Genomic DNA, 69,964 nt, shown 5'->3' on the forward strand with positions numbered 1-69,964 from the left:
GACAGTAACAGAGTGTAAGAGAGTGTTATAGACAGTAGCAGAGTGTAAGAGACAATAGCAGAGTGTAAGAGACAGTAGCAGAGTGTAATAGACAGCAGCAGAGTGTAAGAGAGTGTAAGAGACAGTAGCAGAGTGTAATAGACAGTAACAGAGTGTAAGAGAGTGTTATAGACAGTAGCAGAGTGTAAGAGACAATAGCAGAGTGTAAGAGACAGTAGCAGAGTGTAATAGACTGTAGCAGAGTGTAACATAGTGTAAGAGAGTGTAAGAGACAGTAGCAGAGTGTAATAGACAGTAACAGAGTGTAAGAGAGTGTTATAGACAGTAGCAGAGTGTAAGAGAGTGTAAGAGACAGTTACAGAGTGTAAGAGAGTGTAACAGAGTGTAAGAGAGTGTAAGAGACAGTAACATAGTGTAGGAGAGTGTAAGAGACAGTAACAGAGTGTAAGAGACAGTAGCAGAGTGTAAGAGAGTGTAAGAGAGTGTTATAGACAGTAGCAGAGTGTAAGGGACAATAGCAGAGTGTAAGAGACAGTAGCAGAGTGTAATAGACTGTAGCAGAGTGTAAAATAGTGTAAGAGAGTGTAAGAGACAGTAGCAGAGTGTAATAGACAGTAATAGAGTGTAAGAGAGTGTTATAGACAGTAGCAGAGTTTAAGAGACAGTAACAGAGTGTAAGAGACAGTAAGAGTGTAAGAGGGTGTAAGAGACAGTAGCAGAGTGTAGGAGAGTGTAAGAGAGTGTAAGAGACAGTGACAGAGTGTAAGAGACAGCAGCAGAGTGTAAGAGACAGTAACAGAGTGTAAGAGAGTGTAACAGAGTGTAAGAGACAGTAACAGAGTGTACGAGAGTGTAGTGGAGTGTAAGAGACAGTAACAGAGCATAAGAGACAGTAACAGAGCATAAGAGACAGAAGCAGAGTGTAAGAGACAGAAACAGAGTGAAAGAGAGAGTAGCAGAGTGTAAGAGACAGTAGCAGAGTGTAAGAGAGTGTAAGAGAAATTAACAGAGTGTAATAGAGTGTAACAGCGTGTAAGAGAGTGTAACAGAGTGTAAGGGAGTGTAAGAGACAGTAACAGAGTGTAAGGGGGTGTAAGAGACAGTAGAAGAGTGTAGGAGAGTGTAGGAGAGTGTAAGAGAGTGTAATAGACAGTAACAGAGTGTAAGAGACAGTAACAGAGTGTACGAGACAGCAGCAGAGTGTAAGAGAGTGTAAGAGACAGTAACAGAGTGTACGAGACAGTAACAGAGTGTACGAGACAGTAACAGAGTGTAAGAGACAGTAACAGAGTATACGAGAGTGTAGTAGAGTGTAAGAGACAGTAACAGAGCGTAAGAGACAGTAGCAGTGTGTAAGAGACAGAAGCAAAGTGAAAGAGAGAGTAGCAGAGTGTAAGAGACAGTAGCAGAGTGTAAGAGACAGTAGCAGAGTGTAAGAGTGTAAGAGACAGTAACAGAGTGTAAGAGAGTGTAACAGCGTGTAAGAGAGTGTAACAGAGTGTAAGAGACAGTAAGAGAGTGTAACAGAGTGTAAGAGACAGTAACAGAGTGTAGGAGAGTGTAAGAGACAGTAACGGAGTGTAAGAGACAGTAACAGAGTGTAAGAGACAGCAGCAGAGTGTTAGAGAGTGTAACATAGTGTAAGAGAGTGTAAGAGACAGTAGCAGAGTGTAATAGACAGTAACAGAGTGTAATAGAGTGTAAGAGACAGTAGCAGAGTGTAAGAGACTGTAGCAGAGTGTAACAGAGTGTAAGAGAGTGTAAGAGACAATAGCAGAGTGTAATAGACAGTAACAGAGTGTAAGAGAGTGTTATAGACAGTAGCAGAGTGCAAGAGACAATAGCAGAGTGTAAGAGACAGTAGCAGAGTGTAATAGACTGTAACATAGTGTAACAGAGTGTAAGAGAGTGTAAGAGACAGTAGCGGAGTGTAATAGACAGTAACAGAGTGTAAGCGAGTGTTATAGACAGTAGCAGAGTGTTATAGACAATAGCAGAGTGTAAGAGACAGTAGCAGAGTGTAATTGACAGCAGCAGAGTGTAAGAGAGTGTAAGAGACAGTAGCAGAGTGTAATAGACAGTAACAGAGTGTAAGAGAGTGTTATAGACAGTATCAGAGTGTAAGAGACAATAGCAGAGTGTAAGAGACAGTAGCAGAGTGTAATAGACTGTAGCAGAGTGTAACATAGTGTAAGAGAGTGTAAGAGACAGTAGCAGAGTGTAATAGACAGTAACATAGTGTAAGAGAGTGTTATAGACAGTAGCAGAGTGTAAGAGAGTGTGAGAGACAGTTACAGAGTGTAAGAGAGTGTAACAGAGTGTAAGAGAGTGTAAGAGACAGTAACAGAGTGTAAGAGGGTGTAAGAGACAGTAGCAGAGTGTAGGAGAGTGTAAGAGAGTGTAAGAGACAGTAAGAGTGTAAGAGACAGAAACAGAGTGTAAGAGACAGCAGCAGAGTGTAAGAGAGTGTAACAGAGTGTAAGAGACAGTAACAGAGCGTAAGAGACAGTAGCATAGTGTAAGAGACAGAAGCAGAGTGAAAGAGAGAGTAGCAGAGTGTAAGAGACAGTAGCAGAGTGTAAGAGACAGTAGCAGAGTGTAAGAGAGTGTAAGAGACAGTAACAGAGTGTAAGAGAGTGTAACAGCATGTAAGAGAGTGTAACAGAGTGTAAGAGAGTGTAAGAGACAGTAACAGAGTGTAGTAGAGTGTAAGAGACAGTAACAGAGTGTAAGAGACAGTAACAGAGTGTAAGAGACAGCAGCAGAGTGTAAGAGAGTGTAACATAGTGTAAGAGAGTGAAAGAGACAGTAGCAGAGTGTAATAGACAGTAACAGAGTGTAAGAGAGTGTTATAGACAGTAGCAGAGTGTAAGAGACAATAGCAGAGTGTAAGAGACAGTAGCAGAGTGTAATAGACTGTAGCAGAGTGTAACATAGTGTAAGAGAGTGTAAGAGACAGTAGCAGAGTGTAATAGACAGTAACAGAGTGTAAGAGAGTGTTATAGACAGTAGCAGAGTTTAAGAGACAGTAACAGAGTGTAAGAGACAGTAACAGAGTGTAAGAGGGTGTAAGAGACAGTAGCAGAGTGTAGGAGAGTGTAAGAGAGTGTAAGAGAGTGTAAGAGACAGTAACAGAGTGTAAGAGACAGTAACAGAGTGTAAGAGACAGCAGCAGAGTGTAAGAGAGTGTAACAGAGTATAGGAGACAGTAACAGAGTATAGGAGACAGTAACAGAGTGTAAGAGAGTGTAAGAGACAGTTACAGAGTGTAAGAGAGTGTAACATAGTGTAAGAGACAGTAACAGAGTGTAAGAGACAGCAGAAGAGTGTAAGAGAGTTGAAGAGACAGTCGCAGAGTGTAATAGACAGTAACAGAGTGTAAGAGAGTGTTATAGACAGTAGCAGAGTGTAAGAGACAATAGCAGAGTGTAATAGACTGGAGCAGAGTGTAACATAGTGTAAGAGAGTGTAAGAGACTGTAGCAGAGTGTAATAGACAGTAACAGAGTGTAAGAGAGTGTTATAGACAGTAGCAGAGTGTAAGAGACAGTAGCAGAGTGTAATAGACAGCAGCAGAGTGTAAGAGAGTGTAAGAGACAGTAGCAGAGTGTAATAGACAGTAACAGAGTGTAAGAGAGTGTTATAGACAGTAGCAGAGTGTTAGAGACAATAGCAGAGTGTAAGAGACAGTAGCAGAGTGTAATAGACTGTAGCAGAGTGTAACAGTGTAAGAGAGTGTAAGAGACAGTAGCAGAGTGTAATAGACATTAACAGAGTGTAAGAGAGTGTTATAGACAGTAGCAGAGTTTAAGAGACAGTAACAGAGTGTAAGAGACAGTAACAGAGTGTAAGAGACAGTAAAAGAGTGTAAGAGGGTGTAAGAGACAGTAGCAGAGTGTAGGAGAGTGTAAGAGAGTGTAAGAGACAGTAACAGAGTGTAAGAGACAGTAACAGAGTGTAAGAGACAGCAGCAGAGTGTAAGAGAGTGTAACAGAGTGTAAGAGACAGTAACAGAGCGTAAGAGACAGTAGCAGAGTGTAAGAGACAGAAGCAGAGTGAAAGAGAGAGTAGCAGAGTGTAAGAGACAGTAGCAGAGAGTAAGAGACAGTAGCAGAGTGTAAGAGAGTGTAATAGACAGTAACAGAGTGTAAGAGAGTGTAACAGCATGTAAGAGAGTGTAACAGAGTGTAAGAGAGTGTAAGAGACAGTAACAGAGTGTAAGAGACAGTAACAGAGTGTAAGAGACAGCAGCAGAGTGTAAGAGTGTGTAACAGTGTAAGAGAGTGAAAGAGATAGTAGCAGAGTGTAATAGACAGTAACAGAGTGTAATAGAGTGTAAGAGACAGTAGCAGAGTGTAAGAGACAATAGCAGAGTGTAAGAGACAGTAGCAGAGTGTAATAGACTGTAGCAGAGTGTAACAGAGTGTAAGAGAGTGTAAGAGACAATAGCAGAGTGTAATAGACAGTAACAGAGTGTAAGAGAGTGTTATAGACAGTAGCAGAGTGCAAGAGACAATAGCAGAGTGTAAGAGACAGTAGCAGAGTGTAATAGACAGTAACAGAGTGTAAGAGACAGTAACAGAGTGTAAGAGACAGCAGCAGAGTGTAAGAGACAGTAACAGAGTGTAAGAGAGTGTAACAGAGTGTAAGAGACAGTAACAGAGTGTAAGAGACAGTAACAGAGTGTACGAGACAGTAACAGAGTGTACGAGACAGTAACAGAGTGTAAGAGACAGTAACAGAGTATACGAGAGTGTAGTAGAGTGTAAGAGACAGTAACAGAGCGTAAGAGACAGTAGCAGTGTGTAAGAGACAGAAGCAAAGTGAAAGAGAGAGTAGCAGAGTGTAAGAGACAGTAGCAGAGTGTAAGAGACAGTAGCAGAGTGTAAGAGTGTAAGAGACAGTAACAGAGTGTAAGAGAGTGTAACAGCGTGTAAGAGAGTGTAACAGAGTGTAAGAGACAGTAAGAGAGTGTAACAGAGTGTAAGAGACAGTAACAGAGTGTAGGAGAGTGTAAGAGACAGTAACGGAGTGTAAGAGACAGTAACAGAGTGTAAGAGACAGCAGCAGAGTGTTAGAGAGTGTAACATAGTGTAAGAGAGTGTAAGAGACAGTAGCAGAGTGTAATAGACAGTAACAGAGTGTAATAGAGTGTAAGAGACAGTAGCAGAGTGTAAGAGACAGTAGCAGAGTGTAATAGACTGTAGCAGAGTGTAACAGAGTGTAAGAGAGTGTAAGAGACAATAGCAGAGTGTAATAGACAGTAACAGAGTGTAAGAGAGTGTTATAGACAGTAGCAGAGTGCAAGAGACAATAGCAGAGTGTAAGAGACAGTAGCAGAGTGTAATAGACTGTAACAGAGTGTAAGAGAGTGTAAGAGACAGTAGCGGAGTGTAATAGACAGTAACAGAGTGTAAGAGAGCGTTATAGACAGTAGCAGAGTGTTATAGACAATAGCAGAGTGTAAGAGACAGTAGCAGAGTGTAATAGACAGCAGCAGAGTGTAAGAGAGTGTAAGAGACAGTAGCAGAGTGTAATAGACAGTAACAGAGTGTAAGAGAGTGTTATAGACAGTAGCAGAGTGTAAGAGAGTGTAAGAGACAGTTACAGAGTGTAAGAGAGTGTAAGAGACAGTTACAGAGTGTAAGAGAGTGTAACAGAGTGTAAGAGACAGTAACATAGTGTAGGAGAGTGTAAGAGACAGTAAGAGAGTGTAAGAGACAGTAACAGAGTGTAAGAGGGTGTAAGAGACAGTAGCAGAGTGTAGGAGAGTGTAAGAGAGTGTAAGAGACAGTAAGAGTGTAAGAGACAGTAACAGAGTGTAAGAGACAGCAGCAGAGTGTAAGAGAGTGTAACAGAGTGTAAGAGACAGTAACAGAGCGTAAGAGACAGTAGCAGAGTGTAAGAGACAGAAGCAGAGTGAAAGAGAGAGTAGCAGAGTGTAAGAGACAGTAGCAGAGTGTAAGAGACAGTAGCAGAGTGTAAGAGAGTGTAAGAGACAGTAACAGTGTAAGAGAGTGTAACAGCATGTAAGAGAGTGTAACAGAGTGTAAGAGAGTGTAAGAGACAGTAACAGAGTGTAGTAGAGTGTAAGAGACAGTAACAGAGTGTAAGAGACAGTAACAGAGTGTAAGAGACAGCAGCAGAGTGTAAGAGAGTGTAACATAGTGTAAGAGAGTGAAAGAGACAGTAGCAGAGTGTAATAGACAGTAACAGAGTGTAAGAGAGTGTTATAGACAGTAGCAGAGTGTAAGAGACAATAGCAGAGTGTAAGATACAGTAGCAAAGTGTAAGAGACAGTAACAGAGTGTAAGAGACAGTAGCAGAGTGAAAGAGGCAGTAGTAGAGTGTAGTAGAGTGTACCAGAGTGTCACATGGCATATACCGTCCTCTAGGATCACATAGTCCTGAATGATCTCAGTATACTGTGAACGTCTTTGGGGATCTCTTCGCGTAGACATCGTAAACCTGTGTAAGAGACAGTAAAAGAGTATATGAGACAGTAGCGGAGTGTAAGAGAGTGTGACAGAGCATAGGAGACAGTAACAGAGTATAGGAGACGGTAACAGAGTGTAAGAGAGTGTAAGAGACAGTAACAGAGTGTAAGAGACAGTAACAGAGTGTAAGAGACAGCAGCAGAGTGTAAGAGAGTGTAACATAGTGTAAGAGAGTGAAAGAGACAGTAGCAGAGTGTAATAGACAGTAACAGAGTGTAGGAGAGTGTCAGAGACAGTAACAGAGTGTAAGAGTCAGCAGCAGAGTGTAAGAGAGTGTAACATAGTGTAAGAGAGTGTAAGAGACAGTAGCAGAGTGTAATAGACAGTAACAGAGTGTAAGAGAGTGTTATAGACAGTAGCAGAGTGTAAGAGACAATAGCAGAGTGTAAGAGACAGTAACAGAGTGTAAAAGACAGTAACAGAGTGTAAGAGACAGTAGCAGAGTGAAAGAGACAGTAGTAGAGTGTAGTAGAGTGTAAGAGAGTGTCACATGGCATATACCGTCCTCTAGGATCACATAGTCCTGAATGATCTCAGTATACTGTGAACGTCTTTGGGGATCTCTTCGCGTAGACCTCGTAAACCTGTGTAAGAGACAGTAAAAGAGTATATGAGACAGTAGTGGAGTGTAAGAAAGAGTAACAGAGTATAGGAGACAGTAACAGAGTGTAAGAGAGTGTAAGAGACAGTTACAGAGTGTAAGAGAGTGTAAGAGAGTGTAACAGAGTGCAAGAGACAGTAACAGAGTGTAAGAGACAGCAGCAGAGTGTAAGAGAGTGTAAGATACAGTAGCAGAGTGTAATAGACAGTAACAGAGTGTACGAGAGTGTTATAGACAGTAGCATAGTGTTATAGACAATAGCAGAGTGTAAGAGACAGTAGCAGAGTGTAATAGACAGCAGCAGAGTGTAAGAGAGTGTAAGAGACAGTAGCAGAGTGTAATAGACAGTAACAGAGTGTAAGAGAGTGTTATAGACAGTAGCAGAGTGTAAGAGACAATAGCAGAGTGTAAGAGACAGTAGCAGAGTGTAATAGACTGTAGCAGAGTGTAACATAGTGTAAGAGAGTGTAAGAGACAGTAGCAGAGTGTAATAGACAGTAACAGAGTGTAAGAGAGTGTTATAGACAGTAGCAGAGTTTAAGAGACAGTAACAGAGTGTAAGAGGGTGTAAGAGACAGTAGCAGAGTGTAGGAGAGTGTAAGAGAGTGTAAGAGAGTGTAAGAGACAGTAACAGAGTGTAAGAGACAGTAACAGAGTGTAAGAGACAGCAGCAGAGTGTAAGAGAGTGTAACAGAGTATTGGAGACAGTAACAGAGTATAGGAGACAGTAACAGAGTGTAAGAGAGTGTAAGAGACAGTTACAGAGTGTAAGAGAGTGTAACATAGTGTAAGAGACAGTAACAGAGTGTAAGAGACAGCAGAAGAGTGTAAGAGAGTTGAAGAGACAGTCGCAGAGTGTAATAGACAGTAACAGAGTTTAAGAGAGTGTTATAGACAGTAGCAGAGTGTAAGAGACAATAGCAGAGTGTAATAGACAGGAGCAGAGTGTAACATAGTGTAAGAGAGTGTAAGAGACTGTAGCAGAGTGTAATAGACAGTAACAGAGTGTAAGAGAGTGTTATAGACAGTAGCAGAGTGTAAGAGACAAAAGCAGAGTGTAAGAGACAGTAGCAGAGTGTAATAGACAGCAGCAGAGTGTAAGAGAGTGTAAGAGACAGTAGCAGAGTGTAATAGACAGTAACAGAGTGTAAGATAGTGTTATAGATAGTAGCAGAGTGTAAGAGACAATAGCAGAGTGTAAGAGACAGTAGCAGAGTGTAATAGACTGTAGCAGAGTGTAACAGTGTAAGAGAGTGTAAGAGACAGTAGCAGAGTGTAATAGACATTAACAGAGTGTAAGAGAGTGTTATAGACAGTAGCAGAGTTTAAGAGACAGTAACAGAGTGTAAGAGACAGTAACAGAGTGTAAGAGGGTGTAAGAGACAGTAGCAGAGTGTAGGAGAGTGTAAGAGAGTGTAAGAGACAGTAACAGAGTGTAAGAGACAGTAACAGAGTGTAAGAGACAGCAGCAGAGTGTAAGAGAGTGTAACAGAGTGTAAGAGACAGTAACAGAGCGTAAGAGACAGTAGCAGAGTGTAAGAGACAGAAGCAGAGTGAAAGAGAGAGTAGCAGAGTGTAAGAGACAGTAGCAGAGAGTAAGAGACAGTAGCAGAGTGTAAGAGAGTGTAATAGACAGTAACAGAGTGTAAGAGAGTGTAACAGCGTGTAAGAGAGTGTAAGAGAGTGTAAGAGACAGTAACAGAGTGTAAGAGACAGCAGCAGAGTGTAAGAGTGTGTAACATAGTGTAAGAGAGTGAAAGATATAGTAGCAGAGTGTAATAGACAGTAACAGAGTGTAATAGAGTGTAAGAGACAGTAGCAGAGTGTAAGAGACAATAGAAGAGTGTAAGAGACAGTAGCAGAGTGTAATAGACTGTAGCAGAGTGTAACATAGTGTAAGAGAGTGTAAGAGACAATAGCAGAGTGCAAGAGACAATAGCAGAGTGTAAGAGACAGTAGCAGAGTGTAATAGACAGTAACAGAGTGTAAGAGACAGTAACAGAGTGTAAGAGACAGCAGCAGAGTGTAAGAGTGTAAGAGACAGTAACAGAGTGTAAGAGAGTGTAACAGAGTGTAAGAGACAGTAACAGAGTGTACGAGACAGTAACAGAGTGTACGAGACAGTAACAGAGTGTAAGAGACAGTAACAGAGTATACGAGAGTGTAGTAGAGTGTAAGAGACAGTAACAGAGCGTAAGAGACAGTAGCAGTGTGTAAGAGACAGAAGCAAAGTGAAAGAGAGAGTAGCAGAGTGTAAGAGACAGTAGCAGAGTGTAAGAGACAGTAGCAGAGTGTAAGAGTGTAAGAGACAGTAACAGAGTGTAAGAGAGTGTAACAGCGTGTAAGAGAGTGTAACAGAGTGTAAGAGACAGTAAGAGAGTGTAACAGAGTGTAAGAGACAGTAACAGAGTGTAGGAGAGTGTAAGAGACAGTAACGGAGTGTAAGAGACAGTAACAGAGTGTAAGAGACAGCAGCAGAGTGTTAGAGAGTGTAACATAGTGTAAGAGAGTGTAAGAGACAGTAGCAGAGTGTAATAGACAGTAACAGAGTGTAATAGAGTGTAAGAGACAGTAGCAGAGTGTAAGAGACTGTAGCAGAGTGTAACAGAGTGTAAGAGAGTGTAAGAGACAATAGCAGAGTGTAATAGACAGTAACAGAGTGTAAGAGAGTGTTATAGACAGTAGCAGAGTGCAAGAGACAATAGCAGAGTGTAAGAGACAGTAGCAGAGTGTAATAGACTGTAACATAGTGTAACAGAGTGTAAGAGAGTGTAAGAGACAGTAGCGGAGTGTAATAGACAGTAACAGAGTGTAAGAGAGTGTTATAGACAGTAGCAGAGTGTTATAGACAATAGCAGAGTGTAAGAGACAGTAGCAGAGTGTAATTGACAGCAGCAGAGTGTAAGAGAGTGTAAGAGACAGTAGCAGAGTGTAATAGACAGTAACAGAGTGTAAGAGAGTGTTATAGACAGTATCAGAGTGTAAGAGACAATAGCAGAGTGTAAGAGACAGTAGCAGAGTGTAATAGACTGTAGCAGAGTGTAACATAGTGTAAGAGAGTGTAAGAGACAGTAGCAGAGTGTAATAGACAGTAACATAGTGTAAGAGAGTGTTATAGACAGTAGCAGAGTGTAAGAGAGTGTGAGAGACAGTTACAGAGTGTAAGAGAGTGTAACAGAGTGTAAGAGAGTGTAAGAGACAGTAACAGAGTGTAAGAGGGTGTAAGAGACAGTAGCAGAGTGTAGGAGAGTGTAAGAGAGTGTAAGAGACAGTAAGAGTGTAAGAGACAGAAACAGAGTGTAAGAGACAGCAGCAGAGTGTAAGAGAGTGTAACAGAGTGTAAGAGACAGTAACAGAGCGTAAGAGACAGTAGCATAGTGTAAGAGACAGAAGCAGAGTGAAAGAGAGAGTAGCAGAGTGTAAGAGACAGTAGCAGAGTGTAAGAGACAGTAGCAGAGTGTAAGAGAGTGTAAGAGACAGTAACAGAGTGTAAGAGAGTGTAACAGCATGTAAGAGAGTGTAACAGAGTGTAAGAGAGTGTAAGAGACAGTAACAGAGTGTAGTAGAGTGTAAGAGACAGTAACAGAGTGTAAGAGACAGTAACAGAGTGTAAGAGACAGCAGCAGAGTGTAAGAGAGTGTAACATAGTGTAAGAGAGTGAAAGAGACAGTAGCAGAGTGTAATAGACAGTAACAGAGTGTAAGAGAGTGTTATAGACAGTAGCAGAGTGTAAGAGACAATAGCAGAGTGTAAGAGACAGTAGCAGAGTGTAATAGACTGTAGCAGAGTGTAACATAGTGTAAGAGAGTGTAAGAGACAGTAGCAGAGTGTAATAGACAGTAACAGAGTGTAAGAGAGTGTTATAGACAGTAGCAGAGTTTAAGAGACAGTAACAGAGTGTAAGAGACAGTAACAGAGTGTAAGAGGGTGTAAGAGACAGTAGCAGAGTGTAGGAGAGTGTAAGAGAGTGTAAGAGAGTGTAAGAGAGTGTAAGAGACAGTAACAGAGTGTAAGAGACAGTAACAGAGTGTAAGAGACAGCAGCAGAGTGTAAGAGAGTGTAACAGAGTATAGGAGACAGTAACAGAGTATAGGAGACAGTAACAGAGTGTAAGAGAGTGTAAGAGACAGTTACAGAGTGTAAGAGAGTGTAACATAGTGTAAGAGACAGTAACAGAGTGTAAGAGACAGCAGAAGAGTGTAAGAGAGTTGAAGAGACAGTCGCAGAGTGTAATAGACAGTAACAGAGTGTAAGAGAGTGTTATAGACAGTAGCAGAGTGTAAGAGACAATAGCAGAGTGTAATAGACTGGAGCAGAGTGTAACATAGTGTAAGAGAGTGTAAGAGACTGTAGCAGAGTGTAATAGACAGTAACAGAGTGTAAGAGAGTGTTATAGACAGTAGCAGAGTGTAAGAGACAGTAGCAGAGTGTAATAGACAGCAGCAGAGTGTAAGAGAGTGTAAGAGACAGTAGCAGAGTGTAATAGACAGTAACAGAGTGTAAGAGAGTGTTATAGACAGTAGCAGAGTGTTAGAGACAATAGCAGAGTGTAAGAGACAGTAGCAGAGTGTAATAGACTGTAGCAGAGTGTAACAGTGTAAGAGAGTGTAAGAGACAGTAGCAGAGTGTAATAGACATTAACAGAGTGTAAGAGAGTGTTATAGACAGTAGCAGAGTTTAAGAGACAGTAACAGAGTGTAAGAGACAGTAACAGAGTGTAAGAGACAGTAAAAGAGTGTAAGAGGGTGTAAGAGACAGTAGCAGAGTGTAGGAGAGTGTAAGAGAGTGTAAGAGACAGTAACAGAGTGTAAGAGACAGTAACAGAGTGTAAGAGACAGCAGCAGAGTGTAAGAGAGTGTAACAGAGTGTAAGAGACAGTAACAGAGCGTAAGAGACAGTAGCAGAGTGTAAGAGACAGAAGCAGAGTGAAAGAGAGAGTAGCAGAGTGTAAGAGACAGTAGCAGAGAGTAAGAGACAGTAGCAGAGTGTAAGAGAGTGTAATAGACAGTAACAGAGTGTAAGAGAGTGTAACAGCATGTAAGAGAGTGTAACAGAGTGTAAGAGAGTGTAAGAGACAGTAACAGAGTGTAAGAGACAGTAACAGAGTGTAAGAGACAGCAGCAGAGTGTAAGAGTGTGTAACAGTGTAAGAGAGTGAAAGAGATAGTAGCAGAGTGTAATAGACAGTAACAGAGTGTAATAGAGTGTAAGAGACAGTAGCAGAGTGTAAGAGACAATAGCAGAGTGTAAGAGACAGTAGCAGAGTGTAATAGACTGTAGCAGAGTGTAACAGAGTGTAAGAGAGTGTAAGAGACAAAAGCAGAGTGTAATAGACAGTAACAGAGTGTAAGAGAGTGTTATAGACAGTAGCAGAGTGCAAGAGACAATAGCAGAGTGTAAGAGACAGTAGCAGAGTGTAATAGACAGTAACAGAGTGTAAGAGACAGTAACAGAGTGTAAGAGACAGCAGCAGAGTGTAAGAGACAGTAACAGAGTGTAAGAGAGTGTAACAGAGTGTAAGAGACAGTAACAGAGTGTACGAGACAGTAACAGAGTGTACGAGACAGTAACAGAGTGTAAGAGACAGTAACAGAGTATACGAGAGTGTAGTAGAGTGTAAGAGACAGTAACAGAGCGTAAGAGACAGTAGCAGTGTGTAAGAGACAGAAGCAAAGTGAAAGAGAGAGTAGCAGAGTGTAAGAGACAGTAGCAGAGTGTAAGAGACAGTAGCAGAGTGTAAGAGTGTAAGAGACAGTAACAGAGTGTAAGAGAGTGTAACAGCGTGTAAGAGAGTGTAACAGAGTGTAAGAGACAGTAAGAGAGTGTAACAGAGTGTAAGAGACAGTAACAGAGTGTAGGAGAGTGTAAGAGACAGTAACGGAGTGTAAGAGACAGTAACAGAGTGTAAGAGACAGCAGCAGAGTGTTAGAGAGTGTAACATAGTGTAAGAGAGTGTAAGAGACAGTAGCAGAGTGTAATAGACAGTAACAGAGTGTAATAGAGTGTAAGAGACAGTAGCAGAGTGTAAGAGACAGTAGCAGAGTGTAATAGACTGTAGCAGAGTGTAACAGAGTGTAAGAGAGTGTAAGAGACAATAGCAGAGTGTAATAGACAGTAACAGAGTGTAAGAGAGTGTTATAGACAGTAGCAGAGTGCAAGAGACAATAGCAGAGTGTAAGAGACAGTAGCAGAGTGTAATAGACTGTAACAGAGTGTAAGAGAGTGTAAGAGACAGTAGCGGAGTGTAATAGACAGTAACAGAGTGTAAGAGAGCGTTATAGACAGTAGCAGAGTGTTATAGACAATAGCAGAGTGTAAGAGACAGTAGCAGAGTGTAATAGACAGCAGCAGAGTGTAAGAGAGTGTAAGAGACAGTAGCAGAGTGTAATAGACAGTAACAGAGTGTAAGAGAGTGTTATAGACAGTAGCAGAGTGTAAGAGAGTGTAAGAGACAGTTACAGAGTGTAAGAGAGTGTAACAGAGTGTAAGAGACAGTAACATAGTGTAGGAGAGTGTAAGAGACAGTAAGAGAGTGTAAGAGACAGTAACAGAGTGTAAGAGGGTGTAAGAGACAGTAGCAGAGTGTAGGAGAGTGTAAGAGAGTGTAAGAGACAGTAAGAGTGTAAGAGACAGTAACAGAGTGTAAGAGACAGCAGCAGAGTGTAAGAGAGTGTAACAGAGTGTAAGAGACAGTAACAGAGCGTAAGAGACAGTAGCAGAGTGTAAGAGACAGAAGCAGAGTGAAAGAGAGAGTAGCAGAGTGTAAGAGACAGTAGCAGAGTGTAAGAGACAGTAGCAGAGTGTAAGAGAGTGTAAGAGACAGTAACAGAGTGTAAGAGAGTGTAACAGCATGTAAGAGAGTGTAACAGAGTGTAAGAGAGTGTAAGAGACAGTAACAGAGTGTAGTAGAGTGTAAGAGACAGTAACAGAGTGTAAGAGACAGTAACAGAGTGTAAGAGACAGCAGCAGAGTGTAAGAGAGTGTAACATAGTGTAAGAGAGTGAAAGAGACAGTAGCAGAGTGTAATAGACAGTAACAGAGTGTAAGAGAGTGTTATAGACAGTAGCAGAGTGTAAGAGACAATAGCAGAGTGTAAGATACAGTAGCAAAGTGTAAGAGACAGTAACAGAGTGTAAGAGACAGTAGCAGAGTGAAAGAGGCAGTAGTAGAGTGTAGTAGAGTGTACCAGAGTGTCACATGGCATATACCGTCCTCTAGGATCACATAGTCCTGAATGATCTCAGTATACTGTGAACGCCTTTGGGGATCTCTTCGCGTAGACATCGTAAACCTGTGTAAGAGACAGTAAAAGAGTATATGAGACAGTAGCGGAGTGTAAGAGAGTGTGACAGAGCATAGGAGACAGTAACAGAGTATAGGAGACGGTAACAGAGTGTAAGAGAGTGTAAGAGACAGTAACAGAGTGTAAGAGACAGTAACAGAGTGTAAGAGACAGCAGCAGAGTGTAAGAGAGTGTAACATAGTGTAAGAGAGTGAAAGAGACAGTAGCAGAGTGTAATAGACAGTAACAGAGTGTAGGAGAGTGTAACAGCGTGTAAGAGAGTGTAACAGAGTGTAAGAGAGTGTAAGAGACAGAAGAGAGTGTAGGAGAGTGTAAGAGACAGTAACAGAGTGTAAGAGACAGTAACAGAGTGTAAGAGACAGCAGCAGAGTGTAAGAGAGTGTAACATAGTGTAAGAGAGTGAAAGAGACAGTAGCAGAGTGTAATAGACAGTAACAGAGTGTAGGAGAGTGTCAGAGACAGTAACAGAGTGTAAGAGTCAGCAGCAGAGTGTAAGAGAGTGTAACATAGTGTAAGAGAGTGTAAGAGACAGTAGCAGAGTGTAATAGACAGTAACAGAGTGTAAGAGAGTGTTATAGACAGTAGCAGAGTGTAAGAGACAATAGCAGAGTGTAAGATACAGTAGCAGAGTGTAAGAGACAGTAACAGAGTGTAAAAGACAGTAACAGAGTGTAAGAGACAGTAGCAGAGTGAAAGAGACAGTAGTAGAGTGTAGTAGAGTGTAAGAGAGTGTCACATGGCATATACCGTCCTCTAGGATCACATAGTCCTGAATGATCTCAGTATACTGTGAACGTCTTTGGGGATCTCTTCGCGTAGACCTCGTAAACCTGTGTAAGAGACAGTAAAAGAGTATATGAGACAGTAGTGGAGTGTAAGAAAGAGTAACAGAGTATAGGAGACAGTAACAGAGTGTAAGAGAGTGTAAGAGACAGTTACAGAGTGTAAGAGAGTGTAAGAGAGTGTAACAGAGTGCAAGAGACAGTAACAGAGTGTAAGAGACAGCAGCAGAGTGTAAGAGAGTGTAAGATACAGTAGCAGAGTGTAATAGACAGTAACAGAGTGTACGAGAGTGTTATAGACAGTAGCATAGTGTTATAGACAATAGCAGAGTGTAAGAGACAGTAGCAGAGTGTAATAGACAGCAGCAGAGTGTAAGAGAGTGTAAGAGACAGTAGCAGAGTGTAATAGACAGTAACAGAGTGTAAGAGAGTGTTATAGACAGTAGCAGAGTGTAAGAGACAATAGCAGAGTGTAAGAGACAGTAGCAGAGTGTAATAGACTGTAGCAGAGTGTAACATAGTGTAAGAGAGTGTAAGAGACAGTAGCAGAGTGTAATAGACAGTAACAGAGTGTAAGAGAGTGTTATAGACAGTAGCAGAGTTTAAGAGACAGTAACAGAGTGTAAGAGGGTGTAAGAGACAGTAGCAGAGTGTAGGAGAGTGTAAGAGAGTGTAAGAGAGTGTAAGAGACAGTAACAGAGTGTAAGAGACAGTAACAGAGTGTAAGAGACAGCAGCAGAGTGTAAGAGAGTGTAACAGAGTATTGGAGACAGTAACAGAGTATAGGAGACAGTAACAGAGTGTAAGAGAGTGTAAGAGACAGTTACAGAGTGTAAGAGAGTGTAACATAGTGTAAGAGACAGTAACAGAGTGTAAGAGACAGCAGAAGAGTGTAAGAGAGTTGAAGAGACAGTCGCAGAGTGTAATAGACAGTAACAGAGTTTAAGAGAGTGTTATAGACAGTAGCAGAGTGTAAGAGACAATAGCAGAGTGTAATAGACTGGAGCAGAGTGTAACATAGTGTAAGAGAGTGTAAGAGACTGTAGCAGAGTGTAATAGACAGTAACAGAGTGTAAGAGAGTGTTATAGACAGTAGCAGAGTGTAAGAGACAAAAGCAGAGTGTAAGAGACAGTAGCAGAGTGTAATAGACAGCAGCAGAGTGTAAGAGAGTGTAAGAGACAGTAGCAGAGTGTAATAGACAGTAACAGAGTGTAAGATAGTGTTATAGATAGTAGCAGAGTGTAAGAGACAATAGCAGAGTGTAAGAGACAGTAGCAGAGTGTAATAGACTGTAGCAGAGTGTAACAGTGTAAGAGAGTGTAAGAGACAGTAGCAGAGTGTAATAGACATTAACAGAGTGTAAGAGAGTGTTATAGACAGTAGCAGAGTTTAAGAGACAGTAACAGAGTGTAAGAGACAGTAACAGAGTGTAAGAGGGTGTAAGAGACAGTAGCAGAGTGTAGGAGAGTGTAAGAGAGTGTAAGAGACAGTAACAGAGTGTAAGAGACAGTAACAGAGTGTAAGAGACAGCAGCAGAGTGTAAGAGAGTGTAACAGAGTGTAAGAGACAGTAACAGAGCGTAAGAGACAGTAGCAGAGTGTAAGAGACAGAAGCAGAGTGAAAGAGAGAGTAGCAGAGTGTAAGAGACAGTAGCAGAGAGTAAGAGACAGTAGCAGAGTGTAAGAGAGTGTAATAGACAGTAACAGAGTGTAAGAGAGTGTAACAGCGTGTAAGAGAGTGTAAGAGAGTGTAAGAGACAGTAACAGAGTGTAAGAGACAGCAGCAGAGTGTAAGAGTGTGTAACATAGTGTAAGAGAGTGAAAGATATAGTAGCAGAGTGTAATAGACAGTAACAGAGTGTAATAGAGTGTAAGAGACAGTAGCAGAGTGTAAGAGACAATAGCAGAGTGTAAGAGACAGTAGCAGAGTGTAATAGACTGTAGCAGAGTGTAACATAGTGTAAGAGAGTGTAAGAGACAATAGCAGAGTGCAAGAGACAATAGCAGAGTGTAAGAGACAGTAGCAGAGTGTAATAGACAGTAACAGAGTGTAAGAGACAGTAACAGAGTGTAAGAGACAGCAGCAGAGTGTAAGAGTGTAAGAGACAGTAACAGAGTGTAAGAGAGTGTAACAGAGTGTAAGAGACAGTAACAGAGTGTACGAGACAGTAACAGAGTGTACGAGACAGTAACAGAGTGTAAGAGACAGTAACAGAGTATACGAGAGTGTAGTAGAGTGTAAGAGACAGTAACAGAGCGTAAGAGACAGTAGCAGTGTGTAAGAGACAGAAGCAAAGTGAAAGAGAGAGTAGCAGAGTGTAAGAGACAGTAGCAGAGTGTAAGAGACAGTAGCAGAGTGTAAGAGTGTAAGAGACAGTAACAGAGTGTAAGAGAGTGTAACAGCGTGTAAGAGAGTGTAACAGAGTGTAAGAGACAGTAAGAGAGTGTAACAGAGTGTAAGAGACAGTAACAGAGTGTAGGAGAGTGTAAGAGACAGTAACGGAGTGTAAGAGACAGTAACAGAGTGTAAGAGACAGCAGCAGAGTGTTAGAGAGTGTAACATAGTGTAAGAGAGTGTAAGAGACAGTAGCAGAGTGTAATAGACAGTAACAGAGTGTAATAGAGTGTAAGAGACAGTAGCAGAGTGTAAGAGACTGTAGCAGAGTGTAACAGAGTGTAAGAGAGTGTAAGAGACAATAGCAGAGTGTAATAGACAGTGACAGAGTGTAAGAGAGTGTTATAGACAGTAGCAGAGTGCAAGAGACAATAGCAGAGTGTAAGAGACAGTAGCAGAGTGTAATAGACTGTAACATAGTGTAACAGAGTGTAAGAGAGTGTAAGAGACAGTAGCGGAGTGTAATAGACAGTAACAGAGTGTAAGAGAGTGTTATAGACAGTAGCAGAGTGTTATAGACAATAGCAGAGTGTAAGAGACAGTAGCAGAGTGTAATTGACAGCAGCAGAGTGTAAGAGAGTGTAAGAGACAGTAGCAGAGTGTAATAGACAGTAACAGAGTGTAAGAGAGTGTTATAGACAGTATCAGAGTGTAAGAGACAATAGCAGAGTGTAAGAGACAGTAGCAGAGTGTAATAGACTGTAGCAGAGTGTAACATAGTGTAAGAGAGTGTAAGAGACAGTAGCAGAGTGTAATAGACAGTAACATAGTGTAAGAGAGTGTTATAGACAGTAGCAGAGTGTAAGAGAGTGTGAGAGACAGTTACAGAGTGTAAGAGAGTGTAACAGAGTGTAAGAGAGTGTAAGAGACAGTAACAGAGTGTAAGAGGGTGTAAGAGACAGTAGCAGAGTGTAGGAGAGTGTAAGAGAGTGTAAGAGACAGTAAGAGTGTAAGAGACAGAAACAGAGTGTAAGAGACAGCAGCAGAGTGTAAGAGAGTGTAACAGAGTGTAAGAGACAGTAACAGAGCGTAAGAGACAGTAGCATAGTGTAAGAGACAGAAGCAGAGTGAAAGAGAGAGTAGCAGAGTGTAAGAGACAGTAGCAGAGTGTAAGAGACAGTAGCAGAGTGTAAGAGAGTGTAAGAGACAGTAACAGAGTGTAAGAGAGTGTAACAGCATGTAAGAGAGTGTAACAGAGTGTAAGAGAGTGTAAGAGACAGTAACAGAGTGTAGTAGAGTGTAAGAGACAGTAACAGAGTGTAAGAGACAGTAACAGAGTGTAAGAGACAGCAGCAGAGTGTAAGAGAGTGTAACATAGTGTAAGAGAGTGAAAGAGACAGTAGCAGAGTGTAATAGACAGTAACAGAGTGTAAGAGAGTGTTATAGACAGTAGCAGAGTGTAAGAGACAATAGCAGAGTGTAAGAGACAGTAGCAGAGTGTAATAGACTGTAGCAGAGTGTAACATAGTGTAAGAGAGTGTAAGAGACAGTAGCAGAGTGTAATAGACAGTAACAGAGTGTAAGAGAGTGTTATAGACAGTAGCAGAGTTTAAGAGACAGTAACAGAGTGTAAGAGACAGTAACAGAGTGTAAGAGGGTGTAAGAGACAGTAGCAGAGTGTAGGAGAGTGTAAGAGAGTGTAAGAGAGTGTAAGAGAGTGTAAGAGACAGTAACAGAGTGTAAGAGACAGTAACAGAGTGTAAGAGACAGCAGCAGAGTGTAAGAGAGTGTAACAGAGTATAGGAGACAGTAACAGAGTATAGGAGACAGTAACAGAGTGTAAGAGAGTGTAAGAGACAGTTACAGAGTGTAAGAGAGTGTAACATAGTGTAAGAGACAGTAACAGAGTGTAAGAGACAGCAGAAGAGTGTAAGAGAGTTGAAGAGACAGTCGCAGAGTGTAATAGACAGTAACAGAGTGTAAGAGAGTGTTATAGACAGTAGCAGAGTGTAAGAGACAATAGCAGAGTGTAATAGACTGGAGCAGAGTGTAACATAGTGTAAGAGAGTGTAAGAGACTGTAGCAGAGTGTAATAGACAGTAACAGAGTGTAAGAGAGTGTTATAGACAGTAGCAGAGTGTAAGAGACAGTAGCAGAGTGTAATAGACAGCAGCAGAGTGTAAGAGAGTGTAAGAGACAGTAGCAGAGTGTAATAGACAGTAACAGAGTGTAAGAGAGTGTTATAGACAGTAGCAGAGTGTTAGAGACAATAGCAGAGTGTAAGAGACAGTAGCAGAGTGTAATAGACTGTAGCAGAGTGTAACAGTGTAAGAGAGTGTAAGAGACAGTAGCAGAGTGTAATAGACATTAACAGAGTGTAAGAGAGTGTTATAGACAGTAGCAGAGTTTAAGAGACAGTAACAGAGTGTAAGAGACAGTAACAGAGTGTAAGAGACAGTAAAAGAGTGTAAGAGGGTGTAAGAGACAGTAGCAGAGTGTAGGAGAGTGTAAGAGAGTGTAAGAGACAGTAACAGAGTGTAAGAGACAGTAACAGAGTGTAAGAGACAGCAGCAGAGTGTAAGAGAGTGTAACAGAGTGTAAGAGACAGTAACAGAGCGTAAGAGACAGTAGCAGAGTGTAAGAGACAGAAGCAGAGTGAAAGAGAGAGTAGCAGAGTGTAAGAGACAGTAGCAGAGAGTAAGAGACAGTAGCAGAGTGTAAGAGAGTGTAATAGACAGTAACAGAGTGTAAGAGAGTGTAACAGCATGTAAGAGAGTGTAACAGAGTGTAAGAGAGTGTAAGAGACAGTAACAGAGTGTAAGAGACAGTAACAGAGTGTAAGAGACAGCAGCAGAGTGTAAGAGTGTGTAACAGTGTAAGAGAGTGAAAGAGATAGTAGCAGAGTGTAATAGACAGTAACAGAGTGTAATAGAGTGTAAGAGACAGTAGCAGAGTGTAAGAGACAATAGCAGAGTGTAAGAGACAGTAGCAGAGTGTAATAGACTGTAGCAGAGTGTAACAGAGTGTAAGAGAGTGTAAGAGACAAAAGCAGAGTGTAATAGACAGTAACAGAGTGTAAGAGAGTGTTATAGACAGTAGCAGAGTGCAAGAGACAATAGCAGAGTGTAAGAGACAGTAGCAGAGTGTAATAGACAGTAACAGAGTGTAAGAGACAGTAACAGAGTGTAAGAGACAGCAGCAGAGTGTAAGAGACAGTAACAGAGTGTAAGAGAGTGTAACAGAGTGTAAGAGACAGTAACAGAGTGTACGAGACAGTAACAGAGTGTACGAGACAGTAACAGAGTGTAAGAGACAGTAACAGAGTATACGAGAGTGTAGTAGAGTGTAAGAGACAGTAACAGAGCGTAAGAGACAGTAGCAGTGTGTAAGAGACAGAAGCAAAGTGAAAGAGAGAGTAGCAGAGTGTAAGAGACAGTAGCAGAGTGTAAGAGACAGTAGCAGAGTGTAAGAGTGTAAGAGACAGTAACAGAGTGTAAGAGAGTGTAACAGCGTGTAAGAGAGTGTAACAGAGTGTAAGAGACAGTAAGAGAGTGTAACAGAGTGTAAGAGACAGTAACAGAGTGTAGGAGAGTGTAAGAGACAGTAACGGAGTGTAAGAGACAGTAACAGAGTGTAAGAGACAGCAGCAGAGTGTTAGAGAGTGTAACATAGTGTAAGAGAGTGTAAGAGACAGTAGCAGAGTGTAATAGACAGTAACAGAGTGTAATAGAGTGTAAGAGACAGTAGCAGAGTGTAAGAGACAGTAGCAGAGTGTAATAGACTGTAGCAGAGTGTAACAGAGTGTAAGAGAGTGTAAGAGACAATAGCAGAGTGTAATAGACAGTAACAGAGTGTAAGAGAGTGTTATAGACAGTAGCAGAGTGCAAGAGACAATAGCAGAGTGTAAGAGACAGTAGCAGAGTGTAATAGACTGTAACAGAGTGTAAGAGAGTGTAAGAGACAGTAGCGGAGTGTAATAGACAGTAACAGAGTGTAAGAGAGCGTTATAGACAGTAGCAGAGTGTTATAGACAATAGCAGAGTGTAAGAGACAGTAGCAGAGTGTAATAGACAGCAGCAGAGTGTAAGAGAGTGTAAGAGACAGTAGCAGAGTGTAATAGACAGTAACAGAGTGTAAGAGAGTGTTATAGACAGTAGCAGAGTGTAAGAGAGTGTAAGAGACAGTTACAGAGTGTAAGAGAGTGTAACAGAGTGTAAGAGACAGTAACATAGTGTAGGAGAGTGTAAGAGACAGTAAGAGAGTGTAAGAGACAGTAACAGAGTGTAAGAGGGTGTAAGAGACAGTAGCAGAGTGTAGGAGAGTGTAAGAGAGTGTAAGAGACAGTAAGAGTGTAAGAGACAGTAACAGAGTGTAAGAGACAGCAGCAGAGTGTAAGAGAGTGTAACAGAGTGTAAGAGACAGTAACAGAGCGTAAGAGACAGTAGCAGAGTGTAAGAGACAGAAGCAGAGTGAAAGAGAGAGTAGCAGAGTGTAAGAGACAGTAGCAGAGTGTAAGAGACAGTAGCAGAGTGTAAGAGAGTGTAAGAGACAGTAACAGAGTGTAAGAGAGTGTAACAGCATGTAAGAGAGTGTAACAGAGTGTAAGAGAGTGTAAGAGACAGTAACAGAGTGTAGTAGAGTGTAAGAGACAGTAACAGAGTGTAAGAGACAGTAACAGAGTGTAAGAGACAGCAGCAGAGTGTAAGAGAGTGTAACATAGTGTAAGAGAGTGAAAGAGACAGTAGCAGAGTGTAATAGACAGTAACAGAGTGTAAGAGAGTGTTATAGACAGTAGCAGAGTGTAAGAGACAATAGCACAGTGTAAGATACAGTAGCAAAGTGTAAGAGACAGTAACAGAGTGTAAGAGACAGTAGCAGAGTGAAAGAGGCAGTAGTAGAGTGTAGTAGAGTGTACCAGAGTGTCACATGGCATATACCGTCCTCTAGGATCACATAGTCCTGAATGATCTCAGTATACTGTGAACGCCTTTGGGGATCTCTTCGCGTAGACATCGTAAACCTGTGTAAGAGACAGTAAAAGAGTATATGAGACAGTAGCGGAGTGTAAGAGAGTGTGACAGAGCATAGGAGACAGTAACAGAGTATAGGAGACGGTAACAGAGTGTAAGAGAGTGTAAGAGACAGTAACAGAGTGTAAGAGACAGTAACAGAGTGTAAGAGACAGCAGCAGAGTGTAAGAGAGTGTAACATAGTGTAAGAGAGTGAAAGAGACAGTAGCAGAGTGTAATAGACAGTAACAGAGTGTAGGAGAGTGTAACAGCGTGTAAGAGAGTGTAACAGAGTGTAAGAGAGTGTAAGAGACAGAAGAGAGTGTAGGAGAGTGTAAGAGACAGTAACAGAGTGTAAGAGACAGTAACAGAGTGTAAGAGACAGCAGCAGAGTGTAAGAGAGTGTAACATAGTGTAAGAGAGTGAAAGAGACAGTAGCAGAGTGTAATAGACAGTAACAGAGTGTAGGAGAGTGTCAGAGACAGTAACAGAGTGTAAGAGTCAGCAGCAGAGTGTAAGAGAGTGTAACATAGTGTAAGAGAGTGTAAGAGACAGTAGCAGAGTGTAATAGACAGTAACAGAGTGTAAGAGAGTGTTATAGACAGTAGCAGAGTGTAAGAGACAATAGCAGAGTGTAAGATACAGTAGCAGAGTGTAAGAGACAGTAACAGAGTGTAAAAGACAGTAACAGAGTGTAAGAGACAGTAGCAGAGTGAAAGAGACAGTAGTAGAGTGTAGTAGAGTGTAAGAGAGTGTCACATGGCATATACCGTCCTCTAGGATCACATAGTCCTGAATGATCTCAGTATACTGTGAACGTCTTTGGGGATCTCTTCGCGTAGACCTCGTAAACCTGTGTAAGAGACAGTAAAAGAGTATATGAGACAGTAGTGGAGTGTAAGAAAGAGTAACAGAGTATAGGAGACAGTAACAGAGTGTAAGAGAGTGTAAGAGACAGTTACAGAGTGTAAGAGAGTGTAAGAGAGTGTAACAGAGTGCAAGAGACAGTAACAGAGTGTAAGAGACAGCAGCAGAGTGTAAGAGAGTGTAAGATACAGTAGCAGAGTGTAATAGACAGTAACAGAGTGTACGAGAGTGTTATAGACAGTAGCATAGTGTTATAGACAATAGCAGAGTGTAAGAGACAGTAGCAGAGTGTAATAGACAGCAGCAGAGTGTAAGAGAGTGTAAGAGACAGTAGCAGAGTGTAATAGACAGTAACAGAGTGTAAGAGAGTGTTATAGACAGTAGCAGAGTGTAAGAGACAATAGCAGAGTGTAAGAGACAGTAGCAGAGTGTAATAGACTGTAGCAGAGTGTAACATAGTGTAAGAGAGTGTAAGAGACAGTAGCAGAGTGTAATAGACAGTAACAGAGTGTAAGAGAGTGTTATAGACAGTAGCAGAGTTTAAGAGACAGTAACAGAGTGTAAGAGGGTGTAAGAGACAGTAGCAGAGTGTAGGAGAGTGTAAGAGAGTGTAAGAGAGTGTAAGAGACAGTAACAGAGTGTAAGAGACAGCAGCAGAGTGTAAGAGAGTGTAACAGAGTATTGGAGACAGTAACAGAGTATAGGAGACAGTAACAGAGTGTAAGAGAGTGTAAGAGACAGTTACAGAGTGTAAGAGAGTGTAACATAGTGTAAGAGACAGTAACAGAGTGTAAGAGACAGCAGAAGAGTGTAAGAGAGTTGAAGAGACAGTCGCAGAGTGTAATAGACAGTAACAGAGTTTAAGAGAGTGTTATAGACAGTAGCAGAGTGTAAGAGACAATAGCAGAGTGTAATAGACTGGAGCAGAGTGTAACATAGTGTAAGAGAGTGTAAGAGACTGTAGCAGAGTGTAATAGACAGTAACAGAGTGTAAGAGAGTGTTATAGACAGTAGCAGAGTGTAAGAGACAAAAGCAGAGTGTAAGAGACAGTAGCAGAGTGTAATAGACAGCAGCAGAGTGTAAGAGAGTGTAAGAGACAGTAGCAGAGTGTAATAGACAGTAACAGAGTGTAAGATAGTGTTATAGATAGTAGCAGAGTGTAAGAGACAATAGCAGAGTGTAAGAGACAGTAGCAGAGTGTAATAGACTGTAGCAGAGTGTAACAGTGTAAGAGAGTGTAAGAGACAGTAGCAGAGTGTAATAGACATTAACAGAGTGTAAGAGAGTGTTATAGACAGTAGCAGAGTTTAAGAGACAGTAACAGAGTGTAAGAGACAGTAACAGAGTGTAAGAGGGTGTAAGAGACAGTAGCAGAGTGTAGGAGAGTGTAAGAGAGTGTAAGAGACAGTAACAGAGTGTAAGAGACAGTAACAGAGTGTAAGAGACAGCAGCAGAGTGTAAGAGAGTGTAACAGAGTGTAAGAGACAGTAACAGAGCGTAAGAGACAGTAGCAGAGTGTAAGAGACAGAAGCAGAGTGAAAGAGAGAGTAGCAGAGTGTAAGAGACAGTAGCAGAGAGTAAGAGACAGTAGCAGAGTGTAAGAGAGTGTAATAGACAGTAACAGAGTGTAAGAGAGTGTAACAGCGTGTAAGAGAGTGTAAGAGAGTGTAAGAGACAGTAACAGAGTGTAAGAGACAGCAGCAGAGTGTAAGAGTGTGTAACATAGTGTAAGAGAGTGAAAGATATAGTAGCAGAGTGTAATAGACAGTAACAGAGTGTAATAGAGTGTAAGAGACAGTAGCAGAGTGTAAGAGACAATAGCAGAGTGTAAGAGACAGTAGCAGAGTGTAATAGACTGTAGCAGAGTGTAACATAGTGTAAGAGAGTGTAAGAGACAATAGCAGAGTGCAAGAGACAATAGCAGAGTGTAAGAGACAGTAGCAGAGTGTAATAGACAGTAACAGAGTGTAAGAGACAGTAACAGAGTGTAAGAGACAGCAGCAGAGTGTAAGAGTGTAAGAGACAGTAACAGAGTGTAAGAGAGTGTAACAGAGTGTAAGAGACAGTAACAGAGTGTACGAGACAGTAACAGAGTGTACGAGACAGTAACAGAGTGTAAGAGACAGTAACAGAGTATACGAGAGTGTAGTAGAGTGTAAGAGACAGTAACAGAGCGTAAGAGACAGTAGCAGTGTGTAAGAGACAGAAGCAAAGTGAAAGAGAGAGTAGCAGAGTGTAAGAGACAGTAGCAGAGTGTAAGAGACAGTAGCAGAGTGTAAGAGTGTAAGAGACAGTAACAGAGTGTAAGAGAGTGTAACAGCGTGTAAGAGAGTGTAACAGAGTGTAAGAGACAGTAAGAGAGTGTAACAGAGTGTAAGAGACAGTAACAGAGTGTAGGAGAGTGTAAGAGACAGTAACGGAGTGTAAGAGACAGTAACAGAGTGTAAGAGACAGCAGCAGAGTGTTAGAGAGTGTAACATAGTGTAAGAGAGTGTAAGAGACAGTAGCAGAGTGTAATAGACAGTAACAGAGTGTAATAGAGTGTAAGAGACAGTAGCAGAGTGTAAGAGACTGTAGCAGAGTGTAACAGAGTGTAAGAGAGTGTAAGAGACAATAGCAGAGTGTAATAGACAGTGACAGAGTGTAAGAGAGTGTTATAGACAGTAGCAGAGTGCAAGAGACAATAGCAGAGTGTAAGAGACAGTAGCAGAGTGTAATAGACTGTAACATAGTGTAACAGAGTGTAAGAGAGTGTAAGAGACAGTAGCGGAGTGTAATAGACAGTAACAGAGTGTAAGAGAGTGTTATAGACAGTAGCAGAGTGTTATAGACAATAGCAGAGTGTAAGAGACAGTAGCAGAGTGTAATTGACAGCAGCAGAGTGTAAGAGAGTGTAAGAGACAGTAGCAGAGTGTAATAGACAGTAACAGAGTGTAAGAGAGTGTTATAGACAGTATCAGAGTGTAAGAGACAATAGCAGAGTGTAAGAGACAGTAGCAGAGTGTAATAGACTGTAGCAGAGTGTAACATAGTGTAAGAGAGTGTAAGAGACAGTAGCAGAGTGTAATAGACAGTAACATAGTGTAAGAGAGTGTTATAGACAGTAGCAGAGTGTAAGAGAGTGTGAGAGACAGTTACAGAGTGTAAGAGAGTGTAACAGAGTGTAAGAGAGTGTAAGAGACAGTAACAGAGTGTAAGAGGGTGTAAGAGACAGTAGCAGAGTGTAGGAGAGTGTAAGAGAGTGTAAGAGACAGTAAGAGTGTAAGAGACAGAAACAGAGTGTAAGAGACAGCAGCAGAGTGTAAGAGAGTGTAACAGAGTGTAAGAGACAGTAACAGAGCGTAAGAGACAGTAGCATAGTGTAAGAGACAGAAGCAGAGTGAAAGAGAGAGTAGCAGAGTGTAAGAGACAGTAGCAGAGTGTAAGAGACAGTAGCAGAGTGTAAGAGAGTGTAAGAGACAGTAACAGAGTGTAAGAGAGTGTAACAGCATGTAAGAGAGTGTAACAGAGTGTAAGAGAGTGTAAGAGACAGTAACAGAGTGTAGTAGAGTGTAAGAGACAGTAACAGAGTGTAAGAGACAGTAACAGAGTGTAAGAGACAGCAGCAGAGTGTAAGAGAGTGTAACATAGTGTAAGAGAGTGAAAGAGACAGTAGCAGAGTGTAATAGACAGTAACAGAGTGTAAGAGAGTGTTATAGACAGTAGCAGAGTGTAAGAGACAATAGCAGAGTGTAAGAGACAGTAGCAGAGTGTAATAGACTGTAGCAGAGTGTAACATAGTGTAAGAGAGTGTAAGAGACAGTAGCAGAGTGTAATAGACAGTAACAGAGTGTAAGAGAGTGTTATAGACAGTAGCAGAGTTTAAGAGACAGTAACAGAGTGTAAGAGACAGTAACAGAGTGTAAGAGACAGTAACAGAGTGTAAGAGGGTGTAAGAGACAGTAGCAGAGTGTAGGAGAGTGTAAGAGAGTGTAAGAGAGTGTAAGAGAGTGTAAGAGACAGTAACAGAGTGTAAGAGACAGTAACAGAGTGTAAGAGACAGCAGCAGAGTGTAAGAGAGTGTAACAGAGTATAGGAGACAGTAACAGAGTATAGGAGACAGTAACAGAGTGTAAGAGAGTGTAAGAGACAGTTACAGAGTGTAAGAGAGTGTAACATAGTGTAAGAGACAGTAACAGAGTGTAAGAGACAGCAGAAGAGTGTAAGAGAGTTGAAGAGACAGTCGCAGAGTGTAATAGACAGTAACAGAGTGTAAGAGAGTGTTATAGACAGTAGCAGAGTGTAAGAGACAATAGCAGAGTGTAATAGACTGGAGCAGAGTGTAACATAGTGTAAGAGAGTGTAAGAGACTGTAGCAGAGTGTAATAGACAGTAACAGAGTGTAAGAGAGTGTTATAGACAGTAGCAGAGTGTAAGAGACAGTAGCAGAGTGTAATAGACAGCAGCAGAGTGTAATAGACAGCAGCAGAGTGTAAGAGAGTGTAAGAGACAGTAGCAGAGTGTAATAGACAGTAACAGAGTGTAAGAGAGTGTTATAGACAGTAGCAGAGTGTTAGAGACAATAGCAGAGTGTAAGAGACAGTAGCAGAGTGTAATAGACTGTAGCAGAGTGTAACAGTGTAAGAGAGTGTAAGAGACAGTAGCAGAGTGTAATAGACATTAACAGAGTGTAAGAGAGTGTTATAGACAGTAGCAGAGTTTAAGAGACAGTAACAGAGTGTAAGAGACAGTAACAGAGTGTAAGAGACAGTAAAAGAGTGTAAGAGGGTGTAAGAGACAGTAGCAGAGTGTAGGAGAGTGTAAGAGAGTGTAAGAGACAGTAACAGAGTGTAAGAGACAGTAACAGAGTGTAAGAGACAGCAGCAGAGTGTAAGAGAGTGTAACAGAGTGTAAGAGACAGTAACAGAGCGTAAGAGACAGTAGCAGAGTGTAAGAGACAGAAGCAGAGTGAAAGAGAGAGTAGCAGAGTGTAAGAGACAGTAGCAGAGAGTAAGAGACAGTAGCAGAGTGTAAGAGAGTGTAATAGACAGTAACAGAGTGTAAGAGAGTGTAACAGCATGTAAGAGAGTGTAACAGAGTGTAAGAGAGTGTAAGAGACAGTAACAGAGTGTAAGAGACAGTAACAGAGTGTAAGAGACAGCAGCAGAGTGTAAGAGTGTGTAACAGTGTAAGAGAGTGAAAGAGATAGTAGCAGAGTGTAATAGACAGTAACAGAGTGTAATAGAGTGTAAGAGACAGTAGCAGAGTGTAAGAGACAATAGCAGAGTGTAAGAGACAGTAGCAGAGTGTAATAGACTGTAGCAGAGTGTAACAGAGTGTAAGAGAGTGTAAGAGACAAAAGCAGAGTGTAATAGACAGTAACAGAGTGTAAGAGAGTGTTATAGACAGTAGCAGAGTGCAAGAGACAATAGCAGAGTGTAAGAGACAGTAGCAGAGTGTAATAGACAGTAACAGAGTGTAAGAGACAGTAACAGAGTGTAAGAGACAGCAGCAGAGTGTAAGAGACAGTAACAGAGTGTAAGAGAGTGTAACAGAGTGTAAGAGACAGTAACAGAGTGTACGAGACAGTAACAGAGTGTACGAGACAGTAACAGAGTGTAAGAGACAGTAACAGAGTATACGAGAGTGTAGTAGAGTGTAAGAGACAGTAACAGAGCGTAAGAGACAGTAGCAGTGTGTAAGAGACAGAAGCAAAGTGAAAGAGAGAGTAGCAGAGTGTAAGAGACAGTAGCAGAGTGTAAGAGACAGTAGCAGAGTGTAAGAGTGTAAGAGACAGTAACAGAGTGTAAGAGAGTGTAACAGCGTGTAAGAGAGTGTAACAGAGTGTAAGAGACAGTAAGAGAGTGTAACAGAGTGTAAGAGACAGTAACAGAGTGTAGGAGAGTGTAAGAGACAGTAACGGAGTGTAAGAGACAGTAACAGAGTGTAAGAGACAGCAGCAGAGTGTTAGAGAGTGTAACATAGTGTAAGAGAGTGTAAGAGACAGTAGCAGAGTGTAATAGACAGTAACAGAGTGTAATAGAGTGTAAGAGACAGTAGCAGAGTGTAAGAGACAGTAGCAGAGTGTAATAGACTGTAGCAGAGTGTAACAGAGTGTAAGAGAGTGTAAGAGACAATAGCAGAGTGTAATAGACAGTAACAGAGTGTAAGAGAGTGTTATAGACAGTAGCAGAGTGCAAGAGACAATAGCAGAGTGTAAGAGACAGTAGCAGAGTGTAATAGACTGTAACAGAGTGTAAGAGAGTGTAAGAGACAGTAGCGGAGTGTAATAGACAGTAACAGAGTGTAAGAGAGCGTTATAGACAGTAGCAGAGTGTTATAGACAATAGCAGAGTGTAAGAGACAGTAGCAGAGTGTAATAGACAGCAGCAGAGTGTAAGAGAGTGTAAGAGACAGTAGCAGAGTGTAATAGACAGTAACAGAGTGTAAGAGAGTGTTATAGACAGTAGCAGAGTGTAAGAGAGTGTAAGAGACAGTTACAGAGTGTAAGAGAGTGTAACAGAGTGTAAGAGACAGTAACATAGTGTAGGAGAGTGTAAGAGACAGTAAGAGAGTGTAAGAGACAGTAACAGAGTGTAAGAGGGTGTAAGAGACAGTAGCAGAGTGTAGGAGAGTGTAAGAGAGTGTAAGAGACAGTAAGAGTGTAAGAGACAGTAACAGAGTGTAAGAGACAGCAGCAGAGTGTAAGAGAGTGTAACAGAGTGTAAGAGACAGTAACAGAGCGTAAGAGACAGTAGCAGAGTGTAAGAGACAGAAGCAGAGTGAAAGAGAGAGTAGCAGAGTGTAAGAGACAGTAGCAGAGTGTAAGAGACAGTAGCAGAGTGTAAGAGAGTGTAAGAGACAGTAACAGAGTGTAAGAGAGTGTAACAGCATGTAAGAGAGTGTAACAGAGTGTAAGAGAGTGTAAGAGACAGTAACAGAGTGTAGTAGAGTGTAAGAGACAGTAACAGAGTGTAAGAGACAGTAACAGAGTGTAAGAGACAGCAGCAGAGTGTAAGAGAGTGTAACATAGTGTAAGAGAGTGAAAGAGACAGTAGCAGAGTGTAATAGACAGTAACAGAGTGTAGGAGAGTGTCAGAGACAGTAACAGAGTGTAAGAGTCAGCAGCAGAGTGTAAGAGAGTGTAACATAGTGTAAGAGAGTGTAAGAGACAGTAGCAGAGTGTAATAGACAGTAACAGAGTGTAAGAGAGTGTTATAGACAGTAGCAGAGTGTAAGAGACAATAGCAGAGTGTAAGAGACAGTAACAGAGTGTAAAAGACAGTAACAGAGTGTAAGAGACAGTAGCAGAGTGAAAGAGACAGTAGTAGAGTGTAGTAGAGTGTAAGAGAGTGTCACATGGCATATACCGTCCTCTAGGATCACATAGTCCTGAATGATCTCAGTATACTGTGAACGTCTTTGGGGATCTCTTCGCGTAGACCTCGTAAACCTGTGTAAGAGACAGTAAAAGAGTATATGAGACAGTAGTGGAGTGTAAGAAAGAGTAACAGAGTATAGGAGACAGTAACAGAGTGTAAGAGAGTGTAAGAGACAGTTACAGAGTGTAAGAGAGTGTAAGAGAGTGTAACAGAGTGCAAGAGACAGTAACAGAGTGTAAGAGACAGCAGCAGAGTGTAAGAGAGTGTAAGATACAGTAGCAGAGTGTAATAGACAGTAACAGAGTGTACGAGAGTGTTATAGACAGTAGCATAGTGTTATAGACAATAGCAGAGTGTAAGAGACAGTAGCAGAGTGTAATAGACAGCAGCAGAGTGTAAGAGAGTGTAAGAGACAGTAGCAGAGTGTAATAGACAGTAACAGAGTGTAAGAGAGTGTTATAGACAGTAGCAGAGTGTAAGAGACAATAGCAGAGTGTAAGAGACAGTAGCAGAGTGTAATAGACTGTAGCAGAGTGTAACATAGTGTAAGAGAGTGTAAGAGACAGTAGCAGAGTGTAATAGACAGTAACAGAGTGTAAGAGAGTGTTATAGACAGTAGCAGAGTTTAAGAGACAGTAACAGAGTGTAAGAGGGTGTAAGAGACAGTAGCAGAGTGTAGGAGAGTGTAAGAGAGTGTAAGAGAGTGTAAGAGACAGTAACAGAGTGTAAGAGACAGTAACAGAGTGTAAGAGACAGCAGCAGAGTGTAAGAGAGTGTAACAGAGTATTGGAGACAGTAACAGAGTATAGGAGACAGTAACAGAGTGTAAGAGAGTGTAAGAGACAGTTACAGAGTGTAAGAGAGTGTAACATAGTGTAAGAGACAGTAACAGAGTGTAAGAGACAGCAGAAGAGTGTAAGAGAGTTGAAGAGACAGTCGCAGAGTGTAATAGACAGTAACAGAGTTTAAGAGAGTGTTATAGACAGTAGCAGAGTGTAAGAGACAATAGCAGAGTGTAATAGACTGGAGCAGAGTGTAACATAGTGTAAGAGAGTGTAAGAGACTGTAGCAGAGTGTAATAGACAGTAACAGAGTGTAAGAGAGTGTTATAGACAGTAGCAGAGTGTAAGAGACAAAAGCAGAGTGTAAGAGACAGTAGCAGAGTGTAATAGACAGCAGCAGAGTGTAAGAGAGTGTAAGAGACAGTAGCAGAGTGTAATAGACAGTAACAGAGTGTAAGATAGTGTTATAGATAGTAGCAGAGTGTAAGAGACAATAGCAGAGTGTAAGAGACAGTAGCAGAGTGTAATAGACTGTAGCAGAGTGTAACAGTGTAAGAGAGTGTAAGAGACAGTAGCAGAGTGTAATAGACATTAACAGAGTGTAAGAGAGTGTTATAGACAGTAGCAGAGTTTAAGAGACAGTAACAGAGTGTAAGAGACAGTAACAGAGTGTAAGAGGGTGTAAGAGACAGTAGCAGAGTGTAGGAGAGTGTAAGAGAGTGTAAGAGACAGTAACAGAGTGTAAGAGACAGTAACAGAGTGTAAGAGACAGCAGCAGAGTGTAAGAGAGTGTAACAGAGTGTAAGAGACAGTAACAGAGCGTAAGAGACAGTAGCAGAGTGTAAGAGACAGAAGCAGAGTGAAAGAGAGAGTAGCAGAGTGTAAGAGACAGTAGCAGAGAGTAAGAGACAGTAGCAGAGTGTAAGAGAGTGTAATAGACAGTAACAGAGTGTAAGAGAGTGTAACAGCGTGTAAGAGAGTGTAAGAGAGTGTAAGAGACAGTAACAGAGTGTAAGAGACAGCAGCAGAGTGTAAGAGTGTGTAACATAGTGTAAGAGAGTGAAAGATATAGTAGCAGAGTGTAATAGACAGTAACAGAGTGTAATAGAGTGTAAGAGACAGTAGCAGAGTGTAAGAGACAATAGCAGAGTGTAAGAGACAGTAGCAGAGTGTAATAGACTGTAGCAGAGTGTAACATAGTGTAAGAGAGTGTAAGAGACAATAGCAGAGTGCAAGAGACAATAGCAGAGTGTAAGAGACAGTAGCAGAGTGTAATAGACAGTAACAGAGTGTAAGAGACAGTAACAGAGTGTAAGAGACAGCAGCAGAGTGTAAGAGTGTAAGAGACAGTAACAGAGTGTAAGAGAGTGTAACAGAGTGTAAGAGACAGTAACAGAGTGTACGAGACAGTAACAGAGTGTACGAGACAGTAACAGAGTGTAAGAGACAGTAACAGAGTATACGAGAGTGTAGTAGAGTGTAAGAGACAGTAACAGAGCGTAAGAGACAGTAGCAGTGTGTAAGAGACAGAAGCAAAGTGAAAGAGAGAGTAGCAGAGTGTAAGAGACAGTAGCAGAGTGTAAGAGACAGTAGCAGAGTGTAAGAGTGTAAGAGACAGTAACAGAGTGTAAGAGAGTGTAACAGCGTGTAAGAGAGTGTAACAGAGTGTAAGAGACAGTAAGAGAGTGTAACAGAGTGTAAGAGACAGTAACAGAGTGTAGGAGAGTGTAAGAGACAGTAACGGAGTGTAAGAGACAGTAACAGAGTGTAAGAGACAGCAGCAGAGTGTTAGAGAGTGTAACATAGTGTAAGAGAGTGTAAGAGACAGTAGCAGAGTGTAATAGACAGTAACAGAGTGTAATAGAGTGTAAGAGACAGTAGCAGAGTGTAAGAGACTGTAGCAGAGTGTAACAGAGTGTAAGAGAGTGTAAGAGACAATAGCAGAGTGTAATAGACAGTAACAGAGTGTAAGAGAGTGTTATAGACAGTAGCAGAGTGCAAGAGACAATAGCAGAGTGTAAGAGACAGTAGCAGAGTGTAATAGACTGTAACATAGTGTAACAGAGTGTAAGAGAGTGTAAGAGACATTAGCGGAGTGTAATAGACAGTAACAGAGTGTAAGAGAGTGTTATAGACAGTAGCAGAGTGTTATAGACAATAGCAGAGTGTAAGAGACAGTAGCAGAGTGTAATTGACAGCAGCAGAGTGTAAGAGAGTGTAAGAGACAGTAGCAGAGTGTAATAGACAGTAACAGAGTGTAAGAGAGTGTTATAGACAGTATCAGAGTGTAAGAGACAATAGCAGAGTGTAAGAGACAGTAGCAGAGTGTAATAGACTGTAGCAGAGTGTAACATAGTGTAAGAGAGTGTAAGAGACAGTAGCAGAGTGTAATAGACAGTAACATAGTGTAAGAGAGTGTTATAGACAGTAGCAGAGTGTAAGAGAGTGTGAGAGACAGTTACAGAGTGTAAGAGAGTGTAACAGAGTGTAAGAGAGTGTAAGAGACAGTAACAGAGTGTAAGAGGGTGTAAGAGACAGTAGCAGAGTGTAGGAGAGTGTAAGAGAGTGTAAGAGACAGTAAGAGTGTAAGAGACAGAAACAGAGTGTAAGAGACAGCAGCAGAGTGTAAGAGAGTGTAACAGAGTGTAAGAGACAGTAACAGAGCGTAAGAGACAGTAGCATAGTGTAAGAGACAGAAGCAGAGTGAAAGAGAGAGTAGCAGAGTGTAAGAGACAGTAGCAGAGTGTAAGAGACAGTAGCAGAGTGTAAGAGAGTGTAAGAGACAGTAACAGAGTGTAAGAGAGTGTAACAGCATGTAAGAGAGTGTAACAGAGTGTAAGAGAGTGTAAGAGACAGTAACAGAGTGTAGTAGAGTGTAAGAGACAGTAACAGAGTGTAAGAGACAGTAACAGAGTGTAAGAGACAGCAGCAGAGTGTAAGAGAGTGTAACATAGTGTAAGAGAGTGAAAGAGACAGTAGCAGAGTGTAATAGACAGTAACAGAGTGTAAGAGAGTGTTATAGACAGTAGCAGAGTTTAAGAGACAGTAACAGAGTGTAAGAGACAGTAACAGAGTGTAAGAGGGTGTAAGAGACAGTAGCAGAGTGTAGGAGAGTGTAAGAGAGTGTAAGAGAGTGTAAGAGACAGTAACAGAGTGTAAGAGACAGTAACAGAGTGTAAGAGACAGCAGCAGAGTGTAAGAGAGTGTAACAGAGTATAGGAGACAGTAACAGAGTATAGGAGACAGTAACAGAGTGTAAGAGAGTGTAAGAGACAGTTACAGAGTGTAAGAGAGTGTAACATAGTGTAAGAGACAGTAACAGAGTGTAAGAGACAGCAGAAGAGTGTAAGAGAGTTGAAGAGACAGTCGCAGAGTGTAATAGACAGTAACAGAGTGTAAGAGAGTGTTATAGACAGTAGCAGAATGTAAGAGACAATAGCAGAGTGTAATAGACTGGAGCAGAGTGTAACATAGTGTAAGAGAGTGTAAGAGACTGTAGCAGAGTGTAATAGACAGTAACAGAGTGTAAGAGAGTGTTATAGACAGTAGCAGAGTGTAAGAGACAATAGCAGAGTGTAAGAGACAGTAGCAGAGTGTAATAGACAGCAGCAGAGTGTAAGAGAGTGTAAGAGACAGTAGCAGAGTGTAATAGACAGTAACAGAGTGTAAGAGAGTGTTATAGACAGTAGCAGAGTGTTAGAGACAATAGCAGAGTGTAAGAGACAGTAGCAGAGTGTAATAGACTGTAGCAGAGTGTAACAGTGTAAGAGAGTGTAAGAGACAGTAGCAGAGTGTAATAGACATTAACAGAGTGTAAGAGAGTGTTATAGACAGTAGCAGAGTTTAAGAGACAGTAACAGAGTGTAAGAGACAGTAACAGAGTGTAAGAGACAGTAAAAGAGTGTAAGAGGGTGTAAGAGACAGTAGCAGAGTGTAGGAGAGTGTAAGAGAGTGTAAGAGACAGTAACAGAGTGTAAGAGACAGTAACAGAGTGTAAGAGACAGCAGCAGAGTGTAAGAGAGTGTAACAGAGTGTAAGAGACAGTAACAGAGCGTAAGAGACAGTAGCAGAGTGTAAGAGACAGAAGCAGAGTGAAAGAGAGAGTAGCAGAGTGTAAGAGACAGTAGCAGAGAGTAAGAGACAGTAGCAGAGTGTAAGAGAGTGTAATAGACAGTAACAGATTGTAAGAGAGTGTAACAGCATGTAAGAGAGTGTAACAGAGTGTAAGAGAGTGTAAGAGACAGTAACAGAGTGTAAGAGACAGTAACAGAGTGTAAGAGACAGCAGCAGAGTGTAAGAGTGTGTAACAGTGTAAGAGAGTGAAAGAGATAGTAGCAGAGTGTAATAGACAGTAACAGAGTGTAATAGAGTGTAAGAGACAGTAGCAGAGTGTAAGAGACAATAGCAGAGTGTAAGAGACAGTAGCAGAGTGTAATAGACTGTAACAGAGTGTAAGAGAGTGTAAGAGACAATAGCAGAGTGTAATAGACAGTAACAGAGTGTAAGAGAGTGTTATAGACAGTAGCAGAGTGCAAGAGACAATAGCAGAGTGTAAGAGACAGTAGCAGAGTGTAATAGACAGTAACAGAGTGTAAGAGACAGTAACAGAGTGTAAGAGACAGCAGCAGAGTGTAAGAGACAGTAACAGAGTGTAAGAGAGTGTAACAGAGTGTAAGAGACAGTAACAGAGTGTACGAGACAGTAACAGAGTGTACGAGACAGTAACAGAGTGTAAGAGACAGTAACAGAGTATACGAGAGTGTAGTAGAGTGTAAGAGACAGTAACAGAGCGTAAGAGACAGTAGCAGTGTGTAAGAGACAGAAGCAAAGTGAAAGAGAGAGTAGCAGAGTGTAAGAGACAGTAGCAGAGTGTAAGAGACAGTAGCAGAGTGTAAGAGTGTAAGAGACAGTAACAGAGTGTAAGAGAGTGTAACAGCGTGTAAGAGAGTGTAACAGAGTGTAAGAGACAGTAAGAGAGTGTAACAGAGTGTAAGAGACAGTAACAGAGTGTAGGAGAGTGTAAGAGACAGTAACGGAGTGTAAGAGACAGTAACAGAGTGTAAGAGACAGCAGCAGAGTGTTAGAGAGTGTAACATAGTGTAAGAGAGTGTAAGAGACAGTAGCAGAGTGTAATAGACAGTAACAGAGTGTAATAGAGTGTAAGAGACAGTAGCAGAGTGTAAGAGACAGTAGCAGAGTGTAATAGACTGTAGCAGAGTGTAACAGAGTGTAAGAGAGTGTAAGAGACAATAGCAGAGTGTAATAGACAGTAACAGAGTGTAAGAGAGTGTTATAGACAGTAGCAGAGTGCAAGAGACAATAGCAGAGTGTAAGAGACAGTAGCAGAGTGTAATAGACTGTAACAGAGTGTAAGAGAGTGTAAGAGACAGTAGCGGAGTGTAATAGACAGTAACAGAGTGTAAGAGAGCGTTATAGACAGTAGCAGAGTGTTATAGACAATAGCAGAGTGTAAGAGACAGTAGCAGAGTGTAATAGACAGCAGCAGAGTGTAAGAGAGTGTAAGAGACAGTAGCAGAGTGTAATAGACAGTAACAGAGTGTAAGAGAGTGTTATAGACAGTAGCAGAGTGTAAGAGAGTGTAAGAGACAGTTACAGAGTGTAAGAGAGTGTAAGAGACAGTAGCATAGTGTAGGAGAGTGTAAGAGACAGTAACAGAGTGTAAGAGACAGTAACAGAGTGTAAGAGGGTGTAAGAGACAGTAGCAGAGTGTAGGAGAGTGTAAGAGAGTGTAAGAGACAGTAAGAGTGTAAGAGACAGTAACAGAGTGTAAGAGACAGCAGCAGAGTGTAAGAGAGTGTAACAGAGTGTAAGAGACAGTAACAGAGCGTAAGAGACAGTAGCAGAGTGTAAGAGACAGAAGCAGAGTGAAAGAGAGAGTAGCAGAGTGTAAGAGACAGTAGCAGAGTGTAAGAGAGTGTAAGAGACAGTAACAGAGTGTAAGAGAGTGTAACAGCATGTAAGAGAGTGTAACAGAGTGTAAGAGAGTGTAAGAGACAGTAACAGAGTGTAGTAGAGTGTAAGAGACAGTAACAGAGTGTACGAGACAGTAACAGAGTGTAAGAGACAGCAGCAGAGTGTAAGAGAGTGTAACATAGTGTAAGAGAGTGAAAGAGACAGTAGCAGAGTGTAATAGACAGTAACAGAGTGTAAGAGAGTGTTATAGACAGTAGCAAAGTGTAAGAGACAATAGCAGAGTGTAAGATACAGTAGCAAAGTGTAAGAGACAGTAACAGAGTGTAAGAGACAGTAGCAGAGTGAAAGAGGCAGTAGTAGAGTGTAGTAGAGTGTACCAGAGTGTCACATGGCATATACCGTCCTCTAGGATCACATAGTCCTGAATGATCTCAGTATACTGTGAACGTCTTTGGGGATCTCTTCGCGTAGACATCGTAAACCTGTGTAAGAGACAGTAAAAGAGTATATGAGACAGTAGCGGAGTGTAAGAGAGTGTGACAGAGCATAGGAGACAGTAACAGAGTATAGGAGACGGTAACAGAGTGTAAGAGAGTGTAAGAGACAGTAACAGAGTGTAAGAGACAGTAACAGAGTGTAAGAGACAGCAGCAGAGTGTAAGAGAGTGTAACATAGTGTAAGAGAGTGAAAGAGACAGTAGCAGAGTGTAATAGACAGTAACAGAGTGTAGGAGAGTGTAACAGCGTGTAAGAGAGTGTAACAGAGTGTAAGAGAGTGTAAGAGACAGTAACAGAGTGTAGGAGAGTGTAAGAGACAGTAACAGAGTGTAAGAGACAGTAACAGAGTGTAAGAGACAGTAACAGAGTGTAAGAGACAGCAGCAGAGTGTAAGAGAGTGTAACATAGTGTAAGAGAGTGAAAGAGACAGTAGCAGAGTGTAATAGACAGTAACAGAGTGTAGGAGAGTGTCAGAGACAGTAACAGAGTGTAAGAGTCAGCAGCAGAGTGTAAGAGAGTGTAACATAGTGTAAGAGAGTGTAAGAGACAGTAGCAGAGTGTAATAGACAGTAACAGAGTGTAAGAGAGTGTTATAGACAGTAGCAGAGTGTAAGAGACAATAACAGAGTGTAAGAGACAGTAACAGAGTGTAAAAGACAGTAACAGAGTGTAAGAGACAGTAGCAGAGTGAAAGAGACAGTAGTAGAGTGTAGTAGAGTGTAAGAGAGTGTCACATGGCATATACCGTCCTCTAGGATCACATAGTCCTGAATGATCTCAGTATACTGTGAACGTCTTTGGGGATCTCTTCGCGTAGACCTCGTAAACCTGTGTAAGAGACAGTAAAAGAGTATATGAGACAGTAGTGGAGTGTAAGAAAGTGTAACAGAGTATAGGAGACAGTAACAGAGTGTAGTAGAGTGTAAGAGACAGTAACAGAGTGTAAGAGACAGTAACAGAGTGTAAGAGACAGCAGCAGAGTGTAAGAGAGTGTAACATAGTGTAAGAGAGTGAAAGAGACAGTAGCAGAGTGTAATAGACAGTAACAGAGTGTAAGAGAGTGTTATAGACAGTAGCAGAGTGTAAGAGACAATAGCAGAGTGTAAGATACAGTAGCAAAGTGTAAGAGACAGTAAAAGAGTGTAAGAGACAGTAGCAGAGTGAAAGAGGCAGTAGTAGAGTGTAGTAGAGTGTACCAGAGTGTCACATGGCATATACCGTCCTCTAGGATCACATAGTCCTGAATGATCTCAGTATACTGTGAACGTCTTTGGGGATCTCTTCGCGTAGACATCGTAAACCTGTGTAAGAGACAGTAAAAGAGTATATGAGACAGTAGCGGAGTGTAAGAGAGTGTGACAGAGCATAGGAGACAGTAACAGAGTATAGGAGACGGTAACAGAGTGTAAGAGAGTGTAAGAGACAGTAACAGAGTGTAAGAGACAGTAACAGAGTGTAAGAGACAGCAGCAGAGTGTAAGAGAGTGTAACATAGTGTAAGAGAGTGAAAGAGACAGTAGCAAAGTGTAATAGACAGTAACAGAGTGTAGGAGAGTGTAACAGCGTGTAAGAGAGTGTGACAGAGTGTAAGAGAGTGTAAGAGACAGTAACAGAGTGTAGGAGAGTGTAAGAGACAGTAACAGAGTGTAAGAGACAGTAACAGAGTGTAAGAGACAGTAACAGAGTGTAAGAGACAGCAGCAGAGTGTAAGAGAGTGTAACATAGTGTAAGAGAGTGAAAGAGACAGTAGCAGAGTGTAATAGACAGTAACAGAGTGTAGGAGAGTGTCAGAGACAGTAACAGAGTGTAAGAGTCAGCAGCAGAGTGTAAGAGAGTGTAACATAGTGTAAGAGAGTGTAAGAGACAGTAGCAGAGTGTAATAGACAGTAACAGAGTGTAAGAGAGTGTTATAGACAGTAGCAGAGTGTAAGAGACAATAGCAGAGTGTAAGAGACAGTAACAGAGTGTAAAAGACAGTAACAGAGTGTAAGAGACAGTAGCAGAGTGAAAGAGACAGTAGTAGAGTGTAGTAGAGTGTAAGAGAGTGTCACATGGCATATACCGTCCTCTAGGATCACATAGTCCTGAATGATCTCAGTATACTGTGAACGTCTTTGGGGATCTCTTCGCGTAGACCTCGTAAACCTGTGTAAGAGACAGTAAAAGAGTATATGAGACAGTAGTGGAGTGTAAGAAAGTGTAACAGAGTATAGGAGACAGTAACAGAGTGTAAGAGAGTGTAAGAGACAGTTACAGAGTGTAAGAGAGTGTAAGAGAGTGTAACAGAGTGTAAGAGACAGTAACAGAGTGTAAGAGACAGCAGCAGAGTGTAAGAGAGTGTAAGAGACAGTAGCAGAGTGTAATAGACAGTAACAGAGTGTAAGAGAGTGTTATAGACAGTAGCAGAGTGTAAGAGACAGTAGCAGAGTGTAAGAGACAATAGCAGAGTGTAAGAGACAGTAGCAGAGTGTAATAGACTGTAGCAGAGTGTAACATAGTGTAAGAGAGTGTAAGAGACAGTAGCAGAGTGTAATAGACAGTAACAGAGTGTACGAGAGTGTTATAGACAGTAGCAGAGTTTAAGAGACAGTAACAGAGTGTAAGAGACAGTAACAGAGTGTAAGAGGGTGTAAGAGACAGTAGGAGAGTGTAAGAGAGTGTAAGAGAGTGTAAGAGAGTGTAAGAGAGTGTAAGAGACAGTAACAGAGTGTAAGAGACAGTAACAGAGTGTAAGAGACAGCAGCAGAGTGTAAGAGAGTGTAACAGAGTATAGGAGACAGTAACAGAGTATAGGAGACAGTAACATAGTGTAAGAGAGTGTAAGAGACAGTTACAGAGTGTAAGAGAGTGTAACATAGTGTAAGAGACAGTAACAGAGTGTAAGAGACAGCAGAAGAGTGTAAGAGAGTTGAAGAGACAGTCGCAGAGTGTAATAGACAGTAACAGAGTGTAAGAGAGTGTTATAGACAGTAGCAGAGTGTAAGAGACAATAGCAGAGTGTAATAGACTGGAGCAGAGTGTAACATAGTGTAAGACAGTGTAAGAGACTGTAGCAGAGTGTAATAGACAGTAACAGAGTGTAAGAGAGTGTTATAGACAGTAGCAGAGTGTAAGAGACAATAGCAGAGTGTAAGAGACAGTAGCAGAGTGTAATAGACAGCAGCAGAGTGTAAGAGAGTGTAAGAGACAGTAGCAGAGTGTAATAGACAGTAACAGAGTGTAAGAGAGTGGTATAGACAGTAGCAGAGTGTAAGAGACAATAGCAGAGTGTAAGAGACAGTAGCAGAGTGTAATAGACTGTAGCAGAGTGTAACATAGTGTAAGAGAGTGTAAGAGACAGTAGCAGAGTGTAATAGACAGTAACAGAGTGTAAGAGAGTGTTATAGACAGTAGCAGAGTGTAAGAGAGTGTAAGAGACAGTTACAGAGTGTAAGAGAGTGTAACAGAGTGTAAGAGAGTGTAAGAGACAGTAACATAGTGTAGGAGAGTGTAAGAGACAGTAACAGAGTGTAAGAGACAGTAGCAGAGTGTAAGAGAGTGTAAGAGAGTGTTATAGACAGTAGCAGAGTGTAAGGGACAATAGCAGAGTGTAAGAGACAGTAGCAGAGTGTAATAGACTATAGCAGAGTGTAAAATAGTGTAAGAGAGTGTAAGAGACAGTAGCAGAGTGTAATAGACAGTAATAGAGTGTAAGAGAGTGTTATAGACAGTAGCAGAGTTTAAGAGACAGTAACAGAGTGTAAGAGACAGTAAGAGTGTAAGAGGGTGTAAGAGACAGTAGCAGAGTGTAGGAGAGTGTAAGAGAGTGTAAGAGACAGTGACAGAGTGTAAGAGACAGCAGCAGAGTGTAAGAGACAGTAACAGAGTGTAAGAGAGTGTAACAGAGTGTAAGAGACAGTAACAGAGTGTACGAGAGTGTAGTAGAGTGTAAGAGACAGTAACAGAGCATAAGAGACAGTAACAGAGCGTAAGAGACAGAAGCAGAGTGTAAGAGACAGAGACAGAGTGAAAGAGAGAGTAGCAGAGTGTAAGAGACAGTAGCAGAGTGTAAGAGAGTGTAAGAGAAATTAACAGAGTGTAATAGAGTGTAACAGCGTGTAAGAGAGTGTAACAGAGTGTAAGGGAGTGTAAGAGACAGTAACAGAGTGTAAGGGGGTGTAAGAGACAGTAGAAGAGTGTAGGAGAGTGTAGGAGAGTGTAAGAGAGTGTAATAGACAGTAACAGAGTGTAAGAGACAGTAACAGAGTGTAAGAGACAGCAGCAGAGTGTAAGAGAGTGTAAGAGACAGTAACAGAGTGTAAGAGAGTGTAACAGAGTGTAAGAGACAGTAACAGAGTGTACGAGACAGTAACAGAGTGTAAGAGACAGTAACAGAGTGTAAGAGACAGTAACAGAGTGTAAGAGACAGTAACAGAGTATACGAGAGTGTAGTAGAGTGTAAGAGACAGTAACAGAGCGTAAGAGACAGTAGCAGTGTGTAAGAGACAGAAGCAAAGTGAAAGAGAGAGTAGCAGAGTGTAAGAGACAGTAGCAGAGTGTAAGAGACAGTAGCAGAGTGTAAGAGAGTGTAAGAGACAGTAACAGAGTGTAAGAGAGTGTAACAGCGTGTAAGAGACAGTAACAGAGTGTAGGAGAGTGTAAGAGACAGTAACAGAGTGTAGGAGAGTGTAAGAGACAGTAACGGAGTGTAAGAGACAGCAAAAGAGTGTAAGAGACAGCAGCAGAGTGTTAGAGAGTGTAACATAGTGTAAGAGAGTGTAAGTGACAGTAGCAGAGTATAATAGACAGTAACAGAGTGTAATAGAGTGTAAGAGACAGTAGCAGAGTGTAAGAGACAGTAGCAGAGTGTAATAGACTGTAGCAGAGTGTAACAGAGTGTAAGAGAGTGTAAGAGACAATAGCAGAGTGTAATAGACAGTAACAGAGTGTAAGAGAGTGTTATAGACAGTAGCAGAGTGCAAGAGACAATAGCAGAGTGTAAGAGACAGTAGCAGAGTGTAATAGACTGTAACAGAGTGTAACAGAGTGTAAGAGAGTGTAAGAGACAGTAGCGGAGTGTAATAGACAGTAACAGAGTGTAAGAGAGTGTTATAGACAGTAGCAGAGTGTTATAGACAATAGCAGAGTGTAAGAGACAGTAGCAGAGTGTAATAGACAGCAGCAGAGTGTAAGAGAGTGTAAGAGACAGTAGCAGAGTGTAATAGACAGTAACAGAGTGTAAGAGAGTGTTATAGACAGTATCAGAGTGTAAGAGACAATAGCAGAGTGTAAGAGACAGTAGCAGAGTGTAATAGACTGTAGCAGAGTGTAACATAGTGTAAGAGAGTGTAAGAGACAGTAGCAGAGTGTAATAGACAGTAACAGAGTGTAAGAGAGTGTTATAGACAGTAGCAGAGTGTAAGAGAGTGTAAGAGACAGTTACAGAGTGTAAGAGAGTGTAACAGAGTGTAAGAGAGTGTAAGAGACAGTAACATAGTGTAGGAGAGTGTAAGAGACAGTAACAGAGTGTAAGAGACAGTAACAGAGTGTAAGAGGGTGTAAGAGACAGTAGCAGAGTGTAGGAGAGTGTAAGAGAGTGTAAGAGACAGTAAGAGTGTAAGAGACAGTAACAGAGTGTAAGAGACAGCAGCAGAGTGTAAGAGAGTGTAACAGAGTGTAAGAGACAGTAACAGAGCGTAAGAGACAGTAGCAGAGTGTAAGAGACAGAAGCAGAGTGAAAGAGAGAGTAGCAGAGTGTAAGAGACAGTAGCAGAGTGTAAGAGACAGTAGCAGAGTGTAAGAGAGTGTAAGAGACAGTAACAGAGTGTAAGAGAGTGTAACAGCATGTAAGAGAGTGTAACAGAGTGTAAGAGAGTGTAAGAGACAGTAACAGAGTGTAGTAGAGTGTAAGAGACAGTAACTGAGTGTACGAGACAGTAACAGAGTGTAAGAGACAGCAGCAGAGTGTAAGAGAGTGTAACATAGTGTAAGAGAGTGAAAGAGACAGTAGCAGAGTGTAATAGACAGTAACAGAGTGTAAGAGAGTGTTATAGACAGTAGCAGAGTGTAAGAGACAATAGCAGAGTGTAAGATACAGTAGCAAAGTGTAAGAGACAGTAACAGAGTGTAAGAGACAGTAGCAGAGTGAAAGAGGCAGTAGTAGAGTGTAGTAGAGTGTAAGAGAGTGTCACATGGCATATACCGTCCTCTAGGATCACATAGTCCTGAATGATCTCAGTATACTGTGAACGTCTTTGGGGATCTCTTCGCGTAGACATCATAAACCTGTGTAAGAGACAGTAAAAGAGTATATGAGACAGTAGCGGAGTGTAAGAGAGTGTGACAGAGCATAGGAGACAGTAACAGAGTATAGGAGACGGTAACAGAGTGTAAGAGAGTGTAAGAGACAGTAACAGAGTGTAAGAGACAGTAACAGAGTGTAAGAGACAGCAGCAGAGTGTAAGAGAGTGTAACATAGTGTAAGAGAGTGAAAGAGACAGTAGCAGAGTGTAATAGACAGTAACAGAGTGTAGGAGAGTGTAACAGCGTGTAAGAGAGTGTAACAGAGTGTAAGAGAGTGTAAGAGACAGTAACAGAGTGTAGGAGAGTGTAAGAGACAGTAACAGAGTGTAAGAGACAGTAACAGAGTGTAAGAGGGTGTAAGAGACAGTAGCAGAGTGTAGGAGAGTGTAAGAGAGTGTAAGAGACAGTAAGAGTGTAAGAGACAGTAACAGAGTGTAAGAGACAGCAGCAGAGTGTAAGAGAGTGTAACAGAGTGTAGGAGACAGTAACAGAGCGTAAGAGACAGTAGCAGAGTGTAAGAGACAGAAGCAGAGTGAAAGAGAGAGTAGCAGAGTGTAAGAGACAGTAGCAGAGTGTAAGAGACAGTAGCAGAGTGTAAGAGAGTGTAAGAGACAGTAACAGAGTGTAAGAGAGTGTAACAGCATGTAAGAGAGTGTAACAGAGTGTAAGAGAGTGTAAGAGACAGTAACAGAGTGTAGTAGAGTGTAAGAGACAGTAACTGAGTGTACGAGACAGTAACAGAGTGTAAGAGACAGCAGCAGAGTGTAAGAGAGTGTAACATAGTGTAAGAGAGTGAAAGAGACAGTAGCAGAGTGTAATAGACAGTAACAGAGTGTAAGAGAGTGTTATAGACAGTAGCAGAGTGTAAGAGACAATAGCAGAGTGTAAGATACAGTAGCAAAGTGTAAGAGACAGTAACAGAGTGTAAGAGACAGTAGCAGAGTGAAAGAGGCAGTAGTAGAGTGTAGTAGAGTGTACCAGAGTGTCACATGGCATATACCGTCCTCTAGGATCACATAGTCCTGAATGATCTCAGTATACTGTGAACGTCTTTGGGGATCTCTTCGCGTAGACATCGTAAACCTGTGTAAGAGACAGTAAAAGAGTATATGAGACAGTAGCGGAGTGTAAGAGAGTGTGACAGAGCATAGGAGACAGTAACAGAGTATAGGAGACGGTAACAGAGTGTAAGAGAGTGTAAGAGACAGTAACAGAGTGTAAGAGACAGCAGCAGAGTGTAGGAGAGTGTAACAGCGTGTAAGAGAGTGTAACAGAGTGTAAGAGAGTGTAAGAGAGTGTAAGAGACAGTAACAGAGTGTAAGAGAGTGTAAGAGACAGTAACAGAGTGTAAGAGACAGTAACAGAGTGTAAGAGACAGCAGCAGAGTGTAAGAGAGTGTAACATAGTGTAAGAGAGTGAAAGAGACAGTAGCAGAGTGTAATAGACAGTAACAGAGTGTAGGAGGGTGTCAGAGACAGTAACAGAGTGTAAGAGTCAGCAGCAGAGTGTAAGAGAGTGTAACATAGTGTAAGAGAGTGTAAGAGACAGTAGCAGAGTGTAATAGACAGTAACAGAGTGTAAGAGAGTGTTATAGACAGTAGCAGAGTGTAAGAGACAATAGCAGAGTGTAAGATACAGTAGCAGAGTGTAAGAGACAGTAACAGAGTGTAAAAGACAGTAACAGAGTGTAAGAGACAGTAGCAGAGTGAAAGAGACAGTAGTAGAGTGTAGTAGAGTGTAAGAGAGTGTCATATGGCATATACCGTCCTCTAGGATCACATAGTCCTGAATGATCTCAGTATACTGTGAACGTCTTTGGGGATCTCTTCGCGTAGACCTCGTAAACCTGTGTAAGAGACAGTAAAAGAGTATATGAGACAGTAGTGGAGTGTAAGAAAGTGTAACAGAGTATAGGAGACAGTAACAGAGTGTAAGAGAGTGTAAGAGACAGTTACAGAGTGTAAGAGAGTGTAAGAGAGTGTAACAGAGTGTAAGAGACAGTAACAGAGTGTAAGAGACAGCAGCAGAGTGTAAGAGAGTGTAAGAGACAGTAGCAGAGTGTAATAGACAGTAACAGAGTGTAAGAGTGTGTTATAGACAGTAGCAGAGTGTTATAGACAATAGCAGAGTGTAAGAGACAGTAGCAGAGTGTAATAGACAGCAGCAGAGTGTAAGAGAGTGTAAGAGACAGTAGCAGAGTGTAATAGACAGTAACAGAGTGTAAGAGAGTGTTATAGACAGTAGCAGAGTGTAAGAGACAATAGCAGAGTGTAAGAGACAGTAGCAGAGTGTAATAGACTGTAGCAGAGTGTAACATAGTGTAAGAGAGTGTAAGAGACAGTAGCAGAGTGTAATAGACAGTAACAGAGTGTAAGAGAGTGTTATAGACAGTAGCAGAGTGTAAGAGAGTGTAAGAGACAGTTACAGAGTGTAAGAGAGTGTAAGAGAGTGTAAGAGAGTGTAAGAGACAGTAACATAGTGTAGGAGAGTGTAAGAGACAGTAACAGAGTGTAAGAGACAGTAACAGAGTGTAAGAGGGTGTAAGAGACAGTAGCAGAGTGTAGGAGAGTGTAAGAGAGTGTAAGAGACAGTAAGAGTGTAAGAGACAGTAACAGAGTGTAAGAGACAGCAGCAGAGTGTAAGAGAGTGTAACAGAGTGTAAGAGACAGTAACAGAGCGTAAGAGACAGTAGCAGAGTGTAAGAGACAGAAGCAGAGTGAAAGAGAGAGTAGCAGAGTGTAAGAGACAGTAGCAGAGTGTAAGAGACAGTAGCAGAGTGTAAGAGAGTGTAACATAGTGTAAGAGAGTGAAAGAGACAGTAGCAGAGTGTAATAGACAGTAACAGAGTGTAAGAGAGTGTTATAGACAGTAGCAGAGTGTAAGAGACAATAGCAGAGTGTAAGATACAGTAGCAGAGTGTAAGAGACAGTAACAGAGTGTAAAAGACAGTAACAGAGTGTAAGAGACAGTAGCAGAGTGAAAGAGACAGTAGTAGAGTGTAGTAGAGTGTAAGATAGTGTCACATGGCATATACCGTCCTCTAGGATCACATAGTCCTGAATGATCTCAGTATACTGTGAACGTCTTTGGGGATCTCTTCGCGTAGACCTCGTAAACCTGTGTAAGAGACAGTAAAAGAGTATATGAGACAGTAGTGGAGTGTAAGAAAGTGTAACAGAGTATAGGAGACAGTAACAGAGTGTAAGAGAGTGTAAGAGACAGTTACAGAGTGTAAGAGAGTGTAAGAGAGTGTAAAAGAGTGTACGAGACAGTAACAGAGTGTAAGAGACAGCAGCAGAGTGTAAGAGAGTGTAAGAGACAGTAGCAGAGTGTAATAGACAGTAACAGAGTGTAAGAGAGTGTTATAGACAGTAGCAGAGTGTTATAGACAATAGCAGAGTGTAAGAGACAGTAGCAGAGTGTAATAGACAGCAGCAGAGTGTAAGAGAGTGTAAGAGACAGTAGCAGAGTGTAATAGACAGTAACAGAGTGTAAGAGAGTGTTATAGACAGTAGCAGAGTGTAAGAGACAATAGCAGAGTGTAAGAGACAGTAACAGAGTGTAATAGACTGTAGCAGAGTGTAACATAGTGTAAGAGAGTGTAAGAGACAGTAGCAGAGTGTAATAGACAGTAACAGAGTGTAAGAGAGTGTTATAGACAGTAGCAGAGTGTAAGAGAGTGTAAGAGACAGTTACAGAGTGTAAGAGAGTGTAACAGAGTGTAAGGGAGTGTAAGAGACAGTAACATAGTGTAGGAGAGTGTAAGAGACAGTAACAGAGTGTAAGAGACAGTAACAGAGTGTAAGAGGGTGTAAGAGACAGTAGCAGAGTGTAGGAGAGTGTAAGAGAGTGTAAGAGACAGTAAGAGTGTAAGAGACAGTAACAGAGTGTAAGAGACAGCAGCAGAGTGTAAGAGAGTGTAACAGAGTGTAAGAGACAGTAACAGAGCGTAAGAGACAGTAGCAGAGTGTAAGAGATAGAAGCAGAGTGAAAGAGAGAGTAGCAGAGTGTAAGAGACAGTAGCAGAGTGTAAGAGACAGTAGCAGAGTGTAAGAGAGTGTAAGAGACAGTAACAGAGTGTAAGAGAGTGTAACAGCATGTAAGAGAGTGTAACAGAGTGTAAGAGAGTGTAAGAGACAGTAACAGAGTGTAGTAGAGTGTAAGAGACAGTAACAGAGTGTAAGAGACAGTAACAGAGTGTAAGAGACAGCAGCAGAGTGTAAGAGAGTGTAACATAGTGTAAGAGAGTGAAAGAGACAGTAGCAGAGTGTAATAGACAGTAACAGAGTGTAAGAGAGTGTTATAGACAGTAGCAGAGTGTAAGAGACAATAGCAGAGTGTAAGATACAGTAGCAAAGTGTAAGAGACAGTAACAGAGTGTAAGAGACAGTAGCAGAGTGAAAGAGGCAGTAGTAGAGTGTAGTAGAGTGTACCAGAGTGTCACATGGCATATACCGTCCTCTAGGATCACATAGTCCTGAATGATCTCAGTATACTGTGAACGTCTTTGGGGATCTCTTCGCGTAGACATCGTAAACTGTGTAAGAGACAGTAAAAGAGTATATGAGACAGTAGCGGAGTGTAAGAGAGTGTGACAGAGCATAGGAGACAGTAACAGAGTATAGGAGACGGTAACAGAGTGTAAGAGAGTGTAAGAGACAGTAACAGAGTGTAAGAGACAGTAACAGAGTGTAAGAGACAGCAGCAGAGTGTAAGAGAGTGTAACATAGTGTAAGAGAGTGAAAGAGACAGTAGCAGAGTGTAATAGACAGTAACAGAGTGTAGGAGAGTGTAACAGCGTGTAAGAGAGTGTAACAGAGTGTAAGAGAGTGTAAGAGACAGTAACAGAGTGTAGGAGAGTGTAAGAGACAGAAACAGAGTGTAAGAGACAGTAACAGAGTGTAAGAGACAGTAACAGAGTGTAAGAGACAGCAGCAGAGTGTAAGAGAGTGTAACATAGTGTAAGAGAGTGAAAGAGACAGTAGCAGAGTGTAATAGACAGTAACAGAGTGTAGGAGAGTGTCAGAGACAGTAACAGAGTGTAAGAGTCAGCAGCAGAGTGTAAGAGAGTGTAACATAGTGTAAGAGAGTGTAAGAGACAGTAGCAGAGTGTAATAGACAGTAACAGAGTGTAAGAGAGTGTTATAGACAGTAGCAGAGTGTAAGAGACAATAGCAGAGTGTAAGATACAGTAGCAGAGTGTAAGAGACAGTAACAGAGTGTAAAAGACAGTAACAGAGTGTAAGAGACAGTAGCAGAGTGAAAGAGACAGTAGTAGAGTGTAGTAGAGTGTAAGAGAGTGTCACATGGCATATACCGTCCTCTAGGATCACATAGTCCTGAATGATCTCAGTATACTGTGAACGTCTTTGGGGATCTCTTCGCGTAGACCTCGTAAACCTGTGTAAGAGACAGTAAAAGAGTATATGAGACAGTAGTGGAGTGTAAGAAAGTGTAACAGAGTATAGGAGACAGTAACAGAGTGTAAGAGAGTGTAAGAGACAGTTACAGAGTGTAAGAGAGTGTAAGAGAGTGTAACAGAGTGTAAGAGACAGTAACAGAGTGTAAGAGACAGCAGCAGAGTGTAAGAGAGTGTAAGAGACAGTAGCAGAGTGTAATAGACAGTAACAGAGTGTAAGAGAGTGTTATAGACAGTAGCAGAGTGTTAGAGACAGTAGCAGAGTGTAAGAGACAATAGCAGAGTGTAAGAGACAGTAGCAGAGTGTAATAGACTGTAGCAGAGTGTAACATAGTGTAAGAGAGTGTAAGAGACAGTAGCAGAGTGTAATAGACAGTAACAGAGTGTACGAGAGTGTTATAGACAGTAGCAGAGTTTAAGAGACAGTAACAGAGTGTAAGAGACAGTAACAGAGTGTAAGAGGGTGTAAGAGACAGTAGGAGAGTGTAAGAGAGTGTAAGAGAGTGTAAGAGAGTGTAAGAGAGTGTAAGAGACAGTAACAGAGTGTAAGAGACAGTAACAGAGTGTAAGAGACAGCAGCAGAGTGTAAGAGAGTGTAACAGAGTATAGGAGACAGTAACAGAGTATAGGAGACAGTAACATAGTGTAAGAGAGTGTAAGAGACAGTTACAGAGTGTAAGAGAGTGTAACATAGTGTAAGAGACAGTAACAGAGTGTAAGAGACAGCAGAAGAGTGTAAGAGAGTTGAAGAGACAGTCGCAGAGTGTAATAGACAGTAACAGAGTGTAAGAGAGTGTTATAGACAGTAGCAGAGTGTAAGAGACAATAGCAGAGTGTAATAGACTGGAGCAGAGTGTAACATAGTGTAAGACAGTGTAAGAGACTGTAGCAGAGTGTAATAGACAGTAACAGAGTGTAAGAGAGTGTTATAGACAGTAGCAGAGTGTAAGAGACAATAGCAGAGTGTAAGAGACAGTAGCAGAGTGTAATAGACAGCAGCAGAGTGTAAGAGAGTGTAAGAGACAGTAGCAGAGTGTAATAGACAGTAACAGAGTGTAAGAGAGTGTTATAGACAGTAGCAGAGTGTAAGAGACAATAGCAGAGTGTAAGAGACAGTAGCAGAGTGTAATAGACTGTAGCAGAGTGTAACATAGTGTAAGAGAGTGTAAGAGACAGTAGCAGAGTGTAATAGACAGTAACAGAGTGTAAGAGAGTGTTATAGACAGTAGCAGAGTGTAAGAGAGTGTAAGAGACAGTTACAGAGTGTAAGAGAGTGTAACAGAGTGTAAGAGAGTGTAAGAGACAGTAACATAGTGTAGGAGAGTGTAAGAGACAGTAACAGAGTGTAAGAGACAGTAGCAGAGTGTAAGAGAGTGTAAGAGAGTGTTATAGACAGTAGCAGAGTGTAAGGGACAATAGCAGAGTGTAAGAGACAGTAGCAGAGTGTAATAGACTGTAGCAGAGTGTAAAATAGTGTAAGAGAGTGTAAGAGACAGTAGCAGAGTGTAATAGACAGTAATAGAGTGTAAGAGAGTGTTATAGACAGTAGCAGAGTTTAAGAGACAGTAACAGAGTGTAAGAGACAGTAAGAGTGTAAGAGGGTGTAAGAGACAGTAGCAGAGTGTAGGAGAGTGTAAGAGAGTGTAAGAGACAGTGACAGAGTGTAAGAGACAGCAGCAGAGTGTAAGAGACAGTAACAGAGTGTAAGAGAGTGTAACAGAGTGTAAGAGACAGTAACAGAGTGTACGAGAGTGTAGTGGAGTGTAAGAGACAGTAACAGAGCATAAGAGACAGTAACAGAGCATAAGAGACAGAAGCAGAGTGTAAGAGACAGAAACAGAGTGAAAGAGAGAGTAGCAGAGTGTAAGAGACAGTAGCAGAGTGTAAGAGAGTGTAAGAGAAATTAACAGAGTGTAATAGAGTGTAACAGCGTGTAAGAGAGTGTAACAGAGTGTAAGGGAGTGTAAGAGACAGTAACAGAGTGTAAGGGGGTGTAAGAGACAGTAGAAGAGTGTAGGAGAGTGTAGGAGAGTGTAAGAGAGTGTAATAGACAGTAACAGAGTGTAAGAGACAGTAACAGAGTGTAAGAGACAGCAGCAGAGTGTAAGAGAGTGTAAGAGACAGTAACAGAGTGTAAGAGAGTGTAACAGAGTGTAAGAGACAGTAACAGAGTGTACGAGACAGTAACAGAGTGTAAGAGACAGTAACAGAGTGTAAGAGACAGTAACAGAGTATACGAGAGTGTAGTAGAGTGTAAGAGACAGTAACAGAGCGTAAAAGACAGTAGCAGTGTGTAAGAGACAGAAGCAAAGTGAAAGAGAGAGTAGCAGAGTGTAAGAGACAGTAGCAGAGTGTAAGAGACAGTAGCAGAGTGCAAGAGAGTGTAAGAGACAGTAACAGAGTGTAAGAGAGTGTAACAGCGTGTAAGAGAGTGTAACAGAGTGTAAGAGACAGTAAGAGAGTGTAACAGAGTGTAAGAGACAGTAACAGAGTGTAGGAGAGTGTAAGAGACAGTAACGGAGTGTAAGAGACAGTAAAAGAGTGTAAGAGACAGCAGCAGAGTGTTAGAGAGTGTAACATAGTGTAAGAGAGTGTAAGAGACAGTAGCAGAGTGTAATAGACAGTAACAGAGTGTAATAGAGTGTAAGAGACAGTAGCAGAGTGTAAGAGACAGTAGCAGAGTGTAATAGACTGTAGCAGAGTGTAACAGAGTGTAAGAGAGTGTAAGAGACAATAGCAGAGTGTAATAGACAGTAACAGAGTGTAAGAGAGTGTTATAGACAGTAGCAGAGTGCAAGAGACAATAGCAGAGTGTAAGAGACAGTAGCAGAGTGTAATAGACTGTAACAGAGTGTAACAGAGTGTAAGAGAGTGTAAGAGACAGTAGCGGAGTGTAATAGACAGTAACAGAGTGTAAGAGAGTGTTATAGACAGTAGCAGAGTGTTATAGACAATAGCAGAGTGTAAGAGACAGTAGCAGAGTGTAATAGACAGCAGCAGAGTGTAAGAGAGTGTAAGAGACAGTAGCAGAGTGTAATAGACAGTAGCAGAGTGTAAGAGAGTGTTATAGACAGTATCAGAGTGTAAGAGACAATAGCAGAGTGTAAGAGACAGTAGCAGAGTGTAATAGACTGTAGCAGAGTGTAACATAGTGTAAGAGAGTGTAAGAGACAGTAGCAGAGTGTAATAGACAGTAACAGAGTGTAAGAGAGTGTTATAGACAGTAGCAGAGTGTAAGAGAGTGTAAGAGACAGTTACAGAGTGTAAGAGAGTGTAACAGAGTGTAAGAGAGTGTAAGAGAGTGTAAGAGACAGTAACATAGTGTAGGAGAGTGTAAGAGACAGTAACAGACTGTAAGAGACAGTAACAGAGTGTAAGAGGGTGTAAGAGACAGTAGCAGAGTGTAGGAGAGTGTAAGAGAGTGTAAGAGACAGTAAGAGTGTAAGAGACAGTAACAGAGTGTAAGAGACAGCAGCAGAGTGTAAGAGAGTGTAACAGAGTGTAAGAGACAGTAACAGAGCGTAAGAGACAGTAGCAGAGTGTAAGAGACAGAAGCAGAGTGAAAGAGAGAGTAGCAGAGTGTAAGAGACAGTAGCAGAGTGTAAGAGACAGTAGCAGAGTGTAAGAGAGTGTAAGAGACAGTAACAGAGTGTAAGAGAGTGTAACAGCATGTAAGATAGTGTAACAGAGTGTAAGAGAGTGTAAGAGACAGTAACAGAGTGTAGTAGAGTGTAAGAGACAGTAACTGAGTGTACGAGACAGTAACAGAGTGTAAGAGACAGCAGCAGAGTGTAAGAGAGTGTAACATAGTGTAAGAGAGTGAAAGAGACAGTAGCAGAGTGTAATAGACAGTAACAGAGTGTAGGAGAGTGTAACAGCATGTAAGAGAGTGTAACAGAGTGTAAGAGAGTGTAAGAGACAGTAACAGAGTGTAGGAGAGTGTAAGAGACAGTAACAGAGTGTAAGAGACAGTAACAGAGTGTAAGAGACAGTAACAGAGTGTAAGAGACAGCAGCAGAGTGTAAGAGAGTGTAACATAGTGTAAGAGAGTGAAAGAGACAGTAGCAGAGTGTAATAGACAGTAACAGAGTGTAGGAGAGTGTCAGAGACAGTAACAGAGTGTAAGAGTCAGCAGCAGAGTGTAAGAGAGTGTAACATAGTGTAAGAGAGTGAAAGAGACAGTAGCAGAGTGTAATAGACAGTAACAGAGTGTAAGAGAGTGTTATAGACAGTAGCAGAGTGTAAGAGACAATAGCAGAGTGTAAGATACAGTAGCAGAGTGTAAGAGACAGTAACAGAGTGTAAAAGACAGTAACAGAGTGTAAGAGACAGTAGCAGAGTGAAAGAGACAGTAGTAGAGTGTAGTAGAGTGTAAGAGAGTGTCACATGGCATATACCGTCCTCTAGGATCACATAGTCCTGAATGATCTCAGTATACTGTGAACGTCTTTGGGGATCTCTTCGCGTAGACCTCGTAAACCTGTGTAAGAGACAGTAAAAGAGTATATGAGACAGTAGTGGAGTGTAAGAAAGTGTAACAGAGTATAGGAGACAGTAACAGAGTGTAAGAGAGTGTAAGAGACAGTTACAGAGTGTAAGAGAGTGTAAGAGAGTGTAAAAGAGTGTACGAGACAGTAACAGAGTGTAAGAGACAGCAGCAGAGTGTAAGAGAGTGTAAGAGACAGTAGCAGAGTGTAATAGACAGTAACAGAGTGTAAGAGAATGTTATAGACAGTAGCAGAGTGTTATAGACAATAGCAGAGTGTAAGAGACAGTAGCAGAGTGTAATAGACAGCAGCAGAGTGTAAGAGAGTGTAAGAGACAGTAGCAGAGTGTAATAGACAGTAACAGAGTGTAAGAGAGTGTTATAGACAGTAGCAGAGTGTAAGAGACAATAGCAGAGTGTAAGAGACAGTAACAGAGTGTAATAGACTGTAGCAGAGTGTAACATAGTGTAAGAGAGTGTAAGAGACAGTAGCAGAGTGTAATAGACAGTAACAGAGTGTAAGAGAGTGTTATAGACAGTAGCAGAGTGTAAGAGAGTGTAAGAGACAGTTACAGAGTGTAAGAGAGTGTAACAGAGTGTAAGGGAGTGTAAGAGACAGTAACATAGTGTAGGAGAGTGTAAGAGACAGTAACAGAGTGTAAGAGACAGTAACAGAGTGTAAGAGGGTGTAAGAGACAGTAGCAGAGTGTAGGAGAGTGTAAGAGAGTGTAAGAGACAGTAAGAGTGTAAGAGACAGTAACAGAGTGTAAGAGACAGCAGCAGAGTGTAAGAGAGTGTAACAGAGTGTAAGAGACAGTAACAGAGCGTAAGAGACAGTAGCAGAGTGTAAGAGATAGAAGCAGAGTGAAAGAGAGAGTAGCAGAGTGTAAGAGACAGTAGCAGAGTGTAAGAGACAGTAGCAGAGTGTAAGAGAGTGTAAGAGACAGTAACAGAGTGTAAGAGAGTGTAACAGCATGTAAGAGAGTGTAACAGAGTGTAAGAGAGTGTAAGAGACAGTAACAGAGTGTAGTAGAGTGTAAGAGACAGTAACAGAGTGTAAGAGACAGTAACAGAGTGTAAGAGACAGCAGCAGAGTGTAAGAGAGTGTAACATAGTGTAAGAGAGTGAAAGAGACAGTAGCAGAGTGTAATAGACAGTAACAGAGTGTAAGAGAGTGTTATAGACAGTAGCAGAGTGTAAGAGACAATAGCAGAGTGTAAGATACAGTAGCAAAGTGTAAGAGACAGTAACAGAGTGTAAGAGACAGTAGCAGAGTGAAAGAGGCAGTAGTAGAGTGTAGTAGAGTGTACCAGAGTGTCACATGGCATATACCGTCCTCTAGGATCACATAGTCCTGAATGATCTCAGTATACTGTGAACGTCTTTGGGGATCTCTTCGCGTAGACATCGTAAACTGTGTAAGAGACAGTAAAAGAGTATATGAGACAGTAGCGGAGTGTAAGAGAGTGTGACAGAGCATAGGAGACAGTAACAGAGTATAGGAGACGGTAACAGAGTGTAAGAGAGTGTAAGAGACAGTAACAGAGTGTAAGAGACAGTAACAGAGTGTAAGAGACAGCAGCAGAGTGTAAGAGAGTGTAACATAGTGTAAGAGAGTGAAAGAGACAGTAGCAGAGTGTAATAGACAGTAACAGAGTGTAGGAGAGTGTAACAGCGTGTAAGAGAGTGTAACAGAGTGTAAGAGAGTGTAAGAGACAGTAACAGAGTGTAGGAGAGTGTAAGAGACAGAAACAGAGTGTAAGAGACAGTAACAGAGTGTAAGAGACAGTAACAGAGTGTAAGAGACAGCAGCAGAGTGTAAGAGAGTGTAACATAGTGTAAGAGAGTGAAAGAGACAGTAGCAGAGTGTAATAGACAGTAACAGAGTGTAGGAGAGTGTCAGAGACAGTAACAGAGTGTAAGAGTCAGCAGCAGAGTGTAAGAGAGTGTAACATAGTGTAAGAGAGTGTAAGAGACAGTAGCAGAGTGTAATAGACAGTAACAGAGTGTAAGAGAGTGTTATAGACAGTAGCAGAGTTTAAGAGACAGTAACAGAGTGTAAGAGGGTGTAAGAGACAGTAGCAGAGTGTAGGAGAGTGTAAGAGAGTGTAAGAGAGTGTAAGAGACAGTAACAGAGTGTAAGAGACAGTAACAGAGTGTAAGAGACAGCAGCAGAGTGTAAGAGAGTGTAACAGAGTATAGGAGACAGTAACAGAGTATAGGAGACAGTAACAGAGTGTAAGAGAGTGTAAGAGACAGTTACAGAGTGTAAGAGAGTGTAACATAGTGTAAGAGACAGTAACAGAGTGTAAGAGACAGCAGAAGAGTGTAAGAGAGTTGAAGAGACAGTTGCAGAGTGTAATAGACAGTAACAGAGTTTAAGAGAGTGTTATAGACAGTAGCAGAGTGTAAGAGACAATAGCAGAGTGTAATAGACTGGAGCAGAGTGTAACATAGTGTAAGAGAGTGTAAGAGACTGTAGCAGAGTGTAATAGACAGTAACAGAGTGTAAGAGAGTGTTATAGACAGTAGCAGAGTGTAAGAGACAATAGCAGAGTGTAATAGACAGCAGCAGAGTGTAAGAGAGTGTAAGAGACAGTAGCAGAGTGTAATAGACAGTAACAGAGTGTAAGAGAGTGTTATAGACAGTAGCAGAGTGTAAGAGACAATAGCAGAGTGTAAGAGACAGTAGCAGAGTGTAATAGACTGTAGCAGAGTGTAACAGTGTAAGAGAGTGTAAGAGACAGTAGCAGAGTGTAATAGACATTAACAGAGTGTAAGAGAGTGTTATAGACAGTAGCAGAGTTTAAGAGACAGTAACAGAGTGTAAGAGACAGTAACAGAGTGTAAGAGGGTGTAAGAGACAGTATCAGAGTGTAGGAGAGTGTAAGAGAGTGTAAGAGACAGTAACAGAGTGTAAGAGACAGTAACAGAGTGTAAGAGACAGCAGCAGAGTGTAAGAGAGTGTAACAGAGTGTAAGAGACAGTAACAGAGCGTAAGAGACAGTAGCAGAGTGTAAGAGACAGAAGCAGAGTGAAAGAGAGAGTAGCAGAGTGTAAGAGAGTGTAATAGACAGTAACAGAGTGTAAGAGAGTGTAACAGCATGTAAGAGAGTGTAACAGAGTGTAAGAGAGTGTAAGAGACAGTAACAGAGTGTAAGAGACAGTAACAGAGTGTAAGAGACAGCAGCAGAGTGTAAGAGTGTGTAACATAGTGTAAGAGAGTGAAAGAGATAGTAGCAGAGTGTAATAGACAGTAACAGAGTGTAATAGAGTGTAAGAGACAGTAGCAGAGTGTAAGAGACAATAGCAGAGTGTAAGAGACAGTAGCAGAGTGTAATAGACTGTAGCAGAGTGTAACATAGTGTAAGAGAGTGTAAGAGACAATAGCAGAGTGTAATAGACAGTAACAGAGTGTAAGAGAGTGTTATAGACAGTAGCAGAGTGCAAGAGACAATAGCAGAGTGTAAGAGACAGTAGCAGAGTGTAATAGACAGTAACAGAGTGTAAGAGACAGTAACAGAGTGTAAGAGACAGCAGCAGAGTGTAAGAGTGTAAGAGACAGTAACAGAGTGTAAGAGAGTGTAACAGAGTGTAAGAGACAGTAACAGAGTGTACGAGACAGTAACAGAGTGTACGAGACAGTAACAGAGTGTAAGAGACAGTAACAGAGTATACGAGAGTGTAGTAGAGTGTAAGAGACAGTAACAGAGCGTAAGAGACAGTAGCAGTGTGTAAGAGACAGAAGCAAAGTGAAAGAGAGAGTAGCAGAGTGTAAGAGACAGTAGCAGAGTGTAAGAGACAGTAGCAGAGTGTAAGAGTGTAAGAGACAGTAACAGAGTGTAAGAGAGTGTAAGAGACAGTAACAGAGTGTAAGAGACAGTAACAGAGTGTAAGAGACAGCAGCAGAGTGTAAGAGAGTGTAACAGAGTATAGGAGACAGTAACAGAGTATAGGAGACAGTAACAGAGTGTAAGAGAGTGTAAGAGACAGTTACAGAGTGTAAGAGAGTGTAACATAGTGTAAGAGACAGTAGCAGAGTGTAATAGACAGCAGCAGAGTGTAAGAGAGTGTAAGAGACAGTAGCAGAGTGTAACATAGTGTAAGAGAGTGTAAGAGACAGTAGCAGAGTGTAATAGACAGTAACAGAGTGTAAGAGAGTGTTATAGACAGTAGCAGAGTTTAAGAGACAGTAACAGAGTGTAAGAGACAGTAACAGAGTGTAAGAGGGTGTAAGAGACAGTAGCAGAGTGTAGGAGAGTGTAAGAGAGTGTAAGAGAGTGTAAGAGACAGTAACAGAGTGTAAGAGACAGTAACAGAGTGTAAGAGACAGCAGCAGAGTGTAAGAGAGTGTAACAGAGTATAGGAGACAGTAACAGAGTATAGGAGACAGTAACAGAGTGTAAGAGAGTGTAAGAGACAGTTACAGAGTGTAAGAGAGTGTAACATAGTGTAAGAGACAGTAACAGAGTGTAAGAGACAGCAGAAGAGTGTAAGAGAGTTGAAGAGACAGTCGCAGAGTGTAAGAGACAATAGCAGAGTGTAAGAGACAGTAGCAGAGTGTAATAGACTGTAGCAGAGTGTAACATAGTGTAAGAGAGTGTAAGAGACAGTAGCAGAGTGTAATAGACAGTAACAGAGTGTAAGAGAGTGTTATAGACAGTAGCAGAGTGTAAGAGACAATAGCAGAGTGTAATAGAGTGTAGCAGAGTGTAATAGAGTGTAGCAGAGTGTAAGAGAGTGTAAGAGACAGTAGCAGAGTGTAATAGTCAGTAACAGAGTGTAAGAGAGTGTTATAGACAGTTGCAGAGTGTAAGAGACAGTAACAGAGTGTAAGAGACAGTAACAGAGTGTAAGAGACAGTAGCAGAGTGTAAGAGACAATAGCAGAGTGTAAGAGACAGTAGCAGAGTGTAATAGACAGCAGCAGAGTGTAAGAGAGTGTAAGAGACAGTAGCAGAGTGTAATAGACAGTAACAGAGTGTAAGAGAGTGTTATAGACAGTAGCAGAGTGTAAGAGACAATAGCAGAGTGTAAGAGACAGTAGCAGAGTGTAATAGACATTAACAGAGTGTAAGAGAGTGTTATAGACAGTAGCAGAGTTTAAGAGACAGTAACAGAGTGTAAGAGACAGTAACAGAGTGTAAGAGACAGCAGCAGAGTGTAAGAGAGTGTAAGAGACAGTAGCAGAGTGTAATAGACAGTAACAGAGTGTAAGAGAGTGTTATAGACAGTAGCAGAGTGTTATAGACAATAGCAGAGTGTAAGAGACAGTAGCAGAGTGTAATAGACAGCAGCAGAGTGTAAGAGAGTGTAAGAGACAGTAGCAGAGTGTAATAGACAGTAACAGAGTGTAAGAGAGTGTTATAGACAGTAGCAGAGTGTAAGAGACAATAGCAGAGTGTAAGAGACAGTAGCAGAGTGTAATAGACTGTAGCAGAGTGTAACATAGTGTAAGAGAGTGTAAGAGACAGTAGCAGAGTGTAATAGACAGTAACAGAGTGTAAGAGAGTGTTATAGACAGTAGCAGAGTTTAAGAGACAGTAACAGAGTGTAAGAGACAGTAACAGAGTGTAAGAGACAGCAGCAGAGTGTAAGAGAGTGTAAGAGACAGTAGCAGAGTGTAATAGACAGTAACAGAGTGTAAGAGAGTGTTATAGACAGTAGCAGAGTGTTATAGACAATAGCAGAGTGTAAGAGACAGTAGCAGAGTGTAATAGACAGCAGCAGAGTGTAAGAGAGTGTAAGAGACAGTAGCAGAGTGTAATAGACAGTAACAGAGTGTAAGAGAGTGTTATAGACAGTAGCAGAGTGTAAGAGACAATAGCAGAGTGTAAGAGACAGTAGCAGAGTGTAATAGACTGTAGCAGAGTGTAACATAGTGTAAGAGAGTGTAAGAGACAGTAGCAGAGTGTAATAGACAGTAACAGAGTGTAAGAGAGTGTTATAGACAGTAGCAGAGTTTAAGAGACAGTAACAGAGTGTAAGAGACAGTAACAGAGTGTAAGAGGGTGTAAGAGACAGTAGCAGAGTGTAGGAGAGTGTAAGAGAGTGTAAGAGAGTGTAAGAGACAGTAACAGAGTGTAAGAGACAGTAACAGAGTGTAAGAGACAGCAGCAGAGTGTAAGAGAGTGTAACAGAGTATAGGAGACAGTAACAGAGTATAGGAGACAGTAACAGAGTGTAAGAGAGTGTAAGAGACAGTTACAGAGTGTAAGAGAGTGTAACATAGTGTAATAGACAGTAACAGAGTGTAAGAGAGTGTTATAGACAGTAGCAGAGTGTAAGAGACAATAGCAGAGTGTAATAGACTGGAGCAGAGTGTAACATAGTGTAAGACAGTGTAAGAGACTGTAGCAGAGTGTAATAGACAGTAACAGAGTGTAAGAGAGTGTTATAGACAGTAGCAGAGTGTAAGAGACAATAGCAGAGTGTAAGAGACAGTAGCAGAGTGTAATAGACAGCAGCAGAGTGTAAGAGAGTGTAAGAGACAGTAGCAGAGTGTAATAGACAGTAACAGAGTGTAAGAGAGTGTTATAGACAGTAGCAGAGTGTAAGAGACAATAGCAGAGTGTAAGAGACAGTAGCAGAGTGTAATAGACTGTAGCAGAGTGTAACATAGTGTAAGAGAGTGTAAGAGACAGTAGCAGAGTGTAATAGACAGTAACAGAGTGTAAGAGAGTGTTATAGACAGTAGCAGAGTGTAAGAGAGTGTAAGAGACAGTTACAGAGTGTAAGAGAGTGTAACAGAGTGTAAGAGAGTGTAAGAGACAGTAACATAGTGTAGGAGAGTGTAAGAGACAGTAACAGAGTGTAAGAGACAGTAGCAGAGTGTAAGAGAGTGTAAGAGAGTGTTATAGACAGTAGCAGAGTGTAAGGGACAATAGCAGAGTGTAAGAGACAGTAGCAGAGTGTAATAGACTGTAGCAGAGTGTAAAATAGTGTAAGAGAGTGTAAGAGACAGTAGCAGAGTGTAATAGACAGTAATAGAGTGTAAGAGAGTGTTATAGACAGTAGCAGAGTTTAAGAGACAGTAACAGAGTGTAAGAGACAGTAAGAGTGTAAGAGGGTGTAAGAGACAGTAGCAGAGTGTAGGAGAGTGTAAGAGAGTGTAAGAGACAGTGACAGAGTGTAAGAGACAGCAGCAGAGTGTAAGAGACAGTAACAGAGTGTAAGAGAGTGTAACAGAGTGTAAGAGACAGTAACAGAGTGTACGAGAGTGTAGTAGAGTGTAAGAGACAGTAACAGAGCATAAGAGACAGAAGCAGAGTGTAAGAGACAGAAACAGAGTGAAAGAGAGAGTAGCAGAGTGTAAGAGACAGTAGCAGAGTGTAAGAGAGTGTAAGAGAAATTAACAGAGTGTAATAGAGTGTAACAGCGTGTAAGAGAGTGTAACAGAGTGTAAGAGAGTGTAGGAGACAGTAACAGAGTGTAGGAGAGTGTAAGAGACAGTAACAGAGTGTAAGAGACAGTAACAGAGTGTAAGAGACAGCAGCAGAGTGTAAGAGAGTGTAACATAGTGTAAGAGAGTGAAAGAGACAGTAGCAGAGTGTAATAGACAGTAACAGAGTGTAAGACAGTGTTATAGACAGTAGCAGAGTGTAAGAGACAATAGCAGAGTGTAAGAGACAGTAGCAGAGTGTAATAGACTGTAGCAGAGTGTAACAGTGTAAGAGAGTGTAAGAGACAGTAGCAGAGTGTAATAGACTGTAGCAGAGTGTAACAGTGTAAGAGAGTGTAAGAGACAGTAGCAGAGTGTAATAGACATTAACAGAGTATAAGAGAGTGTTATAGACAGTAGCAGAGTTTAAGAGACAGTAACAGAGTGTAAGAGACAGTAACAGAGTGTAAGAGGGTGTAAGAGACAGTAGCAGAGTGTAGGAGAGTGTAAGAGAGTGTAAGAGACAGTAACAGAGTGTAAGAGACAGTAACAGAGTGTAAGAGACAGCAGCAGAGTGTAAGAGAGTGTAACAGAGTGTAAGAGACAGTAACAGAGCGTAAGAGACAGTAGCAGAGTGTAAGAGACAGAAGCAGAGTGAAAGAGAGAGTAGCAGAGTGTAAGAGACAGTAGCAGAGAGTAAGAGACAGTAGCAGAGTGTAAGAGAGTGTAATAGACAGTAACAGAGTGTAAGAGAGTGTAACAGCGTGTAAGAGAGTGTAACAGAGTGTAAGAGAGTGTAAGAGACAGTAACAGAGTGTAAGAGACAGTAACAGAGTGTAAGAGACAGCAGCAGAGTGTAAGAGAGTGTAACATAGTGTAAGAGAGTGAAAGAGACAGTAGCAGAGTGTAATAGACAGTAACAGAGTGTAAGACAGTGTTATAGACAGTAGCAGAGTGTAAGAGACAATAGCAGAGTGTAAGAGACAGTAACAGAGTGTAAGAGACAGTAACAGAGTGTAAGATACAGTAACAGAGTGTATGAGAGTGTAGTAGAGTGTAAGAGACAGTAACAGAGCATAAGAGATAGTAGCAGAGTGTAAGAGACAGTAGCAGAGTGAAAGAGACAGTAGTAGAGTGTAAGAGACAGTAGCAGAGTGTAAGAGACAGTAACAGCGTGTAAGAGAGTGTAACAGAGTGTAAGGGAGTGTAAGAGACAGTAACAGAGTGTAAGGGGGTGTAAGAGACAGTAGAAGAGTGTAGGAGAGTTTAGGAGAGTGTAAGAGAGTGTAATAGACAGTAACAGAGTGTAAGAGAGTGTAACAGCGTGTAAGAGAGTGTAACAGAGTGTAAGAGAGTGTAAGAGACAGTAACAGAGTGTAAGAGACAGTAACAGAGTGTAAGAGACAGCAGCAGAGTGTAAGAGTGTGTAACATAGTGTAAGAGAGTGAAAGAGATAGTAGCAGAGTGTAATAGACAGTAACAGAGTGTAATAGAGTGTAAGAGACAGTAGCAGAGTGTAAGAGACAATAGCAGAGTGTAAGAGACAGTAGCAGAGTATAATAGACTGTAGCAGAGTGTAACAGAGTGTAAGAGAGTGTAAGAGACAATAGCAGAGTGTAATAGACAGTAACAGAGTGTAAGAGAGTGTTATAGACAGTAGCAGAGTGCAAGAGACAATAGCAGAGTGTAAGAGACAGTAGCAGAGTGTAAGAGACAGTAACAGAGTGCAAGAGACAGCAGCAGAGTGTAAGAGTGTAAGAGACAGTAACAGAGTGTAAGAGAGTGTAACAGAGTGTAAGAGACAGTAACAGAGTGTACGAGACAGTAACAGAGTGTACGAGACAGTAACAGAGTGTACGAGACAGTAACAGAGTATACGAGAGTGTAGTAGAGTGTAAGAGACAGTAACAGAGCGTAAGAGACAGTAGCAGTGTGTAAGAGACAGAAGCAAAGTGAAAGAGACAGTAGCAGAGTGTAAGAGACAGTAGCAGAGTGTAAGAGTGTAAGAGACAGTAACAGAGTGTAAGAGAGTGTAACAGCGTGTAAGAGAGTGTAACAGAGTGTAAGAGACAGTAAGAGAGTGTAACAGAGTGTAAGAGACAGTAACAGAGTGTAGGAGAGTGTAAGAGACAGTAACGGAGTGTAAGAGACAGTAACAGAGTGTAAGAGACAGCAGCAGAGTGTTAGAGAGTGTAACATAGTGTAAGAGAGTGTAAGAGACAGTTGCAGAGTGTAATAGACAGTAACAGAGTGTAATAGAGTGTAAGAGACAGTAGCAGAGTGTAAGAGACAGTAGCAGAGTGTAATAGACTGTAGCAGAGTGTAACAGAGTGTAAGAGAGTGTAAGAGACAATAGCAGAGTGTAATAGACAGTAACAGAGTGTAAAAGAGTGTTATAGACAGTAGCAGAGTGCAAGAGACAATAGCAGAGTGTAAGAGACAGTAGCAGAGTGTAATAGACTGTAACAGAGTGTAACAGAGTGTAAGAGAGTGTAAGAGACAGTAGCAGAGTGTAATAGACAGTAACAGAGTGTAAGAGAGTGTTATAGACAGTAGCAGAGTGTAAGAGAGTGTTATAGACAGTAGCAGAGTGTTATAGACAATAGCAGAGTGTAAGAGACAGTAGCAGAGTGTAATAGACAGCAGCAGAGTGTAAGAGAGTGTAAGAGACAGTAGCAGAGTGTAATAGACAGTAACATAGTGTAATAGACAGTATCAGAGTGTAAGAGACAATAGCAGAGTGTAAGAGACAGTAGCAGAGTGTAATAGACTGTAGCAGAGTGTAACATAGTGTAAGAGAGTGTAAGAGACAGTAGCAGAGTGTAATAGACAGTAACAGAGTGTAAGAGAGTGTTATAGACAGTAGCAGAGTGTAAGAGAGTGTAAGAGACAGTTACAGAGTGTAAGAGAGTGTAACAGAGTGTAAGAGAGTGTAAGAGACAGTAACATAGTGTAGGAGAGTGTAAGAGACAGTAACAGAGTGTAAAAGACAGTAACAGAGTGTAAGAGGGTGTAAGAGACAGTAGCAGAGTGTAGGAGAGTGTAAGAGAGTGTAAGAGACAGTAAGAGTGTAAGAGACAGTAACAGAGTGTAAGAGACAGCAGCAGAGTGTAAGAGAGTGTAACAGAGTGTAAGAGACAGTAACAGAGCGTAAGAGACAGTAGCAGAGTGTAAGAGACAGAAGCAGAGTGAAAGAGAGAGTAGCAGAGTGTAAGAGACAGTAGCAGAGTGTAAGAGACAGTAGCAGAGTGTAAGAGAGTGTAAGAGACAGTAACAGAGTGTAAGAGAGTGTAACAGCATGTAAGAGAGTGTAACAGAGTGTAAGAGAGTGTAAGAGACAGTAACAGAGTGTAGTAGAGTGTAAGAGACAGTAACAGAGTGTAAGAGACAGTAACAGAGTGTAAGAGACAGCAGCAGAGTGTAAGAGAGTGTAACATAGTGTAAGAGAGTGAAAGAGACAGTAGCAGAGTGTAATAGACAGTAACAGAGTGTAAGAGAGTGTTATAGACAGTAGCAGAGTGTAAGAGACAATAGCAGAGTGTAAGATACAGTAGCAAAGTGTAAGAGACAGTAACAGAGTGTAAGAGACAGTAGCAGAGTGAAAGAGGCAGTAGTAGAGTGTAGTAGAGTGTACCAGAGTGTCACATGGCATATACCGTCCTCTAGGATCACATAGTCCTGAATGATCTCAGTATACTGTGAACGTCTTTGGGGATCTCTTCGCGTACACATCGTAAACCTGTGTAAGAGACAGTAAAAGAGTATATGAGACAGTAGCGGAGTGTAAGAGAGTGTGACAGAGCATAGGAGACAGTAACAGAGTATAGGAGACGGTAATAGAGTGTAAGAGAGTGTAAGAGACAGTAACAGAGTGTAAGAGACAGTAACAGAGTGTAAGAGACAGCAGCAGAGTGTAAGAGAGTGTAACATAGTGTAAGAGAGTGAAAGAGACAGTAGCAGAGTGTAATAGACAGTAACAGAGTGTAGGAGAGTGTAACAGCGTGTAAGAGAGTGTAACAGAGTGTAAGAGAGTGTAAGAGACAGTAACAGAGTGTAAGAGACAGTAACAGAGTGTAAGAGACAGTAACAGAGTGTAAGAGACAGCAGCAGAGTGTAAGAGAGTGTAACATAGTGTAAGAGAGTGAAAGAGACAGTAGCAGAGTGTAATAGACAGTAACAGAGTGTAGGAGAGTGTCAGAGACAGTAACAGAGTGTAAGAGTCAGCAGCAGAGTGTAAGAGAGTGTAACATAGTGTAAGAGAGTGTAAGAGACAGTAGCAGAGTGTAATAGACAGTAACAGAGTGTAAGAGAGTGTTATAGACAGTAGCAGAGTGTAAGAGACAATAGCAGAGTGTAAGATACAGTAGCAGAGTGTAATAGACAGTAACAGAGTGTAAAAGACAGTAACAGAGTGTAAGAGACAGTAGCAGAGTGAAAGAGACAGTAGTAGAGTGTAGTAGAGTGTAAGAGAGTGTCACATGGCATATACCGTCCTCTAGGATCACATAGTCCTGAATGATCTCAGTATACTGTGAACGTCTTTGGGGATCTCTTCGCGTAGACCTCGTAAACCTGTGTAAGAGACAGTAAAAGAGTATATGAGACAGTAGTGGAGTGTAAGAAAGTGTAACAGAGTATAGGAGACAGTAACAGAGTGTAAGAGAGTGTAAGAGACAGTTACAGAGTGTAAGAGAGTGTAAGAGAGTGTAACAGAGTGTAAGAGACAGTAACAGAGTGTAAGAGACAGCAGCAGAGTGTAAGAGAGTGTAAGAGACAGTAGCAGAGTGTAATAGACAGTAACAGAGTGTAAGAGAGTGTTATAGACAGTAGCAGAGTGTTATAGACAATAGCAGAGTGTAAGAGACAGTAGCAGAGTGTAATAGACAGCAGCAGAGTGTAAGAGAGTGTAAGAGACAGTAGCAGAGTGTAATGGACAGTAACAGAGTGTAAGAGAGTGTTATAGACAGTAGCAGAGTGTAAGAGACAATAGCAGAGTGTAAGAGACAGTAGCAGAGTGTAATAGACATTAACAGAGTGTAAGAGAGTGTTATAGACAGTAGCAGAGTTTAAGAGACAGTAACAGAGTGTAAGAGACAGTAACAGAGTGTAAGAGACAGCAGCAGAGTGTAAGAGAGTGTAAGAGACAGTAGCAGAGTGTAATAGACAGTAACAGAGTGTAAGAGAGTGTTATAGACAGTAGCAGAGTGTTATAGACAATAGCAGAGTGTAAGAGACAGTAGCAGAGTGTAATAGACAGCAGCAGAGTGTAAAAGAGTGTAAGAGACAGTAGCAGAGTGTAATAGACAGTAACAGAGTGTAAGAGAGTGTTATAGACAGTAGCAGAGTGTAAGAGACAATAGCAGAGTGTAAGAGACAGTAGCAGAGTGTAATAGACTGTAGTAGAGTGTAACATAGTGTAAGAGAGTGTAAGAGACAGTAGCAGAGTGTAATAGACAGTAACAGAGTGTAAGAGAGTGTTATAGACAGTAGCAGAGTTTAAGAGACAGTAACAGAGTGTAAGAGACAGTAACAGAGTGTAAGAGACAGCAGCAGAGTGTAAGAGAGTGTAAGAGACAGTAGCAGAGTGTAATAGACAGTAACAGAGTGTAAGAGAGTGTTATAGACAGTAGCAGAGTGTTATAGACAATAGCAGAGTGTAAGAGACAGTAGCAGAGTGTAATAGACAGCAGCAGAGTGTAAGAGAGTGTAAGAGACAGTAGCAGAGTGTAATAGACAGTAACAGAGTGTAAGAGAGTGTTATAGACAGTAGCAGAGTGTAAGAGACAATAGCAGAGTGTAAGAGACAGTAGCAGAGTGTAATAGACTGTAGCAGAGTGTAACATAGTGTAAGAGAGTGTAAGAGACAGTAGCAGAGTGTAATAGACAGTAACAGAGTGTAAGAGAGTGTTATAGACAGTAGCAGAGTTTAAGAGACAGTAACAGAGTGTAAGAGACAGTAACAGAGTGTAAGAGGGTGTAAGAGACAGTAGCAGAGTGTAGGAGAGTGTAAGAGAGTGTAAGAGAGTGTAAGAGACAGTAACAGAGTGTAAGAGACAGTAACAGAGTGTAAGAGACAGCAGCAGAGTGTAAGAGAGTGTAACAGAGTATAGGAGACAGTAACAGAGTATAGGAGACAGTAACAGAGTGTAAGAGAGTGTAAGAGACAGTTACAGAGTGTAAGAGAGTGTAACATAGTGTAAGAGACAGTAACAGAGTGTAAGAGACAGCAGAAGAGTGTAAGAGAGTTGAAGAGACAGTCGCAGAGTGTAAGAGACAATAGCAGAGTGTAAGAGACAGTAGCAGAGTGTAATAGACTGTAGCAGAGTGTAACATAGTGTAAGAGAGTGTAAGAGACAGTAGCAGAGTGTAATAGACAGTAACAGAGTGTAAGAGAGTGTTATAGACAGTAGCAGAGTGTAAGAGACAATAGCAGAGTGTAATAGAGTGTAGCAGAGTGTAATAGAGTGTAGCAGAGTGTAAGAGAGTGTAAGAGAGTGTAAGAGACAGTAGCAGAGTGTAATAGACAGTAACAGAGTGTAAGAGAGTGTTATAGACAGTTGCAGAGTGTAAGAGACAATAGCAGAGTGTAAGATACAGTAGAAGAGTGTAAGAGACTGTAACAGAGTGTAAGAGACAGTAACAGAGTGTAAGAGACAGTAACAGAGTGTAAGAGACAGTAGCAGAGTGAAAGAGACGGTAGTAGAGTGTAGTAGAGTGTAAGAGAGCGTCACATGGCATATACCGTCCTCTAGGACCACATGGTCCCGAATGATCTCAGTATACTGTGAACGTCTTTGGGTATCTCTTCGCGTAGACATCGTAAACCTGTGTAAGAGACAGTAACAGAGTATATGAGACAGCAGCAGAGTGTAAGAGAGTGTAACATAGTGTAAGACAGTGTAAGAGACAGTAGCAGAGTGAAAGAGACAGTAGCAGAGTGTAAGAGACAGTAGCAGAGTGTAAGAGACAGTAACAGAGTGTAAGAGATAGTAGCAGAGTGTAAGAGAGTGTAAGAGACAGTAACAGTGTGTAAGAGGGTGTAACAGCGTGTAAGAGAGTGTAACAGCATGTAAGAGAGTGTAACAGAGTGTAAGGGAGTGTAAGAGACAGTAACAGAGTGTAAGGGGGTGTAAGAGACAGTAGAAGAGTGTAGGAGAGTGTAAGAGAGTGTAATAGACAGTAACAGAGTGTAAGAGACAGTAAAAGAGTGTAAGAGACAGCAGCAGAGTGTAAGAGAGTGTAAGAGACAGTAACAGAGTGTAAGAGACAGTAACAGAGTGTAAGAGACAGTAACAGAGTATACGAGAGTGTAGTAGAGTGTAAGAGACAGTAACAGAGCGTAAGAGACAGTAGCAGTGTGTAAGAGACAGAAGCAAAGTGAAAGAGAGAGTAGCAGAGTGTAAGAGACAGTAGCAGAGTGTAAGAGACAGTAGCAGAGTGCAAGAGAGTGTAAGAGACAGTAACAGAGTGTAAGAGAGTGTAACAGCGTGTAAGAGAGTGTAACAGAGTGTAAGAGACAGTAAGAGAGTGTAACAGAGTGTAAGAGACAGTAACAGAGTGTAAGAGACAGCAGCAGAGTGTAAGAGAGTGTAACATAGTGTAAGAGAGTGTAAGAGACAGTAGCAGAGTGTAATAGACAGTAACAGAGTGTAATAGAGTGTAAGAGACAGTAGCAGAGTGTAAGAGACAATAGCAGAGTGTAAGAGACAGTAGCAGAGTGTAACATAGTGTAAGAGAGTGTTATAGACAGTAGCAGAGTGTAAGAGACAGTAACAGAGTGTAAGAGACAGTAACAGAGTAAAAGAGACAGTAGCAGAGTGAAAGAGACAGTAGTAGAGTGTAGTAGAGTGTAAGAGACAGCAGCAGAGTGTAAGAGAGTGTAATAGACAGTAACAGAGTGTACGAGAGTGTAGTAGAGTGTAAGAGACAGTAGCAGAGTGTAAGAGAGTGTAACAGGGTGTAAGAGACAGTAACAGAGTATAGGAGACAGTAACAGAGTGTAAGAGACAGTAACAGAGTGTACGAGACAGTAACATAGTGTAAGATACAGTAACAGAGTGTATGACAGTGTCGTACAGTGTAAGACACAGTAACAGAGCGTAAGAGATAGTAGCAGAGTGTAAGAGACAGTAGCAGAGTGAAAGAGACAGTAGCAGAGTGTTAGAGACAGTAGCAGAGTGTAAGAAACAGTAACAGAGTGTAAGAGACAGTAGCAGAGTGTAAGAGAGTGTAAGAGACAGTAACAGTGTGTAAGAGGGTGTAACAGCGTGTAAGAGAGTGTAACAGCGTGTAAGAGAGTGTAACAGAGTGTAAGAGAGTGTAAGAGACAGTAACAGAGTGTAAGAGGGTGTAAGAGACAGTAGCAGAGTGTAAGAGAGTGTAAGAGAGTGTTATAGACAGTAGCAGAGTGTAAGAGACAATAGCAGAGTGT

This window comes from Sceloporus occidentalis, unplaced genomic scaffold, assembly GCF_023333645.1.
Source record: "Sceloporus occidentalis isolate IW3139 unplaced genomic scaffold, rSceOcc1.0.p SCAF_98, whole genome shotgun sequence".
Lineage (NCBI taxonomy): Eukaryota > Metazoa > Chordata > Lepidosauria > Squamata > Phrynosomatidae > Sceloporus > Sceloporus occidentalis.